At 38.4% G+C, this 72,089-nt stretch overlaps 1 protein-coding gene and 1 pseudogene across 1 annotated transcript; both read left to right on the plus strand.

The window, feature by feature from the left end:
• The first annotated feature begins 9,301 nt into the window (after positions 1 to 9,301).
• Positions 9,302 to 52,105, plus strand: LOC127670621 (vomeronasal type-2 receptor 116-like). The gene is made up of 6 exons (XM_052165094.1): positions 9,302 to 9,516; positions 23,387 to 23,678; positions 24,049 to 24,855; positions 26,697 to 26,924; positions 32,489 to 32,612; positions 51,168 to 52,105. The coding sequence occupies exons 1-6, from the start codon at positions 9,302 to 9,304 to the stop codon at positions 52,103 to 52,105; spliced, it is 2,604 nt and encodes an 867-aa protein (XP_052021054.1).
• Positions 52,106 to 70,315: 18,210 nt separating this feature from the next.
• LOC127670622 (leucine-rich repeat-containing protein 58-like) overlaps positions 70,316 to 72,089 on the plus strand; it is a 5,300-nt pseudogene continuing 3,526 nt past the window's right edge.

The following is a 72,089-nucleotide window of genomic DNA, read 5'->3' on the forward strand; positions in this document are numbered from 1 at the left end:
CAGAAAAACACACTCAAACAGGTGAAGGAACTGAATAAAACAATCCAGGATCTAAAAATGGAAGTTGAAAATTTAAGAAATCACAAAGAGAGACAACACTGGAGATAGGAAACCTGGGAAAGAAATCAGGAGTAATAGATGCAAGCATCACCAACAGAATACAAGAGAAAGAAGAGAGAATCTCGGGTGCAGAAGGTAGAAAACATTGACACAGCAGTCAAAGAAACACAAAATGCAAAAAGCTCCTGACTGAAAACATGCAGTGTAGAGAGCCTTATTGGGGTGCCATGCCACCTGGCAGCAACTTGACATTGACAAAGATGAAGTTCTTCTCCCAGCCTCTGGGCAGAAATTCCTGTGTTAGCCATAATCCTCTCCACCTAGGGTGGAGCACTCAGACCAAGGTGAAGTTCTTTGTTCCTCCAGATTTACAAATTCTTGAATTAAGCAGGTGACACACCCAGCTGTCTGAGCAGTGGAGCCAATGCCAAGTGAACAGCCAGACCAGTTCCCAGAACACACCCTGGAATTTGGGGGAAGAGTCTTGCCTGAAACCTTAAAATTCTGAGTCCTCCATTAAACCTTGAGGCTTTGAGCAGGTGCTGTTGTCTTGGTCTCCATCTCTTTTTGCCACCTTCCCATGCATCCCCAGCTTCCCTTCCAGGGAACCTGTTCGACATAACTGCGGGCAATTAAAGATTGGCACCCGAGCTTTGCAGAAAATAGAAAAAGACAGTATCATGCATGGTGAGTAAATACAGGAGCTAAATACTAACACTAGTCTAAAATTTCATCTTTTTGAAGCTGATGTTGTCAGTGCAGAAGGATAGGGGCTAAGTGGGACAGCGTAGACCCAACACTGAGCTTGCTTAGGAGGTGACAGTGGGAAATGGGATAGGAAATTCAAAACAGGTGTTTGTTCGCAGCCTTCAAGAGCTGCTTCAGGAGAGAAGAGTAGGGTTTGAAGAACAATGGTTAGAAGGTTTTTTTTAGATCAGATAGATTCTTGTTGCCCATGGTTCCAAGAAAAAAAGAACTTTATATAAGAGAACCTGGGAAAAAATTGGAAAAGCACAAAGAGATACCGAGGCAGATAATACTACCCTCTGCCTCCGGATGCTTATAAAAGATGCTACTGATGAGGAGATCTCACAGGCACCAGATATCACACAGGGAGAACTTGAGGAATCTCAAGAAGGAAGCCTGCTAGAGAGGACTTCCTCAGAAAAGAGTCTTCTCAACCCTAACTTAGAAAGATATAGAGACACTATTGATGAGCTAACATTAGAGGAGGAAGCTCATTCAGATGAAGGAGCTGCCTAATATTATGGTGAGGATTGGGCTCCTAGTGCACTTTCTGCTCTGCCTGTGGCCTCTACTGTAGGAGATGATACCAAGATGGAGATGCAACTACATAAATTGGAGTTTGAAATTAAGTTGCAGAAAGGGTATCAAGTGCAGGAAGGAGCAGTGATCCTGAGACACACCAATCACCACTAGAAAGAGCTGTAAGTCAGGCTCTCAGGGAAAGACAGGACACATCTAACTTAGTCGTTGAGATCATAGTCCAGTAGAATATAGTTAGACAATATCAAACCTTGGAGTTCAAAGTGATAAAGGAATTAAAGACAGCTGTGGCACATCATAGCCCTCGGTCCTTTTCCACAAGCTTTATTGGATACTGTGATACAGTAAAACTTAACCCCACAAGATTGGAAGATTCTATGTAAGGCTACTTTGTCAGGAGGAGATTTCTTGCTTTGGAATTCTGAATGGCGTGAAGCTAGTAAGAGAACTGCTGGGATGAATCAGGTAATCCAGATTGGGACACTAACATGCTACTAGGAGAGGGTCAATATGGAGGCAATGCTAATCAGATTGGGTTCCCTGTTGGAGTGTATGCACAGGTTGCAATGGCTGCCCACCACTCACCATTCGTGGAATCAATTATCGACTAAAGGGGATCTCAGTGGAAGTTTAGCAAGCATTAGACAGGCACCTGATGAACTTTTTTCAGGATTTTGTGGATAGGCTACTGAAATCAGGTAGAATTTTTGGAAATTCTCAAGCAGAATCTTTGTCACACAGTTGGCTTATGAGAATGCTAATGCAGCTTGTCACACCACCATTAGACCTTACAAGGGACGGATAGACTTAGCTGGGTATATTTGCCTTTGTGCAGAGATTGGGCCTTCATACAATCAAAGTCTAGCTATACTCTCACAGAGACAGAGAATAAAATGTGTTTTAAATGTGGAGGTTTGGGTCATTTTAGAAGTGATTGCCCTAGGAACAGAGGCGCTGTAAGTGGGCAATCAAGTTATCCCCAGGAGTTTGTCCTGGATGCATGAAAGGTAATCACTGGGCCAGGGACTGTAAATCTAAGATATATTCAGGGCTTTCCCATGTCGGGAACCAGGCAGAGGGGCTAGCCTCAAGCAGAGGGCCCAGCCTCAGGCAGAGGGGCCAGCCTCCTCCCAGATGCCCACAGCAAGCATTTTGTGGGGCCATGAAGCCTCTGCCAGGCCAGGGACATCTGTTTTTGAATTTTCAGGGCAACACAAGGCAGCTCAGGATTGGACATCTATTCCACCTCCCATGTTGTATTAACCCCAGAAATGGGAGTTCAGACCCTGCCTACAGGAGTTTTTGGATCTTTGCCTGCAGAAACTTGTGGATTGCTTCTAGGACGAAGCAGTACTATTGTAAAAGAACTGCAGTGTTATCCAGGTGTCATAGACAATGATTATGAGGGAGAAATTAAAATTGTAGCTGCTTCCCTTCATGGTATTATAACTATACCTGCTAACCAAAGAATTGCTCAACTTAGTTCCCTTGTATCAACTAACTACCTTCCAGATTCCAGTAAGAGAGGACAGAGTGGCTTTGGTTCCTCTGTTGTGTACTGGGTTCAATCTATTACTAGTAAGAGATCTAACCTTAAATTAACAATTGAGGGAAAAAACTTTGAAGGATTAATAGATGCTGGAGCTGAAGTGACAATTATTAGAGGACAAGACTGGGCTTCAACTTGGCCCTTGTCAGATACGCTCACTCACCTCTGAGGGATTGGTTATGTCAATAACCCAAAGCAAAGCACTAAGCTTCTAACCTGGAAAGATGAACAAGGCAATTCAGGACAAATTCAGCCTTATGCCAAATTTGCCTACTACAGTTTGGGGGTAGAGAGCTCTTGTCACAGGTGGATTTATAATGTGTAGTCCTAATAAGGTAGTGGCTACCGCTTTACAGGAAATTGCTTTCACTAAATTTGGGTATGGGCATTGAATTCCTGATCTCTCCAAGTTTTTTATCATGAAGGGATGCTGAATTTTGGCAAAAGTGATTTCAGCATCTAATAAAATGACCATGTGGGTGTTTTTAATTTTGTTTTTGTAGTGGCTTACATTGACAGATTTCCATATATTGTACCATCCCTGCATCCCTGAGATAAAGCCTACTTGATGATGGTGAATTATTGTTCTGATGCATTCTTTGATTCGGCTGGCCAGAGTTTTGTTGAGTATTTTTGCATCAATGTTCATAAAGGAAATTGGTCTTAACTTTTCTTTCCTTGTTTGGTCTTTGTTTGGTTTAGGTATAAGTATTATTGTGGCTTCATAGAATGAATTGGCTGGTGTTCCTTGTGTTTCTATTTTGTAGAATAGTTTGAAGAGTATTGGTATTAACTCTTCTTTGACGATCTGATAGAATTCCCCACTAAACCAATCTGGTCCTGGGCTTTTTTTCCCCCTTGGGAGACTCTTAACAACTGCTTCTATTTCAACAGGATTAATGTAACTATTTAGATGCTATTTAGATGGTTTATCTGATCCCGTTTTAATGCTGTCACCTGGTATGTGTCTAGAAAATTGTCCATTTTGGACAGATTTTCCAATTTTGTTGAGTATTAGCTCTTGTAGTAGTATCTGGTGATTTCTTAATTTCCACAGTTTCTATTTTTTTTTCCATGAGACAGGGTTTCTCTGTATATCCCTGGCTGTCCTGGAACTCACTATGTAGACTAGGCTGGCTTTGAACTCTGGAATCTGCCTGCCTCTGCCTCCCAAGTGCTGGGAATTAAAGGCATGTGACACTACCGCCTGGCTAGTTTCTATTGTTATATCTCCCTTTACATTTCTGATTTTATTAATTTGGGGAGAGCCTCTGTGCCCTCTGGTTAGTCTGGCTAAGGGTTTATCTCTCTGGTTGATTTTCTCAAAGAACCACCTCCTGGTTTCGTTGATTCTTTGTATAGTTCTTTTTGTTTCTATTTGGTTGATTTCAGTCCTGAGTTTGGTTATTTCCTGAAGTTTACTCCTCTTGGGTGTATTTGCTTTCTTTTGTTCTATAACTTTAAGGTGTGTTGTCAAGCTGCTAGCGTAAGCTCCATTTTTTTTGGAGACACTTAGAGCTCTGAGTTTTCCTCTTAGCACTGCTTTCATTGTATCCCATAAGTTTTGGCATGATGATGTGTCCTCATGTTCATTAATTTCTATAAAGTCTTTAATTTCTTTCTTTATTTCTCCCTTGAGCAAGCTATCATTGAGTAGAACATTGTTCAGCGTCCCTGATTATGTATATTTTCTGGTGTTTTTGTTTGAACTAAAGTCCAGCCTTAGGCCGTAGTGATCTGATAGGGTGCATGGAATTATTTCAATATTCCTGTATCTGTTGAGACCTCTTTTGAGATCAATTAATTATACAGTCAATTTTGGAGAAGGTACCATGAGGTGCTGAGAAGAAAGTATATTCTTTTTGTTTAGGGTGGAATGTTCTATTAATATCTGTTAGATCCATTTAGTCCATAACTTCAGTTAGTTTTACTGTTTCTCTGTTTAGCTTGTGTTTCCATGATTTGTCCATTGCTGAGTGTGGGGTGTTGAAGTCTCCCACTGTTATTGTGTGGGGTGCAATGTATGCTTTGAGCTTTAATAAAGTTTCTTTTATTAATGTGGGTATCCCTGCATTTGGAGCATAGATGTTCACAACTGAGAGTTCATCTTGGTCAAGATTTTTCTTTGACCACTATGAAGTGTCCCTCCTTATCTTTTTTTGACAACTTTTGGTTGAAAGTTGATTTTATTTGATATAAGAATGGGCACTCCAGCTTGTTTCTTGGGACCATTTGCTTGGAAAATTGTTTTCCAACTTTTGACTGTGCGGTAGTGACTGTCTTTGTTACTGAGGTGGGTTTCTCATATGAAGAAAATTGTTGGGTCCTCTTAACATATCCAGTCTGTTAGTCTATGGCTTTTTATTGGGGAATTGAGACCATTGATGTTAAGAGATATTAAGGAAAAGTGATTGCTACTTTCTGTTATTTACATTGTTAAAAGTGGAATACTGATTGTGTGGCTATCTTCTTTTCGGTTTGTTGAAAGAAGATTACTTTCTTGCTATTTTTTTCTAGGGTGTAGTTTCCCTCCTTTGTTGGTATTTTCTACTCATTATCCTTTGTAGAGCTGGGTTTATGGAAAGATATTGTGTAAATTTGGTTTTGTCATGGAATGTCTTGTTTTCTTTGACTATGGTAATTGAGAGTTTTGGTGGGTATAGTAGCCTGGAGTGACATTCATGTTCTCTTAGGATTTGTGACATCTACCCAGGATCTTCTAGCTTTCACAGTTTCTGGTGAGAAGTCTGGTGTAATTCTGATAGGTCTGCTTTTATATGTTTCTTGACAGTTTTTCCCTTACTGCTTTTAATATTTTTTCTTTGTTTTGTGCATTTGGTGTTTAAATTATGTGATGGGAGGGGTTTCTGTTTTGGTCCAGTCTATTTGGAGTTCTGTAGGCTTCTTGTATGTTCATGGGCATCTCTCTCTTTAGGTTAGGGAAGTTTTCTTCTATAATTTTTGTTGAAGATATTTACTGTCACTTTAAGTTGTAAATTTGTCTATCTTCTATACCTATAATGCTTAGGTATATAATCTTCTCATTCTGTCCTGGATTTCCTGCATGATTTGAGTTACAAACGTTTTGTATTTTGCATTTTCTCTGATTGTTGAGTCCATGCTTTCTCTGGTATCTTCAGCCCCTGAGATTCTTCTTTCTCCTGTATTCTGTTGCTGATGTTTGCATCTTTGACTCCTGATTTCTTTACAATGTTTTCTATCTCCAGAGTTGTCTCCCTTTGTGATTTCTTTGTTGTTTCTACTTCCATATTTAGACTCTGGATGGTTTTGTTCAGTTCCTTCGCTTGTTTGTGTTTTCCTATAATTCTTTAAGGAGTTTTTGTGATTACTCTTTAAGGGCTTCTACCTGTTGACCCATGCTTGCTTGTATTTCTTTAAAGGATTTTTGTGTTTCGTTTTTTAAGGGCTTCTTGTTGACTCATGTTCTCCTGTATTTCTTTAAGGGAATTATTTATGTCCTTCTTGAAGTCCTCTGTCAGCATCATGAGATGTGATTTTCAATCTAGATCTTGCCTTTGTGTTGTGTTAGGTGTATCCAGGATTGGCTGTTATGGGAGATCTAGATTTGGATGGTGCCATGTTGCCTTGGTTTCTGTTGGTAATGTTCTCGTGTTTGCCTTTTGCCATCTGGTTACCTCTGGTGTTAGCTGGTCTTGCTGTCTCTGACTGTGGCTTCTCTGTCCTGCAAGCCTGTGTATCTGTACTCCTGGGATTCCTGTTCTCTCTGTGCACACTGGTATGTAGGCACTCTTGGGAGACGAGCTCTCCTGTGGTGGTGTTTGTGTATGTAGCTCTGTGGTCCAGGATCATCACCATGCTCCCAGGCCACTCCACACTCCTGCAGAGGGACCAAGTGCCCTGAGTGCAGTGGGCTCTTTATGATGCATCAGGAGACGTTGTCTTCACTATAGCAGACCCAAAGTCCCTGAGTGCTTCTGGTTCTCAAATGCTCTGAGTGCAGCTGATTCTCTAGAATGTATCAGAAAATGGTGTTTTCACTATGGCAGACCTGGAAAGAGTCTCCCCCAGTAGAAATGACAGGCAGCAGTGGCACATATTATCCTTTTATCAGATGTAGGGTTGGTAAAGATCTTGTCCCATTCTGAAGGTTGTTGCTTTGTCCTATTGACTGTGTCCTTTGCCTTACAGATAACAGGAAGGTCATGAAGAAGAAATATCAATCTGCGGATGCTTCACTTCTATTTAGACAAGAGAACAAAATAATCACAAGAGGTAGAGGGTGGGAGGGACTTTGAAGGAAGAGAGGAGGGAGAGAAAAAAAGATGGAGCAGGATCAGGTGTGGGAGGAGACTGGGGATGTGTAAAGAGGGTCAGGAAATTGAACGGAGGTCTGTACCAATGGCAGATGGGAACTGGGGGTAGCCAATAGGAAGTCCCAGAGCAAGGAAAGCAAGAGGCTCCCAGGACCTAATGGGGATGACTTTAGCTGAAATATCTAACAAAATATGGAGAGAGAAACTATAGAGACCATATCCAGAGGTTAGGCACAGCCCCTGGTTGATGGATGGGGTCACTCACCCTTCTTAAAATTTTAATGTACAATTACTCCTGTCTAAAGGAAATACAGGGACAAAGAATGGTACAGAGACTGAAGGAGAGGCCATCCATAGACTGCCCCACCAGGGAATCCATCCCATATGCAGCCACCAAACTCATTCTCTATTGTTGATGCCAACAAGTACTTGCTGATGGCAGCCTGATAAGGCTCTCTCCTGAGAGGCTCTGCCAGACCCTTACTGATACAGGCAAGGATGCTTGCAGCCAACCATCAGACTGAACATGGGGACCCCAGTGGAGGAGTTAGGAGAAGGATGAATAAGATGATGAGGTTTGCAACCCCATCGGAAGTACAACAAATCCACAAACCAGACCCCCCCCCCCCAGAGCTCTGAGGAATTAAACCACCAACCAAAGAATACACATGGAGGGACCATGGCTCCAGCTGTATTGGTAGCAGAGGATGGGATTATCTGGCAACAGTGGGAAGGGAGGAACTTGGTCCTATGAAGGTTTGATGCCCCAGTATAGGAGAATGGTAGGGAATAGAGGCAGGAATGAGTGGTGAGTGGGGGAGAATCCTCATAGATGCAGGGGGAGGGAGGGTGGGATAGGGTTTTTTTTTAATTTACAGAAGTTTTTGCTTAACTGTATCATTCACCTACACGTGCCTATACATTCTTTTAGTTATTATGTTGTACAACCTTCATGGCAATCAAACTAACAGGAAAATGCAAGCACGTCTACACTACAGAACAATGTATTTATTCTGCCTTAAATTGTTTTATTGATTGAAAATAGTCCCTGCTTATGATACATTTGTTGAGTGACTCCATGAAAGAAACATAGAGACCCCCACAGCATATGATATGTTCTTTGGAGAAATGGGGGGAATTTCTCTAATACCCTCATGTCAAAAAAAGAAAAAAAGAAATGAGTTGTTAAGAGGGCAATGAATATGAATTATATACATATACATATACATACACATACACATACACATACACATACACATACACATACACATACACATACATCTACATATACATATACATATATATATATATATATTCATTGTTCCAGGATGGATAAAGAACAAATCATTAACCTGATTTCTACCTTGAAATTAAGTTATGCATCTGAAGTAATAACTTCACCTTGGTAGTAGGTTACACAACAATGTGACACAAATGTGACACAAGGGTATGCAGGAGTAAACTGGCCAAGTATTGGTATGTAGACATGCATGTATGAAAGATAGAATTGTCTCAGAACCCTAAGAACCATACGAGAGTAAAAAGTGAACTTAAGACCAATACTATTAAGTTTTTTGGAGCATGGTGCACCTTTAATTAAGTTCATCAGTTCTTGGTATGGGTCTTTAATGTGTATTTATATTTTTCCAACAATGATTTCCTTTGATGTGATATGTGGGCATTATCTTGAAGGGCTCTTGAATAAATTCTTTCTTTGTAAACATTTTAGGCCATAAACACAGAGGCAGAAAGCAACACTGGGGTATTTCAGTCTTGGAGTAATTATTGTGATTCCTAGTGGAAATGAAAGCATGTCCTTTGATGCTGTAACCTGTTTGCCACTGAGTGAGGTGACTCATATGGATAGCCTGAAGGATAAAGTGCCATAGAACTCTCACAGGGTGAATGGAAGGATCCTTGCACATATCTCTGGCTGATTAGAGTGTAATATTCGGTCATCATGTCAACAACAACAGTGTAAACACACACACACTCACACACACACAGGCACACACATGCAAACACATATGAGCACTGAATATATATATATGTAACACACCATAGGTTGTACCATTCCACGACTTAGATCTTGGCAGAAAGATCTCTTAATATGCTCTTCTCTTGGCTTTTTATCTTCTGGTTTTTACAGATGCGAACACCCATCTGGATCATTGCAGCCCCTTTTGGCCTAACAGAATCAGAACATGTACTGCAACATGATGGGTCTGTGGTCATTGGTGCATTTTTTCCTCTCATAGGTGACACTGCTTCAAGTTTAAAAATAGATTGGAAAACATTACCTTTGGGCACATCTAATGATTTATGGTAAGTGATTTGTATCAACTCATTTTTAAATATTCATTTGTCCTACTTTAAGTGTGGATTTGAACCTTATTCCAAAAATTTCTCCTCATGAGGTTTCCTTCATATATTCCCTTCCAAGTTCCTCTGTTTAATTTTCTTTTCTTGATGACTCCTTATGTCCTCTCAAGTGAGAAGAGAAATATGTCATTACAGAGTTTTGTGTTTCATATTTGGTCATTGCAGTTTGATCACCTTTCACCATGCTGTCTGTAATTCCTCAGACTGTGAGCACATTTCATGCCAGTCCTGTACTACAAGGGATGTTGTCAGTAGCCTGACACAACACTTCAGAGAATCGCGGAGTTTCATTTGTGATTGTATTAGAGCAGGTAATACCTTTGAAATCTGTGACATTGTAATACCTCCTCAGGTTCTAGAGTGATAAGTGTTGCTTGTGTCAGCTGACACAGATTTGAATGCAGTGATGGCAGAAGTAGAAATTTATCTCTCTTCACTTTTAATTTCTATCCTTACCATTTTGCAGAGTATTGAAAGCTAATATTTTTAATTCATATGATTTCAGATTTTTATCCATTACAACCTATTTAATTTATAAATTTCCACTATGCAATACTTGATTTCATGAATTTATTCATACAGGAATATTCTGAGATTATGTCACTGAAGGCTCTTTCCTAGACAGTCTAATATCTGCAGGAACAGCAGATCTAGACAAAGTCTGCTTCAGCTTCCTTGGTAATCTCAGACATAAATATCAATGTACAATAATTTTTCAAGGAAATAAAGTGTATATTGTAGCATGCTGAAATTTCTATCAGGGTATATATAAACTAAAGAACTGAATAGAGAAACAAAGTACACACTCAACTCTGAATTCAACCTGGGGAAGGAAAACTGTGCAATGAATGTCCTGCTTCTGGTTAGATGCTGGAAAATTGCTGAATGTCTATGTGGATTTAGTCTAAGTAGAAACATTGCTAACACTTTGCTAGCAAATTGGTAAGTTGATAAATTGTTAGGTCAAGACAGTGTAGAAGGGAAATGATTCAGAAATAAAACATCATTAGGTGAAGAAGACATCTTTTCATATTTTGAAATAAATTTTAATATTAAAGATGATCAGAGTAATCCAAAAGTTCACAACCAGCTGGAATATTTCATGTGGCTCTCTAAATGCCCCAGGTATGTATTTTTTTTAACTTTGCAAGAACCATGGATGCACTTGATAAATCTTTTACACTGTTGTGCAGTTGCACCACGTCAGGAACCACTTTGCACTATGCCCCATGTCTGTCCAGACAGTGTAGTGGGAGCAATCTCACTGCAAAAGCACATTTGCAGTAGAACAGCTCATCAAATGCTAACAAGTGGAAAATGACTTGTCAGATGATTTAACAGGATATGAAATAAGACAACAGAATTTGGGAAGTGATTTCTTTTTTCATGTATGATAAATATATGTATAAAGTATAAATATATTAAATATATTTATATTCGCCTTATTTAATGTAATTTAAAATTATCTAGTTTTCTACAAGAAAGGGTATCTGAATATAAAGTATTCATATAAAGTAAATATAGAGTAAGATCTATTAAATTTCATTCATGCTTCTGATTAAATCTTTTATAATAGAGTGATGTGGTGCACAGTCATTTTGAAAAAGGATCTTTCTGATATTCTTCCTTTTCCATTTCTATGTGCACAAGTGCAAGTGTCAGGATCACAGTGAACACAATGATCATGTGCTTTAGAGTGGCTAGAATTATGAGCCTTAACACTGGAGTTTCAATATACGTGTGTGTAATTGAACTCGTTTTCTGATTTTTTATTATTAATCCAATTTGCAATAGTTTAGTGGAAGGTATTTTTTTAATCAAAAAAAATATTTTGGAATCATAAACAGCAGGCAAGCATGAAAACCCCAAGCTGAAGTGTTTCCCAATAAAACGAAGTCTACATGTTTGATCCATTTTATATACTGGTGTTTAAATAACTAACTTTTTTCAGCAAAAATATTGCTAGTGATGCCTTCAGTTACAAGGATATTTGGTGGATTTCAAATTACCCAAAACATCCTAATCATTAAACTGTAGTATTTTTGGTGTAAGGTGATTTAAATTAACAAAATAACATGACAATAGTACTGTGGAAGTGAAAGTACATAGTAATAAACAAATAGCCCTGGCTGTCATGGAACTCACTCAGTAGACCAGGCTGGCGTCGAACTCAGAAATCTGCCTGCCTCTGTCTCCCAGAGTGCTGGGATTACATGTGTGTGCAACCACCGCCTGGCAAAGAACAATTTCTTTATACACACATGACACTAATATTTGTTACATTGGGTCTATTCTTGCATTGTCCCTTAATCCCTATTTCTTACTTGCTCTCTCCAAATCTGTACCTCAGAACTAATCCACTTGTCAGTGAGAACATGCCATGTTCATCTTCCTGGGTCTGGGTAAGCTTGCTCTGGATAAATCTACTTCCAAATTCCATGATGCTCTATTAAAGAGTTGTGTACTATGGCAGTGTGTAAACTTAACACATTTTTGTCTGTTCTTTGACTGAGGGATATCTAGATTGCTTCTGGTTTCTGGCTGTTATGCAGTAAGTTGCAAAGAACATGGTTGAGCAAATGTCCTTGGGCACAACTGTAAAATATTTTGATGTATGCTCAGAAGAGGTATGGTTGGCTATTGAGTTGCTGATGGACAAGGTCACTGTAGAAGTTTGCCATGAATGGAGGAGCAAGCACATCCTTTCCTTGAGGTCCTCACCAGCCTCAACTGTCACTTTTGTTTCTGATCTTAGCCAAGCAGACATGTGTAACATGAAATCACGGAATCATTTTGATTTACATTTTTCTGTTGAATTTTGAACATTTATTTAAATGTTTCCCAGACACTTAAGATTTTTCTGTTGAAAATTCTGTTTAGATCTGTACTGCATTTTAATTGAAATATTTGATTTGTTGTATTCTAGTCTCTTGAGTACTCTAAATATTTTGGATAATAGCTATCTGCAAGAAGTGGAATTGGTGAAAATCTTTCTGCATTCTGAAGACTGCTGTTTTGAACAACTGGTCTTTCCTTGGCCTTACCAAACCTTTTTTATTATCATTTTATTAGCTGTGATAATGTACAGCAACTGCATCATTGGTGTTCTGTTCAGAAAGTCTTTCCTCTTCAATGCATGCAACGGTTTGCCCTAATTTCTCTAGGATTAGATTCAGTATTTCTGGTCTAATATTAATATCTTTGATCTATTTGGAATTTAGGTTTGTGCAAAACCTGGATGTGCAACTAATTGCATTCTATAATAATTGACATCTAGTGAAACCACAACAATTCATGGAAAATACTTTCTTATTTACAATTGTATAATTTTTGGATTTTTATCTGAGATCAATTGTCCATAGGTGTATGGATTCCAATAAGGGTTTTTTCATTTAATTCTATTAATAAACCCGTTTGATGGTTTTATTACGATTGCTATGTAGTACAGTTTGATATCAGGGAAAGTAATACCTTGGGATTTTCTTTATTGTACATAATTGTTTTATCTACAGTGGGATTTTATTTCTACGTATGAAGTTACATATTCTTTTAAGTTTTGAAATGTATTCTGTTGTAATTTTGATAATGATTAAGTTGAAACAGGAGATTTCTTTTGATTAGAAGGCCATTTTCATTATGTTGATCCTACTATTACATCAGCTCTTGAGATCTTTCTGTCTTCTGACATCTTCAATTTATTTTCAATGACTGAACATTTTTATTATACATGTTTTTAACTTGCTTGGTGTTTGTTACCACAAGATTTTTTATAATTGTGGCTGTTGTATAGAGTGGTTCACTAGCAATTTCTTCCTTGGTCTCCTTATTGATTCCATATAAGATGGTTATTGATAATATTTGGTTAGTTTAGTATATGTGACTTTGGACTCACTTATTTATATTATCATATCATCTGTGAATAGTGATATTTTGATAGCTTCCTTTTCAATTTGAATTCCCATAAACTCCTTTTCTGTTTTATTGTTCAATCTACAACTTCAAGTACTATATTAAATAGTTCTGGAGATAGTGGACAGCTTTGTCTTCTTCCTGATGTTTGAAGAATTGCTTTCTTGGATTTAGGCTTGGTGTAAACTGGCTTTCTTAAGTGTATGTCCCTTATACCACAGATCAGTAGAAAACTATTTATCTTTAAAGGTTTCTCCATGTTTTCAAATGCTGTTTCAGCATTTAATGACATGATTATGCACTTTTTTCAGGTTTTTCATACTGTGGATTACATTGAAAGATTTGTATATATTTAACCATTTCTTCATCTCAGAGATGAGACCCGGTTGATCATAGTAGATGATGTTGTCAATGCCCTTTCAGTTCTTTGCAAGTCTTTTATTGAGTAGTTTCACCTACTTTCAGTAGAAATTTTTCTACAACAGGCTTTCTTATACTCTGTGGTGTTTGGTCATTAGAGTGTCAGTGGCATCATAAAATGAATTGGGCAATGTTCCTTTTGAATATATTTCTAGGAAGATTAGCATTAGTCTATCTTTGAGACTCTTGTTGAATTCTCCTCTAAAACCATCTGACCTTCAGTTCTTCTTGTTGTTGTTGTTGCTTTGCTTTAGTTGAATGATTTTAATGACTTCTTCTATATCCTTTGGGGCTACAGGTCAATTTGCACTGCTTATCTGATTTTCATTTAACTGTGGTAAGTAGTATTTATGAAGAAAACTGTCCCTTTCTTTTACCTCTTTTACCAATTATGTGGAAGAAGGGTCTTTAAAGGAGGAACTAATGATTATTTGAATTTCTTTGTTATCTTTGGTTGTTTGCCTCTTTTTCTTTCTGAATTTGTTAATTTGGGTACAGCTTTCTTGTCTTTTAGGCAGTTTGGATAAACATTTTTTTTCATCCTGTTTGTTTTAGAGAATCAACTCTTGTTTAACTGATTGTTTTGTTCTTTCTGTTTCAGTTGTAATAATTTCAGCCATGTGTTTGACTATTTCCTACCATGCAATTATTTTGCATGTGTTTGCTTCTTTTTATTGTAGAATATTCTGGTGTGCTGTTAAGTTGAATGTAGAAGATCTCTCCAATTTCTTTATGAAAGTACATACTGCTTTAACATTTCCTCTTAGCACAACGTCATTGAGTCCCACAACTTTGATTATGATCTGTATTCATTTTCATTGAATAGCAACAAAGTTTTTAATTTCTTCCTTTATTTATACCTTGATCCAGTAGTTATTCTAAAGAGATATCTTCAGTGTCCATGAGTTACTATGCTATTTGTTGTTCTGTCATTGATGATAGCTTACACGTGATGTCATTGTTGATAGCCTGTTAATTAGTATTTTCCTGATCAAATATAAAGGTTTATTTCAATGTTTTTATGAGTTTAAATATACTTTGTGAATAATTATGTGGTAATTTTCTAAGAGTGTTAGAGGAGGTGCTCAGAAGAAAGTATTTTCTTTTGTGTTTGGGCGAAATACTTTTTAGTTATCTGCTATGTCCATTTGGTTCATATTGTCTATTACATCTACAATTTCTATGTTTAGTTTTTGTCTGGTATGTCCAGACTATTGGTGAGCGTGGAATATTGAAATCTTGCACTACAAGGGTGTGAAGGATGATGGGATTTGAGCTTTAGTAATGTTTCTTTTCAAATATAGGTGCCCTTGAATTTGAGGCATAGTTGTTGAGAATTGAAGTATACTATTGGTAGATGTTTCCTTGGTAAGTATGAAGTCCACTTCCCCATCTCCTTTTGGCAATTTTAGCTGGAAGTCTATCTTGTTAGACGTGACCTTACTGATCTTCTTGGATATTGGTTTGGAAACCCCTTCCAGGCCTTAATTCTGAGATAATTTTTTTTATCTTTGATGTTGAATAGTGTTTGTATTATGCAGCAAAGTAACATCTTGATTTTGTAGTCATTTTATTTGGTTGTGTTGTTTTTCAGGGAATTATGTCCATTGGTAATGAGAGACAATGATTAATGATTATTAACTCTTGTTATTTTATTTTAGGTATTGATGTTGGTGGTAGGGTGGAGTGTATGTTTGCTTTGCTGCTTTTGTTATGCTGGTATGAGATTATTTATTGCCTGAATTTTCAGGGCTACATTTGACATTCTTTAGTTTGAATTTTTCTACAAGTACATTCTGTACTTTGTCTTTCTCATGGTCTATCTCGTTTTCTTCATCTATTGTTAGGGAAGGTTTCACTGGGTAAAATACTATCCATGGATATCTGTGGTCTCTTGGAGTCTATATGAAATCTTCCTGGGCCCACATGGCTTTTAGAGTGTCTCTTAAGAATTCTGATGTAATTCTATTTGGTATGCCTTTATATATTACTTTCCATTTTCTCTTTTAGTTTTAATCTTTTTTTGTATTTCTTCTTTTCGTTTGTGTACTTAGTGTTTTGATTATTATGTAGCAGGAATGTTTACTTAGCTTGTGTTTTTGGTATTTTGTAAGCTTCTTGCATGATTATAGGCAACTCTTTCTATAGGATATGACATTTTTATTCTAAGGCTTTGTTAAAATATCCTGGATTTCTGACATGGGGATTCTCTACTTCTCCTATTTCTATGTGTGTAAACTTTGTTTTTTATATTGTCCAAGATTTTTCCAGATGTTTTGGGTCTGGAATTTTTTAAAATTTAACATTTTATTTGAATGATATATCTATTTTATCTATGCTGTCTTCTTTTTTCTTATACAAATACATTATTTATCATTTTTTGTTTATATTTATAATGAGAATTCCCTTCCCAGTTCCACTTCCACAAAGCTCCCAATCACATTGCCCCTCACCCCCCTACTCTTTACCTCTAAGAGGGTGCTCCTCCACCCACTCACCCCGTACTGCCTCACCAGTCTAGCATCCCTTTACACAGAGAATCATGCCTCCTTACCCTCCCTTGATGTCAGAGAAGGCCATCCTCTTCTCCATATGTATCTGGAATCATGTCTTGGTTCATGTACAATCTTTGGTTGCTTGTTTAGTCCCTGGGAGGCCTGGATGGTCCAGTTACTTGATGTTGCTCTTCATATGGGGTTGCAATCCCCTTCAGCTCCTACAGTTCTTCCCCTTCTCTTCTATTTGGGTCCCTGCATTCAGTCCAGTAGTTGCCTGTTAGTTTCTCCATTAGTAATAATCAGTTGCTGGCATAACCTCTCAGAGAACAGTCATATCAGGCTCCTTCCAGCAAGCCCTTGACATCAACAATATTGTGGGTGTTTGCTGCTACAGGTAGGATGAATTCCTCTCGTGGTGGCCTCTAGATGGCTTTTACTTCAGTCTCTCTTCCATTTTTGTCTCTCTCTTTCCTTTGGACAGGAATATTTCTGGGTTTAAAGTTTTGAATTACATGGGTGGCATCATGATTCAACTGGGGGTCATGACTATCCACTGGAGGTTGTGTGTAGAGGTTTTGTATCTCTTTCTTGGATATTACTACTAAAGCCATCCCCGTTGCATCCTGGGAGCCTCTCACTTTTCTGGAGTCTAGGACTGTCTTCTGGTTGCCCCAATTTCGACATCTCCACTGCTACTTGTTTCTGTTTTATTTTCTGTCTTCTCCCCTGCCTCTTCTATTACCTGTTCATGCCCCTCCTTTTTGCCCTCCTGCTCCTCTATCCCTCTTTGGTTACTCCTGTTCTCTAACTCTGTTGGTTTGCTTTATAGTTCTTTAATTATGTTTAGGTATGGAATTGAATTCCGGATCTCTCCTATACTTTTAGCATGAGGGGGTGTTTTATTTTGTCAAAAGTTTTTCAGGATCCAATGAGAAGATCATGTGGGTTTTTGTTTGTTTGACATTGTTTATATAATGGATTAAGTTGATGGATTTCCATATATTGAACCATCTCTGCAACCCTGAGATGAAGCACAATTGATCATGGTGAATAATCATTTTGATGTGTTCTTGGATTCATTTTGCTAGAATTCTATTGAATATTTTTACAGCAATATTCATCAGGGAAATTGTTAACTGTTCTGAAATTCTCTTTCTTTGTTGGGTCTTTGTGTGGTTTAGCATAAATGAGGCTTTACAAAGCATAAATGAGGCTTTGTAAAATGTATTGGGTAGTGTTCCTTCTGTTTTATTTTGTGAAAGAGTTTGGGTTTATTGGTATTAAGACGTCTTTAATTCTGATAGAAATCTACCCTCAAATCTTCTGGCCCTGTGCATTTATTTATTAATTTATTTTTACTATTTTTTTATTGAGTATCTTCTTCATTTAGATTGCCAGTGGTAAAACCTTTCCCAATTTACCAACTCCCAAAAGCCCCCCTCCCCAAAGATTCCCTACACCTCCTCCCACCCCCTGCCTCCACATATATGCCCCTCTACCCGACACAGTCCCACCTTCCCCCCCCCCCCACATTCCCCCTGTTCGTTTCCCTTTGTTGGGGCCTCTATTGAGCCTTTACATGACCAAAGACCACTCCTCTCACTGATGCCTAACAAGGTCTTCCTCTGACACATTTTTGGCTGGAACCATGTGTACCCCTTTGTTGATAGTTCAGTCCCTGGGAGTGTTGGGGTGTCTGGGTGTCCGAAGTCATTGTTCTTCCCAGGGGTCTATATACTCCTTCAGTCCTCGGGACCACCCTCCATATCCTCCGTTGGGGACCACAAGCCCAGTCTAATAATTGGTTGCTAGTTTCTGCCTCTGTATTTGTAAGGCTCTGGCAGGGCCCCTCTGGAGACAGCCATGGCATGCTCCTTTTGGTACATGCTTCTTGTCGTAGTATCAGGGTTTGGTGACTGTTTATAGGATGAATCTCCACGTAGGGCAGTCACTGGGTGGCCTTTACTTCAGACTCTGCTCCACACATTGCCTCCCTTATTGCTCCTGTGAGTATTATGGATACAGAAACTGTGGTATATATACACAATGGAATACTATTCAGCTATTAAAAACAGTGAATTCATGAAATTCTTAGGCAAATGGATGGAACTGGAAAGTGTCACCCTGAGTGAGGTAACCTAGTCACAAATGAATGCACATGGTATACACTCACTAATAAGCGGATACTAGTCCAAAAGCTCAAAATAAACAATTTACAATTCACCCAGAACAGGAAGCTCAAGAAGAAGGAGGACTTAAGTGAGGGTGCTATGGTTCCTCTGAGAAAGGGACTTCCAGTTTTGTTGAGTATAGTCTATGGTATTAGGACCTGATAATTTCTTTAAATTTCCTCCATCTCTGTTGCTATGTCTCCCTTTTCATTTATGACATTGTTAATTTGGATACTCTCTCTGTGTTGTCTAATTAGTTTGGCTAAGTATTTCCACTATCTTGTTGATAAAGAAACAACAACTGCTTTTGCTGATTCTTTATATAGTTCTTTTTGTTTCTACTTGGTTGATTTCATCCTCGAGTTTGATTATTTCCAGCTGTCTACTCCTCTTTGGTGTATTTGCTTATTTCTGTAAGAGAGCTTTCAGGTGTGCTGTTAAACTGCTAGTGTATGCTCCCTCCAGTTACTTTTTGGAGGCACTCAGAGCTATGAGCTTTCCTCTTAGCACTGCTTTCACTGTGCCCCAAAAGTTTGGGTATGTTGTGTCTTTCATTTTCATTGAATTCTAAAAGTCTTTCATTTCCTTCTTTATTTCTTTCCTGACCAAGTTAACATTGAGGAGATAGATGTTCAACTTCCATGTGTACACGGGCTTCCTGTTTTTGTAGTTATCGAAGATCAGCCTCATTCGGTGGTGGTCTGATAGAATACATGGGATTAACTAAAAATTCTTGGATCTGTTGATGTTTATTTTGTGTCCAAATTATATGGTAGATAATTTGAGAAGGTACCATGGTGAGAAGAAGGTTTATTATTTTGCTTTAGGGTTAAATCATCTGTAATTAGCAGTTAAATCCATCTGTTTCATAAATTCTGTTAGTTTCACTGTGTCTCTCTCTTTAGTTTCTGTATCCATGATCTGACCATTGGTTAGATTGAAATATTAAAGTGACCCACTGTTATTGTGAGGTTCACTGTGTGCTTTGAACTTTAATAAAATTTCTATTATGAATGTGGGTGCCCTTGCAATTGTAGCACAGATGTTCAGAATTGAGAGCTCTCCTTGGAATATTTTTCATATGTTGAGTATGAAGTGTCCTTCCTTATCTTTTTTGAAAACTTTTGGTTGTAAGTAGATTTTATTCAATATTGGAATCGCTACTCCAGCTTCTTTCCTGAGATCATTTGCTTTGAAAATTGTTTTCCAGCCCTTTACCCTGAGGTAGTTTCTGTTTTTGACTGTGAGCTATATGCTTGCTGTATGCAGCAAAATGCTGTATCCTGTTCACATATCCAGTCTGTTAGTCTATATCTTTTTATTGGGAAATTGAGTCTATTGATATTAAGAGATGTTAGAAAATAGTGATTGTTGTTTCCTGTTATTTTTGTTGTTAAAGATGAAATTATGTTCTTTTCTTTTGGGTATCTTCTTTGGGGTTCCTTGAAAGAAGATTACTTTCTTCTGTTTCTAGGGTGTAGTTTCCCTCCTCCTGTTGGAATTTTCCATTTGTTACCCTTTGCAGGGCTGAATTTGTAGAAAGATAGTAGCCTGGGCTGGCATTTGTCTTCTCTTAGGGTTTGTATGATATCTGCTGAGGATCTTCTAGCTCTCATAGTTTCTGTTTAGAAGTCTGGTGTAATCCTGATAGGTCTGCCTTTATATGTTACCTGACCTTTTAAACTTACCGCTTTTAATATTCTTTATTTGTTTTGTGCATTTTGTGTTTTGACTATTATGTAATGGGAGGAATTTCTGTTCTGGTTCAGTCTGTTTGGAGTTCTGTAGGCTTCTTATATATTCATGGGCATCTCTTTCTTTAGGTTATGGAAGTTTTGTTCTATAATTTTATTGAAGATATTTACTTGCCCTCTCTGTCGGGAATCTTTGTTCTATTCTATACCTATTATCCTTAGGTTTTGTCTTTTCATTGTGTCTTGGATTCCCAGGATGTTTTGAGTTAGGAACTTTTTTCATTTTGGGGTTTCTTTGATTGTTGTGTCAATATTTTCTATGGTGTCTTCTGCACCTTAGATTCTCTCTTCTATCTTTTGTATTCTGTTGGAGGTGCTTGCATCTATGAGTCCTGATCTCTCTCCTAGTTTTTCTATCTTCAGTGTTGTCTCCTTTTGTTTCCTTTGTTGTTTCTATTTCCATTTTTAATCATGGATGGTTTTGTTCAGTTCCTTAACCTATTTGGTTGTGTTTTCCTATAATTCTTTAAGGTATTTTTGTGTTTCCTCTTTAACACTTTCTACCTGTTTTCCTGCATTTTCCTGTATTTCTTTAAGGGAGTTATTTATGTACTTACAGTCCTCTATCATTATCATGAGATTTGATTTTAAATGAGAGCCTTGATTTCTGGTTTGTTGGTGTATCCAGGGCTTGCTGTGGTGGGAGATGTGGGTTATCCTGATGACAAGTAGCCTTGGTTTCTGTTGTTTATGTTCTTCCCCTTGGCTCTTGCCATCTAGTTATCTCTGGTGTTAGTTGGTATTCTTGTCCTTGATTGTGGCTTGTCCCTTCTGCAAGTCTGCGTGTCAGCACTCCTTTGATATCAGTTCTCTCTGGGAGGAATTCTCTCTGTGGCCCATGGTTAACTCTGGGCAGTGACTGAAATCCAAGCGATTCTATCTCACACTTCTCCTTGATTCCTGCGATCTGAGGACTCTGGTCAGTTCCCTCAGAGAAGATTGGTAGTCTTATCACTGCTCATAGGTTTGTCATCACTACTTGGAGACTAACTCTCTACTGGCAGTATTTTGGTATAGAGAGCTGGTGCACAGGTTCAGCTCTGGGATAGAAACCAGAAGTGAAACTAGATGTTGTTTGTGGGCAGGGAAAATATCCTGTCAATGTTGCAGCTTCAGAGCTTATGTGGGCTTCTATGAGTGCTCATCAGTGAGGAAAAGCAGAAATCACCAAATCACTTGAGGCTAGGCGTTCATATGTTATTCTGACCTCCAGACCTGACTGTCCTCTTTAGCAGTGAAGTCCTACTATGTTGACTCCTTTCTTTCTCCTGTATTTTAGAATCATTTAGTGGAGAGCATCTAACTTAGCCAAAAGGTCAAGAAGCGATAACTTAGGTACTTTTAACAATATTTGTGACTTCACAGTGAAATTTTTCTACTTTTTCATTTTCTTTGAGATAGGGTTAATGTATATCCAGGGTTGTCTGGAAGCAAGATATAGACAGACTCATATGGAATTTACAGATAGGCCTGCTTCTGCATGTTTAATAAGGTTGTATGTAGTAGACTCATGCACCCACCAGTGGTATAGATAATGACAGATGCTTTTCAATATTTTAAGGCATAGGAGTTTTAGGTGAGCAGATTACCAGAAAACTTTGAAACTCTCCACTGTAATACCTGCCACTATGTCCTGGATGTGGTCCACTTTACTTCTCTGCTCATCTTCAGGTCCATCCAAAAACCACAGTGTCCTGCTAGCAAGACTCCCACCTTTGATTTCTGCTTTGAAGTATCCCTATATCTCCTGGAAGTTTTGCTATTCACTTTCTTCCCAGCTATTGGTAGTCAGATATATCTTACGTCTTACAGGCAAGTGAGGAAGGATGAATGTTCACAAAATATCAGGCCACTGATGGTCTGTAGAAATAGCAAAACCAAGAACTGACAACTAAGCCAGTGCTTTACTCCCTGAAAGATTAGAATTCAGCAATCCAATAATAGTGACAAAACATCACACAATGTGCGCCAACATAGAAATTTGCCACCAATCTTGATCCTTTTCCTAGTTTTCTTTCTTTCTTTCTTTCTTTCTTTCTTTCTTTCTTTCTTTCTTTCTTTCTTTCTTTCTTTCTTTCTTTCTCTCTCTCTCTCTCTCTCTTTCTTTCTTTCTTTCTTCTTTTTTTTTGGATTTGGTTTTTTTTGAGACCGGGTTTCTCTGTTCCCTGAGACAGAGTTCCTTGGCTGTCCTGGAACTCACCCTGTAGACCAGGCTGGCCACAAACTCAGAAATCTGCCTGCCTCTGCCTCCTAGAGTGCTGGGATTACAGGCGTGTGCCACTGCCACCCAGCTCCTAGTTTTCTTAAGGAGATGAGTCTGGGATAGAAGAAAAAGCCAGAAACCTAGTAAGCTTGAGTATGTCTGAGACCCTGGCACCCTGGTACCCAGGCACCCACCAGAGATTGTAGGCATCTCCTAACTCCCTACTACATTCCTGAATTGGATACTTGCCATATTTTCCACATAAGGACATAAGACATGTGATCACATACCACAAAACATAGTTTTCCATGCAAAAGAGGTACCTAGTGGCTCTGAGGGTTTACACAATATGATTCCCTTTCTAGCCATTCCATCTTGCAATAGTTATTTAATCTCTGGCCCACACAGAGAAGGTTGCATCCATCTATTTTCCAGGGTAAACCAAAAATGAACAGGTTTTTCAAAAGCCAAATCTTGCCACAGATAGACTGAATTCACAAAGTGAGCTCTTTCATAATAGTATATCACATGAATCTGGTGGTTCATGAAAAATAAACTATTTTTCATGGTTTGGCATACTGGAAGATAAGTACAGTGGATAATTTGTGAAGAAATATATTTCATTCTACGACGGAATTATGTTATATTTCCACATCTGGAAGTCAGAGAAAGCAAACTCTCTTGGATATATAATTAATAAGTTTTGCTCTTCAGCATATCATTTGAAATGAAGAATTTGTTGAAGGACTGTGTGTTCTAAGCAAACACAAGCTTTCAGAATATAAAAGCCATTGCTTTAAAGTTATAGGTATAATAGTTATGAGTTCCCAATATGAATGCTGTGATACTTCTATGCAGGATGGATATACGAAACTACCAACTTGTTTTGGCCATGTTATTTGCCATCAATGAAATCAACTTGAACCCTCATGTTTTACCAAACACGTCTCTGGGACTTGAGATATATAGTCTCTCAGATACTGAAAGGAACATTCTGAAGAGTGTATTCTATTGGCTCACAGGTTTGAGCATATTTATCCCTAATTACAATTGTAGAAAAAAGTGGAAATCGGCTGCTACACTTACTGGAATATCATGGAAATCATCTGAAATCATTGGGACACTGTTGGGTCTTTACAAATTTCCTCAGGTGAGTGCACATGATGTGAGTGGTGGGAAGCCAGCTTTCTTTTCTCAGAATTAGCTGTTTGCAAAATGAAAAGGAGAGATTTTGATTAATTGGCATTAAAGAGCAAATAGAAAGACAAGTACGGACACAGTCTGTTATTTTTTTTTTTTTTTTTTACTTTGATGTAGAGTAAGGAGGGTGAACAGTACACAAGGCAATTTAAAACTTTGATACTTTTAATAATTTTTCTGGAAACACTCAGGAGATGAGATGCGACATTAAGAACTATTGAGCAGAGTATCAACTTTATAACTTAAATCGGGTTTTTAAGACTAAGACTATTTAAATGACATTTATTGTTCTCCTTTTTAAAATACTGATTTCCTTTCAGCTTACTGTTGGGCCTTTTGATCATGCAGAGATTGACACAAATCATTTTACATCTGTGTACCAGGTAGCCCCCAAAGACACGGCTCTGTTCTGTGGTATTGCCTCTTTGATGCTTCATTTCAGCTGGACCTGGGTGGGACTGCTCATCACAGATGACCACAAAGGTTCTCAGTTTGCATCAGATTTTAGAATGGAGATGGAAAAGAACAAAGCCTGCATAGCTTTTGTGGAAACAGTATCGTTTGTGGGAGAACCAATATATTATTTGCTAAGATATGATCAGATGCGTACTATAGAGTCATCTGCAGATGTGATTGTAATTTATGAACACAATAATTTCCTATTAACTATAATAGTAAATATCCATAGAAAGTACACAATGAATAAAATCTGGATTATGAATAAAAAATGGATTAGCCCAAGTATTCATCCATATACAGTGTCACATTTATCCCATGGGGCTCTCACTTTTTCACCCCATCATGGGGAGATTGTTGGTTTCATAAAATTTATGCAGGAAGCCAATCCTGTTAAGTACCCAGAAGATACTTTTCTTCTTATCTTGTGGATGATTTTTTTCAATTGCTCAAGATTTCATTCTGCACCTAAAATCATTGAAAACTGTGTGCCCAATGCCTCTTTGGGACTGTTGCCAAGGAGTCTTTTTGAAATGGTCATGACTGAAGAGAGTTACAATGTGTACAATGCTGTGTATGCAGTGGCCCACAGTCTCCATGAGAAGAATCTCAATCAAATACAAGTTCAACCACAGGCAAATATTGATAGGACTCTGTTATCCCCCTGGCAGGTAATGTGCCTTTCTTTGTATTTTAAATTCACCAACATGACACAGATGCCTGAAAAGCTCTCAAACTAGTAATGCTATATTATTTTTCCATTCAATAACCCATAAGACATAGTGCATATTTCAGTGCTTAGATATCAATATAGTTCAATGTCTATGTATATGATAAGTGGCCTGTAGAAGATTCTGTTCAACAGACTAATTCTTCTTTTTTGTAGAAATAGCAGAGATAGCTGGGCAGGGTGGCACATGCCTGTAATCCCAGCACTTGGGAGGCAGAAGTAGGCAGATTTCTGAGTTCGAGACCAGCTTGGTCTACAGAGTGAGTTCCAGGACAGCTAGGACTACACAGAGAAACCCTGTCTTGAAAAAGAACCAAAACCCCCAAGCAAACAAAAAAAATAGCAGAGATATTTGTCTTGATAATTTCTCAGTAGAAAAACCAAGACTTTCATTAATGTGCCGATCCCTGAGGAATCTTCATGTCTTAGAGTTGGGAATACCCAGGGGATGCTCCACCATCTCAGAGAAGTTGATGGGGGTTGGGTGGTGAGATGGATTAGTCTAAAAAGAGGAACTGCAATCAGGATGGAACTGAATAATTACATTGAAAAGCATACAAAACCTATAAAAAAGGAAATGTAGATCCAAATTCCAGAGTAGATTTAGAAAGTAGAATGGGAATTGCCAAGAAAATGTGATTATAGGGTAAAGGCAATGAAAATGTTGTTTAGAGGATACCCCACTTTAGATAAATAAGAATAATTTGGTGTTTCACAGCATGACATACAGTTAGTTGTGATGGGTAGTCATAGTTGTCAATGTGACTGCATCTGCAATCCAAATCCAAGTGCCAAGCTGCTGGGTCTCGTGGGGTTACCCTGTTAAGCTGTCTTGATAGGTATGTGTCAGGGGACTTTGGGGCATTAGGTCATTGGATCTAGGGAAATGTTGTGTGACTTTTTATTCATAGGAACTATAAGCACTCTTTAAGTCAGTGAAGCATACAGGACAACTGTGTATCTTTGGGTTTCATAGAAGTCAACATCATGTAAATCATGGCTACCAATTCATGTTAAGCTATGCTTTCTAGTTTGAAAACTGCCATTGTATTCTATGTTGCTAAGTTTATAAAACATTTGATTGTTTGAAATGCATGTTCTCATTCTTGCAAATAAACCAGAACAAAAAGAAAAAAGAAAGAAGAAAAAAAAATCCAGGTTTTCAAGTTCATTTTACACAAAATATATACAAAATTCCTGTATGCCATTAGCATAAGTATGTTCTCTAAATCAGCCCACTCCTACTCTCCACCAAACACAAATAACCTCATCTTAAACATTGAGGCTGTGAAAATGTCCGGAAATATAAGGATATACCTAGTTTTTCAAAGAAGTTGAGATCTGTTCACTCCATAGTCCTTGAACATTTAGTAATACTTGGAAGAGTAATAAGATAGTTTTTTTTTCAACCATGGCAAAGTAATACGCTCTTTTGTACCATTTTATAGATTCTTGGAATTATATTTTATTCTATTAGATAATAGTGATAGAAATGAAGTAGTTTCAATCTTTTGAAAAGGGATAAAAAGTTGTGACTTGTTTGCTGTATTATCTTTGATCATTTGGTACTTCTTGGCCGGGCATTTTCTATGCAAACTGACATTTAAGAAATAAATTATATTTATTTTCTCCTAAGGTTTCTTTTGTTGTGTTCAATCCCATAGATAATTAATTAAAACAGTGTTAACATCATACCTTATTGTCAGGAAATAACTCCTTATTCATAATTAAATTATAAATCCATAACTTCAACTTCATCATATGATTTCTCATATCTTTCAGCTTCACCCTTTTCTGAAGACTATTCAATTCAAAAACTCTGTTGGTGACCCTGTGGTTCTGGACTGGAAAAGGATGGCTGATCCAGAGTATGATATTCACAACGTTTGGAACTTTCCATCAGGTCTTTCACTATTGGTGAAAGTGGGTACATTTGTTCCTAGTGCTTCCAAGGGGGAACAGCTGATGATATCTGAATACATGATTAACTGGCCCATAGGATTTACAGAGGTGTGTTTCTAAGTAAATCTTATATGCTTCTTGATGTAGTAAATCTTGGTTGTTAATAATTACCCCATCAATACACTCATAACTATTATTATTAAGAGTTTTACTGATCGCTCATTCTTGTGGAAGTGTTTTAAATATTTTTAAATTATCTAATTATTTTGACCTTTAAAGAAAGGTTATCAGTTAGTACTTTCTGATATCATTGTAACATAAGAGATATCAGGCTGTTTACATTAACTTCTAGAGTCCAAGGTAAATTTTTTTCAAAATAACACAAATTGAACTTCCCTGAGAAGAGGAATCTTAGTATAGATAGTATTTCTGATCTTCTTTCATCAAGGAAAACCTGTCGAGTATTATCATAAAACATGGTAGTATGAGGGACCATTACTATGGGAGATATTTCCCTAATTTATTAAAAAAATGGGATTAGAAAGAAATTAGTGAAAAAAACACCCTTACCAATAATAACCACAAATAATGTAAACTATTTTGATGTATCTCTAACCAAGGAAATCAAAGACATGTATGAAAACAAATTCAAGTCCTTGAAGAAATAAATTGAAGAAGATGTGAGAAGATGGAAACCTCTTTCATCCTCATGGATGAATTTGATTAATCTAGTGAAAATTGGAAATTTAGAGTGTTACCTAAATTTTACAAATTTAATAAAGGAATCTACAGATACAGTGTAATTCCTATGAAAATTCTCACACAATTATTTACAGACCTTCAAAGAGCAATTCTCAACTTCATATGGAAAAAAACAAGAACCAAGGATAGCTAAATGAACCTGAACAATAAAAGAACTTTGGGAGAAATCACCATCCTTGCCCTCAAAATGTAATACTGAGCAATGGTATAAAACCTTTATAGTTTCCTATAAAATGAAAGTAGTTGATGAGTGGAATGAAATCAGCTCCCTGTAGTACATTTACGGACACTTGATTTTTGACAGAAGCCAAACCTTACAATGGAAAAAGAAAGAAAGCATCTTCAACAAATGATATCTCTCCTACTGAATATATGCTTATAGAAGAAGGCAAATAGACCAATATTTATCACTCTGAAGACACCCAAGACCAAGTGCATCAAAAACCTTAACATATTGAAAAGATATGGAGAGAGGGGGCAGCCTTGTCTAGTCCCTGATTTTAGTGGGATTGCCTCAAGTTTCTCTCTATTTAGTTTGATGTTGGCTACCGGTTTGCTGTATATTGCTTTTACTATGTTTAGATATGGGCCTTGTATTCCTGTCTTTTCCAAGATTTTTAGCATGAAAGGATGCTGAATTTTGTCAAATGCTTTTTCAGCATCTAATGAAATGATCATGTGGTTTTTTTTCTTTGAGTTTGTTTATGTAGTGGATAGCATTTATAGATTTCCGTATATTGAACCATCCCTGCATCCCTGGGATGAAGCCTACTTGATCATGGTGGATGATCGTTTTGATGTGTTCTTGGATTCAGTGGGCAAGAATTTTATTTAGTATTTTTGCATCGATGTTCATAAGGGAGATTGGCCTGAAATTCTCTTTCTTAGTTGGGTCTTTGTGTGGTTTTGGTATCAGCGTAATAGTGGCTTCGAAGAAGGAGTTTGGTAGTGTTCTTTCTGTTTCTATTTGGTGGAAGAGTTTGAAGAGTATTGGTGTTAAGTCTTCTTTGAAGGTCTGATAGAATTCTGCACTGAAACCATCTGGTCCTGTGCTTTTATTGGTTGGAAGCCTATCTATGACCCCTTCTATTTCTTTAGGGGTTATGGGTCTGTTTAGATGGTCTATTTGATCCTGGTTTAATTTTGGTAACTGGTATCTGTCTAAGAAAATGTCCATTTCCTCCAGATTCTCCAGTTGTGTTGAGTACAGGTTTTTGTAGTAGGATCTGATGATTTTTTGAATTTCCTCGGTTTCTGTTGTGATATCTCCGTTTTCATTTCTAATTTTGTTAATTTAGATACTTTCTCTGTGCCCTTTGGCTAGTCTGGCTAAGGGTTTATCTATCTTGTTGATTTTTTCAAAGAACCAGCTTTTGGTCTTGTTGATTCTTTGTATGGTTCTTGTGGTTTCTACTTGATTGATTTCGGCCCTGAGTTTGATGATTTCCTGTCTTCTCCTCCTCCTGGGTGAATTAGCTTCTTCTTGTTCCAGGGTTTTCAGTTGTTCCGTTAATCTTCACCTCACACCAGTCAGAATGACTAAGGTCAAAAACTCAGGAGACAGCAGGTGTTGGCGAGGATGTGGAGAAAGAGGAACACTCCTCCACTGCTGGTGGGATTGCAAGATGGTGCAACCACTTTAGAAATCAGTCTGGCGGTTCCTCAGAAAACTGGGCATGTCACTTCCTGAGGCCTCTGTTATACCACTACTGGGCATATATCCAGAGGATTCTTCAGCATGCAATAAGGACACATGCTCGACTATGTTGATAGCAGCCCTATTTGTAGTAGCCAGAAGCTGGAAAGAGCCTAGATGTCCTTCAACGGAGGAATGGATACTAAAAATGTGGTATATTTACACAATGGAGTACTATTCAGCCATTAGAAACAATGAATTCATGAAATTCTTAGACAAATGGATGGAGATGGAGAACATCATACTAAGTGAGGTAACCCAGTCTCAAAAGATCAATCATGGTATGCACTCACTGATAAGTGGATGTTAGCCTAGAAACTTTGAATACTCAGGACATAATCCACAAATTAAATGATGTCCAAAAAGAATGGAGGAGTGGGCCCTGGTTCTGGAAAGACTCAGTGCAAGAGTATAGGAGAATTCCAGAACAGGGAAGTGGGAAGGGGTAGATGGAAGAATAGGGGGACAGAAGAGGGCTAATGGGACTTGCGGGGAGTGGGGACCCAGAAAAGGGGAAATCATTTGCAATGTAAATAAAATAAATAAATAAATAAAAACAAACCTTAACATAATACCAAGATACACAGAGTCTAATAGAAGAGAAAGTGTGAAATAGCTTTGAACCCATTGGCAGAGAAGACAATTTCCTGGACGGATCATGAAACCATTGATAACTGAACCTGAAATGCTTCCATAAGGCAAAGGACATTATCAATAGGACAAAAGTGGCAGCTGATAGACTGTGAAAAGATCTTCATTAACATTACATTCAGTAGAAGTCTAATATTGTAAATAATGAGTAATTCAAGAAATTAGATTCCTTATTTTGAAAAGCTAATAACAAAATTTTTAAAATGTGGTAAAGAACTAAATAGAGAATTCTCAAAAGAGGAGCCTTGAATGTCTTAGAAGCAGTTAAAGAAATGTTCAACAACCATAGTCATCAGGGAAATGCAAGTGAAAATGACCCTGAGAAATCATCTTACACCAATCAAAATGGCTAAAATAAAAAGAAATACTCAAGAGATAGCATATGGTAGTAAGGATATAGAGAAAGGGCAGCATTCTGCCATTGCTGGTGTGATTGCAAACTTGTACAATCACACAGGAAAACAATCTGGCATTTTCTCAGAAAACTTGAAATAGTACTACGTGAAGAAGTGTATATATACTGCTTCTGGGCATATAACCAAAACTGCTCTACCATGTCAGAAAGACACTTGCTCTACTATCTTTATAGCATCTTTATCCATAATAGCCAGAAACTGGAAACAACGCAGATAGGCCTCAATAGAAAAACAGATTCAGAAAATGTGGTTCATTCACATAGTGGTCTACTATTCAGCTATTAAAACACTTGGCCATTATAAATTTTCAAGGAAAACGGATGGAACTAGAAAATATCCTCCTCAATGAGGTAACCCAGACCCAAAAGGCATGCACTGTATTTGCTCACTCTTGAGAGGACATTAGTCATAAAGTACATGATAGCTCTGATTCAGTCCACAGATCCAGTGAAGCTAAATAAAGCAGGATACTGAAGGAAGCATACTTGAATCTCACTTAGAAGTGGTTTTTAAATAGTCATAATTGGTAGATGGAGGAAGGACTTGGGTGTGAGAGGGAAGGTGGTAGGGAATGGTGGTCTCAGTATCAGGTGTTGGGAGAATTAGAAGAATGAAAGGCAATCTGTAGCTGCCAGCAGTGGAGGGTTTGGGGGAATCACAAGAAGTGTCAGAAACATGGCTTTAGGAAGGGTACCAGTAGAAAATTCAGGTGATCATAGCTGAGAAAAATAGCCGTGGAGATATAGTACATGAAGAGGACAAACAACTCCTATAGCCATGCTGGTCCTGCCTTGGGGGGATAAGGACAACAACACAGACCCAAATCTGTCCTATTTAAAAGAAATGCAAGGATGGAAGAGAGATTGATAGAATGGCCAAACAATAATTGGCCCAATTTGAGATCCATCCTGGGGCAATACTCAATCCCTGAAACAGTTAATGATATTTTGTTATGCTTGCAGAAAAAGACCTAGCACAAGTGTCGTCCAAGATGCTTCACCCAACAGTAGACAGACACAGATGAAGAGATCCACAGCCTAACACTGGACAGAGCTAAGGGTCTCTTATGGAAGGATTGAGGATAGTTTAGGAACTGCACAGGAAGACCAAGAGTCTAGTAACCTCCACCCTTGGGGGCTCTGACAAAATAATCCACCAATCAAAGGTCATACATGAGATAGACATAGTCTCAACACCCTCAAAATATGTAGTAGATGTGCAGCTCAAACTCCATGTTTGTTCCAAAAAGCTGAAGTGGGGGCTGTCCTTAAGCTATCTGTGGGACTCACTCCACAACTTAGCTGCCTTCCTTGGCCAGAGTGGGAGAGTATGAAGCTAATCCTGTAGAGACATGATGTGGCAGAGTGGCAGTAAATCCAGGGGGCCCACACCCTCTCAGCACAGCAGGCCAGGGGGGAGGAGTGTTAGGGTGTGGACTAGGAGAGGTAGCATCCTGTATGTGAAATTAATAAAACAATTAGTGAAAAAATAATCGCAATGACACATAAAATGGAGTGGTGTCAGGTGGTCCTAAGTTGTTTAAGAATCATGGGTGAAAAACCCATGATTAGCAGGATAGTAAACAGAAATACTGCATGTTCTCCATTTCTATTAATTTTCCAGTTTCCTGCTTTAACTCCTGTCCTTATTTCCATTGATGAGAAACATGTCTGTCCTCAGTTTACTATTGGCACGGTGTTTGATCACAATAGAAACCACAACTAAGACAACTAGAAAGGCAGTCACAGTCAGTTTTCTGGCGGCCTTTGCTTTTAAGCCTTTGGCAGACACACAACAAACTGAGAGGATGTCCCTTTATTCTTAAGTCTCATCTTGGAAAAATGGCAACAAAACCAATGCGAGGAAAGTAGGATTGTCTTCAGAACATCGCAGTTGGAGGGTGAAGTTCATCATGGCAGGGAATCAGGACAGCAGTGATGTGAGGAAATTGGGCAGATTCTGTCCACATTCAGCAGGAGGAAAGCGATCGCTGTTGCTGGCCAAACTTCATTTCCACTTTTCATTCAATAGCACGTTTGTACGTTTTTAAATATAAATTTTAATTAATACACCTTCCATTATAAAATATGTACTTGGGCACTGATTAGGAGCTAAGCATTTTGTATCTTGTATTAAATATTTTTCAGATTCCTCGGTCTGTTTGCAGTGAGAGCTGCAGCCCTGGATTCAGGAAAGTTGTTCTGGAGGGAAGGCCTACCTGTTGCTTTGACTGCAGTCCTTGCCCAGACAATGAGATTTCCAATGAGACAGGTGAAGGACAAGTCTCTCAGAGGATTTTACATCCTCCCTATGGCGCACTGACAAAACTAAGTAATGAAAAAAACTAAACAAGAGAACTACGTGGCAATTACATTACTTTAGATTCGCAACTAAATCTTTAAGTCTATGCTCTTTCTTCAAAATTTTTTATTGTTTGTTTTATTTGTTTACATTTCAAATATTATCTCCCTTCCTGTTTTGCCTTCAGCAACCCCCCAATCTTATCCCTCCTGCTTCTATGATGATGCCACCCCCACAACACCTTCATACCTCAGAGCCCTAGCATTCTCCACCACTGGGTCATCCACCCTCCACAGGACTAAAGGGCTCCCTCCCACTGATGCCAGATAAGGTAATCTTCGGGTGCATATGCAGCTGTACCCATGGTTCTCTCCATGTGTTCTGGTTGGTTGATACTGTTCTTCCTATGGAGTTGCAACCCCTTCAGCTCCTGCAGGCCTTCGTCTAACTCCTCCATTGGGATTCTTGTGCTCAGTCCAATGATTGGCTGTGAGCATCCCCATCTGTATTTCTCAGACTCTGTTAGTAGACACCTGTATCTGGCTCCTCTGAGCAAGCACTTTTATTTTTATTAGTTATATTCTTTATTTACATTTCAAATGTCGTCCCCATTCCTGATTTCCCCCGGAAAATCCCCTAACTCCTCCCCCCTCCCCCTGCTCACCATTCCACGGACTCTCACTTCCCTGTCTTGGGGTTCCCCTATACTGGGGCATCTAGCTTTCTCAGGACCAAGGGCGTCTCCTCCCTTTGATGTCCAACAAGGCCATCCTCTGCTTCATATGTATCTGGAGCCATGGGTCCCTCCATGTGTACTCTATGGTTGATGGTTTAGTCCCTGGGAGCTCTGGGGGAGCTGGGTGGTTCATATTGTTGTTCTTCTATGGCGCTGCAAACCCCTTCAGCTCCTTGGGTCTCTTCTCTAGCTCGTCCATTAAGATCAGTTCAATGGATGGCTGAGAGCATCCACCTCTATATTTGTCAATCACTGGCAGAGCCTCCCAGGTGACAGCTATATCAGGCTCCTATCAGCAAGCACTTGTTGGCATCCACAATAGTCTCCAGGTTTTGTAACTGTATATGAGATGGATCCCTAGGTGGAGCAGTCTCTGGTTTATCTCTCCCTCAGTCTCTGATCTACACTTTGTCTCTGTATCTCCTCCTGTGGGTATTTAGTTCCCCCTACTAAGAAGGACTAGAGTATCCATAATTTGTTCTTCTATCCTCTTGAGCTTCATTTAGTCTGTGAATTGTATCCTGACACTCTTTTCTCCTCATCCTCTGCTCTGTCAACCAATTTTCTCCCTCTAGCTCCCATTATTGTTTTCTTCCATCTTCTAAGTAGGACTGAAGGATCCACAATTTGGTCTTCTTTCAGCTTGATCTTCATAGTTTGTCCATTGTATGGTGGGTATTACAAGCCTTTTGCCTAATAGCCACATCACTATGAGAGAGTAGTACATATGTTTCATGTTCTTTTGCTGCTCAACATTTTCAGTGAGGATGGTATTTTCTACTTCCATCCATTTGAATGCAAAACTCAAAGTTGCCATTTCTAATAGCTAAATATCACTCCATTGCGTATTTGCATGATAAGTATTGTATCCATTCTTTCATTGATGGGCATCTGGGTTGTTTCAAGTTCTGGCTATTATAAAAAAGGCTGATATGATCATATTGGAGCATCTTTTGGATATATGCCCAGGAGTGGTGTAACTGGATCCTCAGGTAGTACTATTTACAATTTTCTGAGAAACTATCAGACTGATTTCAAGAGTGGTTTTACCAGCTTCCATTCCCACCAGCAATAGAAGAGTTTGCCTCTTTCTCCACATCCTTACCAGCATTTGCTGTCACCTGAGAGTTTGATTTTAGTTATTCTAAAGGGTGTGTGGTGGAATCTGAGGGTCATTTTGATTTACATTTCCCTGATGACTAAGAATGTTGAACAATTCACTAGGAGCTTCTAAGTCACTTGAGATTCCTTATTTGGAAAGTCTTTTATTAGCTCTGTATTCCATTTTTAATAGCATTACCTGGTTCTCTGGAGTCTTTATGCTAACGTCTTTGATCCACTTCACTTGAAGTTTTGTTCAGGGTGATAGATATACATCTATTTTCATTCCTCTACATAAGACATCCCATTAGCTCACCACTATTATTTAGATGCTTTCTTTTTTCCCTATTGTATGATTTTGGGTTTTTGTCAGAAATTTAAGTGTCTGTAGGCATGTGGCTTTGAGGATTGATTCCATTGATCAATATGTTTGTTCCTAGACTAGTATCATGCAGATTTTATTACTATTACTTAAGGTCAAGGATGGGGTTGCCTCCAAAAGTTCTGTTATAGTTCAGGATTCCCTTAGTGATGCTGGGATTTTGTTTTTCCATATAAAGTTAAGATTACTATTTCAAGGTCTGTAAAGAATTGTAATTTTGATGGGAATTGAATTGAATACGTAGATTACTTTTGGTTTGGTAATCATTTACATTATGTTAATTTCAATTTCAAGGGCATGAGAGATCTTTGGATATTCTGATATCTTTCTCAATGTTTTCTTCAGTGATTTCAAGATAATTTCTTTTTTTTTATTCGATATAATTTATTTACATTTCAAATGATTTCCCCTTTTCTAGCCCCCCCACTCCCCGAAAGTCCCGCAAACCCACTTGTCTTCCCCTGTCCTCCCACCCACCCCTTCCCACTTCCCCGTTCTGGTTTTGCTGAATACTGTTTCACTGAGTCTTTCCAGAACCAGGGGCCACTCCTCCTTTCTTCTTGTACCTCATTTGATGTGTGGATTATGTTTTGGGTATTCCAGTTTTCTAGGTTAATATCCACTTATTAGATGCACTCAAGATAATTTCTTATAGGTTTTCAGTTGCATGGCTAGAATTACATGAAGATATTTATATTATTTGTAAATATTGTAAAGTAATCTGTTTCCCTAATTTCTTTCTCAGCTCATTTATCATTTATGTAAAGAAGGAGTATGGCATTTTTAATGTTAATTTTGTATTCAGCCACTTTTTTCTGATTTTTAATATTTCTTTTATTATTATTTCTTTTTTCTTTTTTATTAATTTTATTAATTTTATTCGATACATTTTTTATTTACATTTCAAATGATTTCCCCTTTTCTGGTCCCCTACTCCCCGAGTGTTCATCAGTTGTACGTGTTCTCTGGTAGAAATTTTTGGAATTATTTATGTTTATTATCATATCATCTGTCAAAAGCAATACTTTGACTTCTTTCTTTCCAATTTGTAGCCACTTGATCTGTTTTAGTTCTCTGACTGTTCCAGCTACAACTTCAACCTCTGTATTGAATAGATTAGTGAGAGTGGGCAACATTGTCTTGTCCCTGATCTTAGTGGAATTACCTAAGTTTCTGTCCATTTAATTTGATATTAGCTACTGGCTTTCTGTATGTTGTTTGTGTAAAATTTAGATCTTTGACATATATCCCTGATTTTTCAAATACTTTAAAAATGAATTGATGTCACATTTTCTTTCTTTTAATTAATTTTTTACACTCCATATTTTATTCACTCCCATCTACTCACCAACTGTTCAACATCTCATACTTCCTTCACACCCCCTGTCTCCACATGGAGGTCCAGACCCCCAACCTGCCTGACCTCTAAACTCCCTGAGGTCTCCAGTCTCTTGATGGTTAGGTGCATCATCTCATAACACTGACCCATCAGTCCTCTACTGTATGTGTGCTGGGAGCTGGTATATGCTGCCTGTTTAGTGGTCCAGTGATCGAAAGATCACATAAGTCCAGATTAATTGAGACTGCTGGTCCTCCTACAGGATCGCTCTTCTCCTCAGCTTCTTTCAACCTTCACTATTTCAACAACAGGGGTCAGCTGCTTCTGTCTATTGGTTGGGTACAAATATCTGCATCTGACACTTTCTGCTGCTTTTTGGGATTTCCAGTGCTCTGTCAAGCTAGGAGGTTCCTTTCTGTGAATGAATTGGTATCACATTTTCATAATGTTTCCTTCAGCATTTAATGAGATGATCAATATGTTTTTTTTCTTCAGTTTTTTTCTATGGTGAATCAGGCAGAAGGATTTTCATGTATTGAACCATCTTTGGATCTCAGGGATGAATCCTACTGAGTTATGGTTTATGACATTTTTGATGTGTTCTTGGAATTGGTTTGTGAGTTTTGATTTTTATAGATTGTTTTTAGTATTTCTGCATCAATATGCATAAGTGAAATAGGTCCGAAATTATTTTTGTTTGTTGAGTCTGTGAAATTTGTGTATCAGTTTGACCGTGGACTCATAAAATGAGTTTGGCAGTGTTCCTGCTTCTATTTGGTGGAGTAATCCGTGAAGCATTGGTTTTAGCTCTCCTTTAAAAGTCTGGGAGAATTCTGGAATAAAACCACCTGGCCCTGGGTATTTCTTTTTTATTTGATATATTTTTTATTTACATTTCAAATGATTTCCCCTTTTCTGTTCCCCCACTAACCAAAAGTCCCATAAGCCCTCTTCCCTCCCCTTGTTCTCCCATACACCCCTTCCCACTTCCCTGTTCTGGTTTTGCCCTATACTTCTACACTGAGTCTTTCCAGAACTAGGGGCCTCTTCTACATTCTTCTTGCACATCATTTGATGTGTGGATTATGTTTTGGGTATTCCAATTGTCTAGGGTATTTTTAATCAAGAGACATTTCATGACTGCTTCTCTTTTTTTTTTAGGGTTTTAGAGATATTTATATAGGATACCTGATCTTGACTTAACTTTAGTAAGTGTGGAATTTGTTTAGAAATTCAGCCAGTTCATTAAGCATTTCCAGTTTTGTGGAGTATAAGCTTTGAAGTAAGCTAACACTTTTTTTTCTTGTCTGTGTTTTTGCCTCCCTTTTCATTTCTGATTTTATTTATTTATATATATATTTATTTATGTTTGATTAGATGTTTTCTTTACTTACATTTCAAATGTTATCCCCTTTCCTCGTTTCCCCTCTGAAAACGCCCTATTCCATCGCCCCTCCCCCTGCTCACCAACCTACACACTCATGCTTCCTTGTCCTGGCATTCCCCTATACTGAGGCATCGAATCTTCTCAGGACCAAGGGACTCTCCTCCCTTTGATGTCCAACAAGGCCATCCTCTGCTACATACGAAGCGGGAACCATGGGTTCCTCCATGTGTACTCCTTGGTTGGTGGTTTAGTCCCTGGGAGCTCTGGGGGGGGGGGGTTCTGGTTGGTTCATATTGTTGTTGCTTCTATGGGACTACAAGTTCCTTCAGCTCCTTGGGTCCTTTCTCTACGTCCTCCATTGGGGAACTTATGATCAGTTCAGTGGTTTTCTGAGATCATCCACCTCTGCACTTGTCTGCTACTGGCAGAGCCTCTCAAGAGACAACTATTTCGGGCTACTGTCAGCAAGTGCTTGTTGGCATCCACAATAGTGATTGGGTTTGGTGACTGTATATGGGATTGATCTCTCTGTGGGGCAGTCTCTGGAAGGTCTTTCATTCAGGCTCTGCTCACACTTGGTCTCTTTATCTCCTCCCATGGTCACTTTGTGCCCCCTTCTAAGAAGGACCAAAGTATTCATACATTGGTCTTCCTTCTTCTTGAACTTTGTTTGGTCTGGGGATTGTATCTTAGGAATTCTGAGCTTCTAGGCTAATATCCACTTATCAGTGAGCACATACCATGTGTGTTCTTTTGTGATTGGGTTATCTCACTTGGGATGATATCTTCTGCTTCCATTCATTTCCCTAAGAATTTCAAAATTAATAAATTCATTGTGTTTAATAGCTGAATAGTGTATTCTATTGTGTAAATGTACCACATTTTCTGTATCCATTCCAGTGTTGAGGAACATATAAGTTGTTCCCAGCTTCTGGCTGCTATGAACATAGTGTAGCATGTGTCCTTATTACATGTTGGAGAATCATCTGGGTATATGCCCAGCAGTGGTAAAGCTGGGTCATCAGGTAATACTATGTCCAATTTTCTGAGGAAACAGCAAACTGACTTCAGAGTGGTTGTACCAGCTTGCAGTCCCACCAGCAGTGGAGGGGAGGGGTGTTCCTCTTTCTCCACATCCTTGCCAGCACCTGCTGTCACTTGAGTTTTTGATCTTAGCCATTCTTACTGGGGTGAGGCAGAAATTCAGGGTTGTTTTGATTTGCATTTCCCTGATGACTAAGGATCTTGAACATTTCTTTAGGTGTTTCTCAGTAAGAGAAAGAAATTACAAAAATAACATCCTACACAGTAATCACCAACAATATAAAGTATCTTGATGTGACTCTAACAAAACAAGTCAAAGATCTGTATGACAAGAACTTCAAGTCACTGAAGAAAGAAATTGAAGAAGACCTCAGAAGATGGAAAGATCTCCCATGCTTGTGGATTGGCAGGATTAATATAGTAAAAATGACCATCTTGTCAAAAGCAATATACAGATTAAATGCTGTCCCCATTCAAATTCCAACTCAATTTTTCAGAGTTAGAAAGAACAATTCTCAAATTCATCTGGCATAACAAAAAACCCAGGATAGTAAAAATGATTCTCAAAAATAAAAGAACTTCTGTGGGAATCCAGCATCCTGGACCTCAAACTATACTACAGAGCAACAGTGTTTAAAAAGTGAATGGTAAACTGGTACAGTGACAGACTGGTAGATCAGTGCAATGGAATTGAAGACCCAGAAATGAAACAACACACCTATGGTCACTTGATGTTTGATAAAGTAGGTAAAACCATCCAGTGAGAAAAAGATTATCATTTCATCAAATGGTTATGGTTTAACTGGTGATCAGCTTGCAGAAGAATGCAAATTTATCCATTATTATCTCCTTGTACAAAGATCAAGTTCAATTGGATCAAGGACCTCCACATAAAACCAGATCCACTGAAACTAATAGAAGAGGAAGTGTGGAAGAGCCTCGAGCACATGGACACAGGGGAAAATTCCCTGAACAGAGCACCAATGACTTATGCTCTAAGATAAAGAATTGGCAAATGGGACTTCAGAGCCCTGATTTGATTATTTCCTCTTCTTGCCTCCTCTTCCTGGTATTTCATTTTTTTAGAGCTCTCACATATATGCTTAAATTACTCTTTTGAGAATTTTCAAATTAAATTCTTTATAAAGACACTCAGTGCAGTGATCCTTCCTCTTAGCACTATTTTTACTGTTTCCCAAGAATTTGGGTTTGCTGTGCTTTGTTTTTATTGAAATCTAAAAATTTCTTTTTTTCTCCCCTAATCCAGAGATCATTGAGTAATGAGTTCTTCAGTTTTCATGAGTGTTTAGGTTTCATGGTATTTCTGTTGTTGAAGTCCAAATTTCCTCCAAGGTTCTCTCATAACAGAAAAAATGATGTTTCAATTTTCTTGTATCCATGAAGGATGCTTTGTGACTGATTATCTGGTAAATATTGGGGGGAAGAATCCATTAGGTGCTGAGAAGACAGTATATTCTTTTGTGTTTGTGTGAAATATTCTCTAGATGCCTTTTAAGTTCATTTGATTCATAATGTCTGTAAGCTTTGTTATTTCTCTGTTTAGTTTCTGACTAAATAACATGTCAATTGGTGAAAACAGGGCGTTGAAATTAACCACTAGTAGTGATCAGAGTTTGACATGTGGTTCAAGCTTTATCAATGTTTCCTTTACAAATGTTCAGGCCTTTGAACTGGAGGCATGCATGTTGAGAGTTGAAATATCATCTTAGTAGATTTTTCCTTTGCTGAGTATGAATTATCCATTCCCATCTCCTTTTATTAATTTTAGTTGGAAGATTATTTTAATAAGTATAAGAATGATTATTTCAGCTTACTTCTAGGGCTTTTTGTCCTGGAATTTTTTTTCAGAACTTACTCTAAGGTAATGTCTATTGGTATTGCTGAGTTGTTTGTTTTATACAGCAAAATGAAAGCATCTTAGTCAGGGTTTCTATTCCTGCACAAACATCATGACCATGAAGGAAGTTAGGGAGGAAAGGGTTTATTCAGATTACACTTCCACACTGCTGTTCATCACTAAAGGAAGTCAGGACTGGAACTCAAGCAGGTCAGGAAGCAGGAGCTGATGCAGAGGCCATGGAGGGATGTTACTTTTGGGCTAGCATCCCTGGCTTTCTTGGCCTGCTTTCTTATGGAAAGCAAGACTACCAGCCCAGGGATGGCAACACTGACAAGGGGTCCTTCCCTGTAATCACTAAATGAGAAAATGCCCCACAGCTGGACCTCATGGAGCCATTTTCTCAAATGAAGCACCTGTCTCTGTGTCAGTACAACCTGTGTCAGGTTGACACACAAAACCAGCCAGTACAGAGAGTTCCTGTTTTTGTACTTGTTCTGTTAGTCTGTGTCATTTATTGAGAAATTGAATCCATAGATGGTGAGAAATATTAATGATCAGTGTTTGTTTATCCCTATTATTTGATGTTGGTGTTGTGTGTATATGGGTTTGTGTGTGTGTTTAAATTGATTTTCCTTGTATGGAATTACCTATTTCTTGTATTTCCTTAAAATTAGCTATCATCTTTCTGTTGGAGTTTTCCTTCTAGCATTTTTGTCGTAGGAATGGATTTTTGGATAGATATTGTTTAAATCCAGACTTGTCTTGAATTATGGTTGTTTACTCCATCTGTTTTGATTGACAGTTTTTCTGGGTATAGGACTCTAGGTTGGCATGTGTGATTTTTCATAGTTTTTTTTTAATTTATTTTTATTTACATTGCAAATGATTTCCCCTTTTCTGGGTCCCCACTCCCCGCAAGTCCCATAAGCCCTCTTCCGTCCCCCTATTCTTCCATCTACCCCTTCCCACTTCCCTGTTCTGGAATTCCCCTATACTCTTGCACTGAGTCTTTCCAGAAGCAGGGCCCATTCCTCCATTCTTTTTGGATATCATTTAATTTGTGGATTATGTCCTGGGTATTCAAAGTTTCTAGGCTAATATCCACTTATCAGTGAGTGCATACCATGATTGATCTTTTGAGACTTGGTTACCTCACTTAGTATGATGTTCTCCAGCTCCATCCATTTGTCTAAGAATTTCATGAATTCATTGTTTCTAATGGCTGAATAGTACTCCATTGTATAAATATACCACATTTTTTGTATCCATTCCTCCGTTGAAGGACATCTAGGTTCTTTCCAGCTTCTGGCTACTACAAATAGGGCTGCTATGAACATAGTGGAGCATGTGTCCTTATTGCATGCTGAAAAATCCTCTGGATATATGCCCAGTAGTGGTATAACAGGGTCCTCAGGAAGTGACATGCCCAGTTTTCTGAGGAACCGCCAGACTGATTTCCAAAGTGGTTGCACCATCATGCAATCCCACCAGCAGTGGAGGAGTGTTCCTCTTTCTCCACATCCTCGCCAACACCTGCTGTCTCCTGAGTTTTTGACCTTAGCCATTCTGACTGGTGTAAGGTGAAATCTCAGGGTTGTTTTGATTTGCATTTCCCTAATGATTAATGATGTTGAACGTTTCTTAAGGTGTTTCTCAGCTCTCCGAAGTTCTTCATGTGAAAATTCTTTGTTTAGCTCCGTACCCCACTTTTTAATGGGGTTATTTGGATCTTTGAGTTCTACTTTCTTGAGTTCTTTGTATATATTATATATTAGCCCTCTGTTGGATTTAGGGTTGGTGTAGATTCTTTCCCAGTCTGTTGGTTGACCTTTTGTCCTTTTGACGGTGTCCTTTGCCTTACAGAAACTTTGTAGTTTTATGAGGTCCCATTTGTCAATTCTTGATCTTAGAGCATAAGCTATTGGTGTTCTATTCAGGAACTTTTCCCCTGTTCCCATGTCCTCCAGGGTCTTCCCCAGTTTTTTTCCAATTAGTTTCAGTGTGTCAGGTTTTATGTAGAGGTCCTTGATCCATTTGGTGTTGAGCTTGGTACAAGGAGATAAGAATGGATCAATGCGCATTCTTCTGCATGCTGACCTCCAATTGAACCAGCACCATTTGTTGAAAAGACTATCTTTTTTCCACTGGATGCTTTCAGCCCCTTTGTCGAAGACCAAGTGACCATAGGTGTATTGGTTCATTTCTGGGTCTTCAATCCTATTCCATTGTTCCGCTTGCCTGATATTGTACCAATACCATACAGTTTTTATCACTATTTCTCTGTAGTAGAGTTTAAAGTCTGGGATATTGAATCCCCCTGAAGTTCTTTTACTTTTGAGAATAGTTTTAGCTAACCTGGTTTTTTTTGTTATTCCAGATGAATTTGAGAATTGCTCTTTCTAGCTCTATGAAGAACTGTGTTGGGATTTTTATGGGAATAGCATTGAATCTGTAGATTGCCTTTGGCAAGATGGCCATTTTAACTATATTAATCCTGCCAATCCACGAGCATGGAAGGTTTTTCCATTTTCTGAGATCTTCGATTTCCTTCTTCAGAGATCTGAAGTTTTTGTCATATAGGTCTTTCACTTGTTTGGTTAGAGTCACCCCAAGATACTTTATGCTGTTTGTAGCTATGGTGAAGGGGGTCATTTCCCTAATTTCTTTCTCAGTCTGCTTATCCTTTGAATATATAAAGGCTACTGATTTGCTTGCGTTGATTTTGTAGCCAGCCACTTTGCTGAAGTTGTTTATCAGCTGTAGTAGTTCTCTAGTAGAGTTTTTAGGGTCACTTAACTATACGATCATATCATCTGCAAATAGTGATAATTTGACTTCTTCCTTTCCAATTTGTATCCCTTTGACTTCCTTCTGTTGTCTAATTGCTCTAGCTAGGACATCAAGAACTATATTGAAAAGATATGGAGAGAGGGGGCAGCCTTGTCTAGTCCCTGATTTTAGTGGGAGTGCTTCAAGTTTCTCTCCATTTAGTTTGATGTTGGCTACCGGTTTGCTGTATATTGCTTTTACTATGTTTAGATATGGGCCTTGAATTCCTGTCCTTTCCAAGACTTTTAGCATGAAAGGATGCTGAATTTTGTCAAATGCTTTTTCAGCATCTAATGAAATGATCATGTGGTTTTTTTTCTTTGAGTTTATGTAGTGGTTAGCATTTATGGATTTCCATATATTGAACCATCTCTGCATCCCTGGGATGAAGCCTACTTGATCATGGTGGATGATCGTTTTGATGTGTTCTTGGATTCTGTGGACAAGAATTTTATTTAGTATTTTTGCATCGATATTCATAAGGGAAATTGGCCTGAAATTCTCTTTCTTAGTTGGGTCTTTGTGTGGTTTTGGTATCAGTGTAATAGTGGCTTCGAAGAAGGAGTTGGTTAGTGTTCCCTCTGTTTCTATTTGGTGGAAGAGTTTGAAGAGTATTGGTGTTAAGTCTTCTTTGAAGGTCTGATAGAATTCTGCACTGAAACCATCTGGTCCTGTGCTTTTTTTGGTTGGAAGCCTATCTATGACCCCCTTCTATTTCTTTAGGGGTTATGGGTCTGTTTAGATGGTCTATTTGATCCTGGTTTAATTTTGGTAATTGGTATCTGTCTAAGAAAATGACCATTTCCTCCAGATTCTCCAGTTGTGTTGAGTACAGGTTTTTGTAGTAGGATCTGATGATTTTTTGAATTTCCTCGGTTTCTGTTGTGATATCTCCGTTTTCATTCCTAATTTTGTTAATCTGGATACTTTCTCTGTGCCCTTTGGTTAGTATGGCTAAGGGTTTATCTATCTTGTTGATTTTTTCAAAGAACCAGCTTTTGGTCTTTTGATTCTTTGTATGGTTCTCTTGGTTTCTACCTGATTGATTTCAGCCCTGAGTTTGATGATTTCCTGTCTTCTCCTCCTCCTGGGTGAATTAGCTTCTTCTTGTTCCAGGGTTTTCAGTTGTTCCTTTAATCTTCTAGTGTAAGCTCTCTCGAATTTCTTTTTGAAGGCACTCAAAGCTATGAGTTTTCCTCTTAGCACTGCTTTCAATGTGTCCCATGGATTTGTGTATGTTGTGCCTTCATTTTCATTAAATTCTAAGAAATCTTTGATTTCTTTCTTTATTTCTTCCTTGACCAAGGTATCATTGAGTAGAGTATTATTCAGTTTCCATGTGTATGTGGGCTTTCTGTTGTTTTTACTGTTACTAAAGACCACTTTTACTCCATAGTGATCTGATAGGAGGCATGGGATTATTTCAATCTTCTTATATTTGTTGAGGTCTGTCTTGTGACCAACTATATGATCTATTTTGGAGAATGTACCATGAGGTGCTGAGAAAAAGGTATATTCTTTTGCTTTGGGATAAAAAGTTCTATATATATCTGTTAACTCCAATTGGTTCAAAGCTTCAATTAGATTCATTGTCTCCCTGTTTAGTTTCTGTTTTCCTGATCGGTCCATTTGTGAAATTGGAGTGTTGAAGTCACCCACAATTATTGTGTTAGGTGCAATGTGTACTTTGAGCTTTAGTAAAGTTTCTTTTATGAATGAGGGCGCCCTTGTATTTGGGGCATAGATGTTCAGGATTGAGAGTTCTTCTTGTTGGATTTTTCCTTTGACCACCAAGTAGTGACCTTCCATGTCTCTTTTGATGACTTTAGGTTGAAAGTCAATTTTAACTGAAATTAGAATGGCAACTCCGGATTGTTTCCTGGGACCGTTTGCTTGTAGAATTTTCTTCCAGCCTTTTACCCCTAAGGTAGTTTTTGTCTTTGACATTGAGGTGTGTTTCCTGTAAGCAGCAAAATGTAGGGTCCTGTTTACGTAACCAGTCTGTTAGTCTACGTCTTTTTTTGGGGAATTGAGTCCATTGATGTTAAGAGATATCAATGAGTAGTGCTTATTGCTTCCTAACATTTTTTATTTTAATTTTATATGTGTGTGGTTATCCTCTTTGGGTTTGATGAAAGAAGCTTAATATCCTGCTCTTGCCAGGGTATAGTTTCCCTCATTGTACTGGTGCTTTCCCCCTATTAACCTTTGTAGGGCTGGGTTTGTAGAAAGATATTGTGTAAATTTGGTTTTGTCGTGGAATATCTTGGTTTCTCCATCTATAGTAATTGAGAGTTTCGCTGGGTATAGTAGTCTCGGCTGGCATTTGTGTTCTCTTAGATTCTGCATGAGCTCCGCCCAGGATCTTCTAGCTTTCATGGTCTCTGGTGAGAAATCTGGTGTAATTCTGATAGGTCTTCCTTTATATGTTATTTGCCCTTTTTCTCTTACTGACCTAAGTATTCTTTCTTTGTTTAGTACATTTGGGGTTTTGATTATTATGTGACAGGAGGTACTTCTGTTCTGGTCCAGTCTGTTTGGAGTTCTGTAGGCTTCTTGTATATTCATGGGTATCTCTCTCTTTAGGTTAGGGAAGTTTTCTTCCATAATTTTGTTGAAGATATTTGCTGGCCCTTTAAGTTGTAAATCTTCACTCTCATCAATACCTATGATCCTTAGATTTGGCTTTCTCATTGTGTCCTGGATTTCCTGGATATTTTGGGTTACAAGCTTTTTGCATTTTGCATTTTCTTTAACTGTTGAGTCCATGGTTTCTATGGTATCTTCGGCATCTGAGATTCTTTCTTCTATCTCTTGTATTATGTTGTTGATATTTGCATCTATGGTCCCTGATTTCTTCCCAAGGTTTTCTATCTCCAAAGTTGTCTCCCTTTGTGCTTTCTTAGTTGTTTCTACTTCTGTTTTTAGATCCTGAAAATTTTTGCTCAGTTCTGTTATTTGCTTGTTTGTTTGTTCCTCTAATTCTTTAAGTTATTTTTGTGTTTCCTCTTTCATGACTTCTGCCTGTTGATCAAGGTTCTCCTGTATTTCTTTAAGTGATTTTTGCGTTTCCTCCTTATTGGCTTTTGTATTCTCCTGAATTTCTTTCAATGATTTTTGTGTTTCCCTTGTAAGGGCTTCTAATTTTTGATCTATTTTCTCCTGAATTTCTTTAAGTATGTCCTTCATGTGTTCCTGTACTAGCATCATGACCAGTGATTTTAAATCCAAATCTTGTTTTTCTGGTGTGTTGGGGTATCCAGGACTTGCTAATGTTGGAGAATTGGGTTCAGATGTTGCCATAATGCCTTGGTTTCTGTTAGTAACGTTCCTATGTTTGCCTTTAGCCATCTGGTTCTCCCAGGAGTTAGATTGTCTTATTGTCACTGGCTGGAGCTTCAACCTACTGTGGATCTTTAAGGTTATTTCTGCAACACTGGATGACTGGGTTTCTTCTGGCACAGATTATTGATATGCTGGCTTCCTCTTTTGTGCCTTTGGAGCCCTTCTCAATTTTGCCTCAAGCAATGCTATACTTAGGTTGTCAAGGTCAACCAAGTGTTCTCTGTCTGCTCTATTATGAAGGGAAGAAGTTGTGGTGGGGGTCACTCCCTCTGTTGATTCTCACATAGGACGCAGGTCCTACAATTGACTGGCTTGCAGATGAACCGCATATGTGCTCAGTTCCTGAGTGCAGGCAGACCCCTGGTGGTTTGTACCACCGGAGATCTAAGGCTCAGGGTGTTATGGCACCTAGTGATCCCTTTGTGTCCCTGCAGACAGCAAATATGGCTGCGGGGCTTCTCTCCTTCCACAGCTTCACGAGCCCGGCGGGCTGGCAGACAAAAGCCGCCAAGGTGCTCAGTTCCTGAGTGCAGGCAGACCCCTGGCAGTTTGCACCACCAGAAATCTAAGACTCAGAGTGCCACAGTACCTAGCGATCCCTCTGTGTCCCTGCAGACAGCAAATATGGCTGCGGGGCTTCTCTCCTTCCACAGCTTCCAGAGCCTGGCGGGCTGGCAGACAAAAGCTGCCTAGGTGCTCAGTTCCTGAGTGCAGGCAGACCCCTGGCGGTTTACACCACCAGAAATCTAAAGGTCAGGGTGTTACAGTACCTAGAGATCCTTTTGTGTCCCTGCAGACCCTGAGTTTGGCCGTGGGGCTTCTCTCCTTCTACAGCTTCCTGGGCAGGACACAGGCCCTGAGCCCAGCGGGCTGGCAGACAAAAGCCGCCTAGGTGCTCAGTTCCTGAGTGCAGGCAGACCCCTGGCGGTTTGCACCACCAGAATTCTAAGGCTCAGGGTGTTACAGTACCTAGTGATCTTTTTGTGTCTCTGCAGACAGCAAATATGGCTGCGGGGCTTCTCTCCTTCCACACCTTCCAGAGCCCAGAGGGCTGGCAGACAAAAGCTGCCCAGGTGCTCAGTTCCTGAGTGCAGGCAGATAGGTTTTAAGATATCTGTCCAGGCCCTTCAGTTTTTAGAGAATCTATTGAAAAGGCACAATTCTAACAGGTCTGCCATGGAATGATACCTGGTCTTTTCCCTCAGTGCTTATTCTTTCTTAGTTCTCTACATTCTGTATTTTCATTATTTTGTTGAGAGAGGACTTTTCTGGCCCACTCTATTTTGTGTTTCACAAGCATCTTTTATGTTTATAGGTATTTCTCTCTTTACATTGTGATTTTTTTCTAATATAATTTTGTTGAAAATACTTTCTCACCCTGGGATCTGGGATTCTTTACCTTCTAATATTCCTATCATTCTAAGGTTACATGTTTTTTTGTATTCCAGATTTCTTGGCTGTTTTGTTTCAGGGATATTTTAGCATTAACATTTTCTTTTACTGATGTGCCAGTTTCTATTTTTGTATGCCTGAGATTCTCTCCTACATCCTTGTATCTTATTGGTGATACTTGCATTTGTTGTTCTGTAAGCTTCTTTAGGTTTTCCATCTGCAGTTTACCCTCAGTTTGTATTTTCATTCTGGCTTCTATTTCCACTTTCATTTCCTGAACAGCATTACTTACTTCCCTGGTTAACTGTAGTTTCTGCTATTACTTTAAGAGATTTATTTGTTTCCTCTGTAAAGCCCTATATTTGTCTGATTGTGTTTTCCTTTTCTTTTTTAAGCATTTTATTCTTTCCTCTTTAATGGCATCTATCATCTTCATAAGACTGGATTTAAGGGCACCGTGGTTCAGTTGTGTTAAGATTTGCAGGGCTTGCTGTTTTAGAGTAAGTTTGCCCTGTTGGTGTCATAATATTCTTGAATTTTGTTGTTTGAGTTAGTTTCATGCCTTTAGCCATCTAGATTTTTTTTAAATAATAAAACAATAAATCATTTGGCAACATAAGGAGGTCAAAGGGATACAAATTGGAAAGGAAGAAGTCAAACTATCATTATTTGCAGATGACATGATAGTCTACCTAAGTGACCCAAAAAACTCTACTAGAGAACTCCTACAGCCATCTACATGTTTTAGTCACTGCATGTTCCAGTTATGATATATATTGAGATTTTGGCTAACCACTGTGATCTTGGTGTGACAGACCCCTGGTGTATATTTTTGGGCTATATGGTTCTGGAATAGCAGGTCTTAAAAAATCCAGGAGACTTGGCAGAAAATTTTATATCTGGCAGGGACGATCTCCTCAGAGCCATGCCTGACAAAGTTCTTTGGGCAGGGATGTTTAGAGAAGGAAAGAAATCTAAATGTTTTGGTTCTGGATCAACAGGCTTGATGAACCTGGGCAGAGATGTAGTGGGAGAATAGAAGTCTGGTGCAGATTTCTGGATAATTATATTTCCTCATGTATTAATTTCTATTATTTGACAGTAAAATATTTTATATAAGGTATTTCTCTGCTACATATAGACTACCTAATTGCCTGTTAATTCGGTTATAGTTCCTGTATGCAGATTGAAGACATATAAATTTCACTTACGAATTTAATGTGGTTGTGGAAGGACCACTTCAACTGTCTCCCCAAAATGCTTCCTTTATTACACACTGAAGTTCAGACACTTTAGAGATATGTACATTTGGAGGGATGGAATAGAATAAAGGTTTTGACCTACATCACAGTATCAGATTGTATTGATTAAAAATACAGCTACATATATGTTGAACAGTCAAAAGTTAAAGAAATTCCTGATCAAAGGAATTTGAATACAGGGAAATATAATAAACATATATTTCAAGACAAACAATAAGCTTTATACAAAATAAATTTTGTCTTATAGATCAGTTGCCATAAATTAATGAATATTGTTTCTAAGATACAATATTAAAAGCTAGCATAACAAAGCAACAAAAATAATCTAACAACAGAGCAGAACAGATATTTTTAAAAGTGTTAGCATGAATAGTCACATTGAGAAAATGTTAACTATTTGACAGGAGAGTTTAAGAAAGCATAAGAAAGATACACAAATGTAGAGCTGAGTGTAAAAAGAAGTAAATGTAGTATTTCTGTATCTTTTAAGGAAAAGTGAAACTAAAATAGTTTTTGAAATGAAGCCTTTTTACAAAAATACGGAAAGTTATTTGTGACAAGAAATATGTGATTAAATAATATTAGGAGCATTTGTTTTTCGCCTCTGAGTTTTATTCACAAAGATTTAGTTCTTAAAATCTATTCTGGAGAAACAAAGAAAACATAATTTTAGCTATTTAAGTAGTTGTTTTCCTGAAAATCTTTCAAAAAGTTTTTCAAAACAGTAAACTAAGAGCCACAAAATTATCTCAATATGAAAAGGAACTTACATCCCCTACTCTACCCTTAATTTCATCACAGAATCCAGAAGAAGTTAAAAGAGAAAAGGCCTACTAACTTTTCTCAAACATCCATATATTCACTATAACACCTGTGAGAACTTCCTTCCATCAAAAATGAAAGGGGCTGGGGAAATATAAGGAATGCTTTGAACACATATTTAGTAGTTTCCAACCAAGATCACATGAGAAGAAAATATTTTCAAACTGAAAAAAATTTATAAATAAAAATGAATTTGTGTCATATATCCCAGACTAAAAAATCATTTTACTAAGAAATTCAATGAAAAATGTCTATTTCAAAATTGAATTCGCATCTTCTATTGGAAATTTAGAAATATTTTTGAGAACTGGCATAAACATTGAATTAGTTATTGCCATGTAATTTGGTATTTTCTAGTTTGAAAATATATGCTTCAACTGTATTATAAAATATAAATAAAAGAGAGGTAAAAAGCAAAAAATAAGAATACTTCAATATACAACTAAAATAAATCGGCTCTAGGTATGAGATTTTATGGGTGTTTTCATTGTCAATTTGACACAATCAAGATTTATGTAATAAAAGAAAACCACAATTGAAAATCCTTTGAAGAGCTGGACTGTAGCAAAAAGTTTTATACATCCTCATGTTTAGTGGTTGCTGTGGGCTGCGCTGCCTCACTGGGTTGGTGCAGCTCTGAGGAGGTGATCATAAGCTACATAACAAAGCAGGTCAAGGAAAATAGTAGAGGCAGGGCAGGCAGCCCCACACCCCAGTGGACTCAGCTTCAGTTCTTACCTCCTTATTCTACCTTCAGTTCCTGCATGGTTTCCTCAGTGATATATTTATAATGTATAATGTGAAAAATACCCTTTTCTCCAGAAAAGGATACTCTTCATGGGGTTTTTCGAAAGGAGTATAAACCTTACCTTGTGTGATTATTCACTTTAGAATACTCATATCTCTATACCACAAGTGAAAAGGGAACATGGTTGTAATAACAATCCAATGAATTTGAAGCATAAAATGTAGTAGGGTAAAGGGAAACTTGACCATGCATTCATGATCAACTTCATTTCCACCAGGTATGGATCAGTGTGTGCACTGTCCAGAAACTCATTATACAAATGCAGAGAAGACACACTGCCTGGAGAAAACTGTCACCTTTCTGGCCTATGATGATCCCTTGGGGAAGGGACTCACATTCGTGTCCTTTGGATTTTCTACTCTCACAGCTCTTGTTATTGGGGTCTTTGTAAACCACAGAGACACTCCAGTAGTCAAGGCAAATAACAGATCTCTCAGTTACATCCTGCTCATCACTCTGACACTCTGTTTCCTCTGTCCATTGCTTTTCCTTGGTCTTCCACACACAGCCACATGTATCCTGCAACAGAACGTGTTTGGACTTCTGTTCACTGTGACTCTATCCACTGTGTTGGCCAAAACCATCACTGTAGTTATGGCCTTCAAGATTACAGCTCCAGGAAGAAAGATCAGATGGTTGCAGATATCACAGGTCTCTAAATGTGTCATTCCAGCTTGCACTCTGATACAAGTACTTCTCTCTGGCATATGGCTGGGAACATCCCCTCCATTTATTGACATGGATGCTCACTCTGAACAGGGACACATCATCATTCTTTGCAACAAGGGCTCAGCTGTTGCCTTCCACTGTGCTCTGGCCTACCTGGGAGTCATGGCCTTGGGTAGTTACCTCATGGCTTTCTTGTCCAGGAACCTTCCTGACACATTTAATGAATCCAAGTCCATGGCTTTCAGCATGCTTGTGTTCTGCAGTGTATGGGTCACATTCCTCCCTGTCTACCACAGCACCACTGGGAAGGTCAGGGTAGCTATGGAAATGTTCTCTATCCTGGCTTCCAGTGCAAGCATTCTAATTGTAATCTTTGTCCCTAAGTGCTACATTGTTTTGTTTAGGCCAGAATTAAACACACTTCCTCGTAACAGGGATGAAAGACACCACAGGGGCAAATATTTACTTAAAACATTGTTCACATGATTCTTCATCTAAACTGAATTTCACTGGATCTCTACCGTTCTGACCATCACATGTTTTTTTCTGTGATGGTTTGTGGGTATGGCTTCTTCTCACCAAACCTTATATTCTGAGCTTAATTCCCTGGAACCCCATGATGAAGTAAGGAATCGATTTTCTGAAGTTGGACTAGTGCATTTCCAGTCCCCAAAATAAGTAAACATTTGTAATATAACTTTAGAAAACCCTTTTGAAAACAATCATAACATTGAGATATGATTGCATGAGCTCTTATTGTTTCCACTTACTTAAATTATTAATTTTTCCTATTGAAATCTCTCATATTTTGCAGTAAGGACACTCTATTCACCAAATCATGTGATGGTCCTGGGGCTTTTTCTCTAAGTTCTTATTTCTAAATCATATTAATTACTTCAACCAGTGGTGTTTTTTTCCTTTAAGGACCTTTTCATTTCTCCCAGTGCTGACTATGCAGTGTCTTTCTGGTGGCATTGATTTCTAACAATTTCAGATGACAGGATTTCACACAGTTTGTCTGCCACATAAAACTTCATACCACAACATTCCTCATAAATTTTCACAATTTCAAATCTTTCAATACTGTTCTCATTTCAACTGAAGTCCTGAAACAGCAATCAGCAGAAACCATGGCATAGCTAAATGTGAACCATCTTGATGTCTGTCCTGCTAAATAAGCAATTAGTTCTCTGAGTCTGAGGTCAGCATCATGTGGGCGAATCCCTGACACTGCTTCACATTATGTACAATGTGTAACATGATTATATTGACCAATAAAATTCTTGTTCCTCTAGAACCATAAGTTAATTGTGACATCACTCTAACCATTATTCTCTACCTTCTTATCCAAAATTATGAAAAGTGTCCTTTAAACACTTCCCAACACATTTTGAAAATTTTGTGTATCTCAAAATCTAAAATTATTTCTTGACACCATATAAGGATAACAGTGGATTAAATCCTGAGTCTTTGCAAACAAACAATGTGCTCTAAAAATTATGCATAATTTTTAGCACATAGAATTCTTTACTTTTAAAATCTATTCAAAATGTGGACATGTAACCCCCTTTTTTCAGACTAAGTTAGCAGACCACTTGCCCAAAACTCACAAAGGTAATGGTTTGCTCCTAAGATGAATTAAAATTTGCTTGACCATCTTAAATCTGTAGTTCACAAGCTCTATAAATCTGGGACCCTTTAATATATTCCCAAATATTCTGGATGCTCCAATAATAATATTATTTTCATGGATAATTCATTACAATAATTCTGCTACCATTATGAATCATTAAATAATTATCTCCTGATACAAAGGTATTTGGTGACTCTTGTGAAGAGTCCTGTGAACACAGACGGGACATGACTCAAGGGTTGAGACTCACTACTCTCACTGAATTTATAGTAATTTCAGAACTTCAAAGGCATCTTTCTTTCAAGAAAAAATAAACTAACTCCAGTATACTCTCGTTTTCTTCCCTCCTTCTTCCTTCTTTCCTTCCTTCACTCCTTCCTCTCTGCTTCTTCTCCTTATGTTTTTCCTTTTCTACTGATAAAAATCTTCCTTGAAGCCAAAATTATCTGTCTTCAACTAAAAGCTACTTGTCTAGATAACCATCAGCAGCTTTGGCAGTCTAAATCTTTTAGGGGAATATTTTTTATTCTCTCTGAACCAAAGACTGCTATTAATAGCTATAATAACCATGGACTCATTTATTTACTGTACTTTAATTCAGTTTAAAGATTTATTACCAACTCACATATTCACCAACCATGGGCAACTTATCCTTTTTGTTAAAAATTGATTCTTTTCTTAAACAAAATATCCTGATTACCGTTTTATCTCACTTTAATCTTCCCAGTTTCTCTCTACTCTCATCCCTTCTGGATCTAGTCCATTTCTGTTTCTCATTAGAAAAGAATAGGATTCCGTAAGATAAAAACAAAACATACTAGCAAATCCTATAAGAAAAAAAGCCCATCTCACTGAACTAGGACAAGGCAAATCAACCTAAGGAACGGAGACTAAAAGAATTCTTTTATATTAATTATTTTAATTGTAAACACAGATATTTACAGTTAAGGGTCTTTATGGACTGTAGAGTTTCATGATATTTAACAGATTTCCTAGAAAGGTTGAGACTCAGTCTCATATCTGTTTTATGATATAATTAGAAATTGTACTTAGCAAGTCTCTTTGTGATTATTTGTTCTAGTGGTAAAGCTACCAATGGTACTTCATATTTTTTATGTATTATTATCAGTATTATTACTAATCCCCAATTTATTTTTACAGTTCTGTCTCTATCCCTTTCCCTCTTTGCCCTCTGACCTTTCCTCACCCCATTCCTCCACCACATTCTCCAAGGGAATGGCCCAAACTCCAGCAAACCCACACCCCACCACACACCACCAGGCCTACACATGTCCTGGGACCTCAAGTCTCTCAAGTGATAGGTGCGTCTACTCTCAGTGAGGCCATTTCAGTGAGTCCTAGTGTGTGTGTGTGTGGTGGGTGTGTGTGTGTGTGTGAGGAGCCTTGGGCTACCTAGTGTATGATGCCTGCTTGGCAGTTCATTGTCTGAGAGATCTGGAGGATCCGGGTTTATTGAGACAACTGGTCTTCCTATGGGTCGCACTCCTCTTCAATTATTCCAGACTTTCCCTCATTCAGCTGTATCTTAGGATCAATAATAGTGTCAGCCTTGGAGCCTCCCCTTCAGATGGGGTCCAATTTGGACTTGTCCCGGGACCTTCTTTCTCTCAATCTCTTCTCCATTCTTGTGCCTGCAGTTCTTTCAGACAGGAACAATCCTGGGTCAGCATTTTTCACTGTGGGACAGCAACCCTATGCCTCCACTTGATCCCTGTATTTCTACCAGAGGTAGAGTCTTTTTTTTTTTTTTTTTTTTTTTTTTTTTTTTTTTTTTGCTTAAATCAATCAAGTGGAAACAAAGAGAACCATACAAAGAATCAACGAGTCCAGGAGCTTGTTCTTTGAGAAAATCAACAAGATAGATAAACCCTTAGCCAGACTGACCAAAGAGCACAGAGAAAGTATCCAAATTAACAAAATTAGAAATGAAAAGAGAGATATTACAACAGAAACTGAGGAAATCCAAAAAATCATCAGATCCTACTACAAAAGCCTATACTCAACACAACTGGATAATTTGGAGGAAATAGACAATTTCCTAGACAGATACCAAAGACCAAAAGTAAATCAGGACCAAATATATCATCTAAACAGTCCCATAACCCCTAAAATAGAAGGGCTCATAGAAAGTCTTCCAACTACAAAAAGCACAGGACCAGATGGTTTAAGTGCAAAATTCTATCAGACCTTCAAAGAAGTCCTAACACCAATACTCTTCAAACTATTCCACAAAATAGAAACAGAAGGAACCCTACCCAATTCCTTCTACGAAGCCACAATTACGCTGATACCAAAACCACACAAAGATCCAACAAAGAAAGAAAACTTCAGACCAATCTCCCTTATGAACATCGATGCAAAAATACTCAATAAAATTCTTGCCAACCAAATCCAAGAACACATCAAAACGATCATCCACCATGATCAAATAGGCTTTATCCCAGGGATGCAGGGTTGGTTCAATATACGGAAATCCATCAATGCAATCCACTACATAAACAAACTCAAAGAAAAAAACCACATGGTCATTTCATTGGATGCTGAAAAAGCATTTGACAAAATTCAGCATCCTTTCATGCTTAAAGTCTTGGAAAGAACGTGAATTCAAGGCCCATACCTAAACATCGTTAAAGCAATATACAGCAAACTGGTAGCCAGCATCAAACTAAATGTAGAGAAACTTGAAGCAATCCCACTAAAATCAGGGACTAGACAGGGCTGCCCCCTTTCTCCTTATCTTTTGAATATTGTACTTTAGGTAGTAGCTCGGGCAATTAGACAACATAAGGGGGTCAAAGGGATACAAATTGGAAAGGAAGAAGTCAAACTATCATTATTTGCAGATGACATGATAGTCTACCTAAGTGACCAAAAAAACACCACTAGAGAACTCCTACAGCTGATAAACAACTTCAGCAAAGTAGGAGGTTATAAAGTCAACTCCAGCAAATCAGTGGCCTTCCTATACTCAAAGGATAAGCAGGCTGAGAAAGAAATTTGGAAAATGAGCCCCTTCACAATAGCCACAAACAGTATAAAGTATCTTGGGGTGACTCTTACCAAACATGTGAAAGATCTGTATGACAAGAACTTCAAGACTCTGAAGAAGGAAATGGAAGAAGGCCTCAAAAAATGGGAAAACCTCCCATGCTCATGGATCGGCAGGATCAATATAGTTAAAATGGCCATTCTGCCAAAAGCAGTCTACAGATTCAATGCAATACCCATCAAAATCCCAACTCAATTCTTCACAGAGTTAGAAAGAGCAATTCTCAAATTATCTGGAATAACAAAAAACACAGGATAGCTAAAACTATTCTCAGCAAGAAAAGAAATTCTGGAGTCTTTTTTTTAAAAGATTTATTTATTTATTATATGTATCACTATAGCTGTCTTCAGACACACCAGAAGAGGACGTTGGTTCTCATTATGGATGGTTGTGAGCCACCATGTGGTTACTGGGATTTGAACTCAGGACTGTCAGAGGAACAGTCAGTGCTCTTAACCACTGAGCCATCTCTCCAGCCCCCCAAGAGGTAGATTCTAAAACTTCCCTCTTCCCGCATTTTGGCATATCATCTAAGGTCCTTTCCTTTGTGTCTTGAGACTCGCTCAAGGCTCAGGTCTCTGGTATGTTCTAGAGATTCTCCTAACCTCCTAGCTCCTGAGATTGCATATTTCCATTCATTATGCTGGCCTTCTGGCTTCACTCCCGATCCTCCCACCCCACAATATCTGATGATGTTTCCCTTTTCCCTGACCCCCCCATCTCTTCCACCCAGTTCACTTTGTCCCTCTGTCCTCTGCTTTCTTCTCCCTCCTGAGTGAAAATGAAGCATCTTAAGTCAGGTGGTGGTGGTGCACGCCTGTAATCCCAGCACTTCGAAGGCAAAGGAAGGCAGAGTTTTTAGTTCGAGGCCAGCCTGGTCTACAGAGTGAGTTCCAGGACAGCCATGGCTACACAGAGACACCCTGTCTCAAAAAACCAAAAAAAAAATAAATAAATAAATAAATAAATAATAAAATAAAATTAAAAAAAGAAAAAAAGAAAGAAAAAAATAAAAATGAAAATGAAGCATCTTCACTTGGGCCCTTTGGCTTCTTAAACTTGAGTTCTCTGGATTGTATCCTGGGAATTCTGTATATTTTTGGCTAATATCTGCTTATTAGTGAGTACATGCCATTCATGTCTTTTTGGGTATGAGATACCTCACTCAATGTGATATTTCCCTGTTCCATTCATTTGCTTGCAAAACTCATGATGCCCTCATTCTTTTTTTTTTCTTTCTTTTTTTTTTAATTTTTTTTATTCGATATAATTTATTTACATTTCAAATGATTTCCCCTTTTCTAGCCCCCCCACTCCCTGAAAGTCCCGTAAGCCCCCTTCTCTTCCCCTGTCCTCCCACCCACCCCTTCCCACTTCCCCGTTCTGGTTTTGCTGAATACTGTTTCACTGAGTCTTTCCAGAACCAAGGGCCACTCCTCCTTTCTTCTTGTACCTCATTTGATGTGTGGATTATGTTTTGGGTATTCCAGTTTTCTAGGTTAATATCCACTTATTAGTGAGTGCATACCATGATTCACCTTTTGAGTCTGGGTTACCTCACTGAGTGTGATATTCTCTAGCTCCATCCATTTGCCTAAGAATTTCATGAATTCGTTGTTTCTAATGGCTGAATAGTACTCCATTGTGTAGATATACCACATTTTTTGCATCCACTCTTCTGTTGAGGGATACCTGGGTTCTTTCCAACATCTGGCAATTATAAATAGGGCTGCTATGAACATAGTAGAACATGTATCCTTATTACATGGTGGGGAGTCTTCTGGGTATATGCCCAGGAGTGATGCCCTCATTCTTAATAGCTGAAGAGTATTCCATTGTGTAAATGAACCGTATTTTCTGTTTCTATTCTGTTGGTGTAGGACATCTGTGTTGGTTCCAGCTTCTGGCTATCAGAAATAAGGGCACTATGAACACAGTGATGTCCGTGCCCTGTGGCATAGTCAGGTACCTTTAGGGTGTATGCCCAGGAGTAGGATAGCTGTGTCTTCAGGTACATCTATTTCCAAGTTTCTGAGGAACCTCCAGATTGATTTCCAGAGTAGTTCTTTCAGTTTGCAAGCCCACCAGCAACCAGGAGTGTTCCTCTCTCTCCAAGTCCTCACCAACAGGTACTGTCCACTGAGTTTTTTTCCTAGCCTTTGTGAATGGTGTAAGGTAGAATTGCAAGGCCATTAAGAATTGCATTTCCCTGATCACTAAGGAATTTGAACTTTTGTTTAAGTGCTTATCTGTCATTCAAAATTCCTCTGTTGTAAATTCTCTTTAGTTCTATACCCGAATTTTTTTTTTATTGTGTTGTTTGTTTTTGTTGGAAGTTAGCTTCTTGAGTTCTTTTTTTTTAATTCGATATAATTTATTTACATTTCAAATGATTTCCCCTTTTCTAGCCCCCCCACTCCCCGAAAGTCCCGTAAGCCCCCTTCTCTTCCCCTATCTTCCCTCCCACCCCTTCCCACTTCCCCGTTCTGGTTTTGCCGAATACTGTTTCACTGAGTCTTTCCAGAACCAGGGGCCACTCCTCCTTTCTTCTTGTATCTCATTTGATGTGTGGATTATGTTTTGTGTATTCCAGTTTTCTAGGTTAATAACCACTTATTAGTGAGTGCATACCATGATTCACCTTTTGAGCCTGGGTTACCTCACTTAGTATGATATTCTCTAGGTCAATCCATTTGCCTAAAAATTTCATGAATTCATTGTTTCTAATGGCTGAATAGTACTCCATTGTGTAGATATACCACATTTTTTGCATCCACTCTTCTGTTGAGGGATACCTGGGTTCTTTCCAGCATCTGGCAATTATAAATAGGGCTGCTATGAACATAGTAGAACATGTATCCTTATTACATGGTGGGGAGTCTTCTGGGTATATGCCCAGGAGTGGTATAGCAGGATCTTCTGGAAGTGAGGTGCCCAGTTTTCGGAGGAACCGCCAGACTGATTTCCAGAGTGGTTGTTCATTAGGGAAATTCAAATCAAAACAACCCTAAGATTTCATCTTACACCAGTCAGAATGGCTAAGATTAAAAATTCAGGAAACAGCAGGTGCTGGAGAGGGTGTGGAGAAAGAGGAACACTCCTCCACTGCTGGTGGGGTTGCAAATTGGTACAACCACTCTGGAAATCAGATTTGGAGTTAGTGAAGATTGTTTTCCCCAATTTGTAGGTTTCTGATTTTTCCTATTGACTATGTACCTTGACTTGCAGAGGTTTTTCAGTTTCGTTAGGTCCCATTTATCAATTCTTGATATTAGAATCTGAACCATTGGAGTTCTGTTTAGGAAATTTTGTTCTGTGCCAATGTGTTTGAGGATCTTTTCCACTTTCTCTTATATTAGATTCTGTGTACCTAGTTTTATTTTGAGGTCCTTGATCCACTTGTAGTTGAGCTTTGTGCAATGTGAGAAATATGTATGTACATTCATCTTTCTACATACCAACTGCCAGTTAGACCAGCACAATTTATTGAAGATGCTTTCCTTTATCCATTGTATATTTTTTACTTCTTTGTCAAAGATGAAGTGTGCATAAGTGTGTAGTTATATTTCTTAGTTTTCCATTCTGTTTCATTGATCAACCTGTCTGTGATGTACCAATACCATGCAGTTTTTATCACTATTGATCTGTAGTATAGTTTTAGATCATGGGTAGTGATTGCCCCACACATTCTTTTATTGTTAAGAATTGTTTTTGCTATCCTGGCAGGTTTGTTTTTCCATATGAAATTTAGAATTGCTATTTCCATATCTTTGATGAATTTTGTTTGAATTTTGATGTGGATTGAAATGAACCTTTACAATACTTTTGGTAGGATGGCCATTTTTACTATGTTTAAACTATCAATCCATGAGCATGGGGGATGACTCCATTTTCTGAGGTCTTTTTAGATTTCCTTCATGAAAGACTAGAAGTTCTGGACATACAGATCTTTCACTTGTTTGGTTAGAGTTACATGAAGATATTTTATATAATTTGTGACGATCATGAAGGGCATTATTTTGATTATTTCTTTTTCAGCCCGTTGATCATTTGTCTAAAGGAAGGATACTGATTTTTTGGAGTTAATTTTGTATCTGGACACTTTGCTAAAGTTGGTTATAAGTTGTACTAGTTCTCAGGTAGAAGTTTTGTGGATGTTTACATATAGTATCATATCATTTGCAAATAGTGATACCTTGAATTCTTGCCAATTTGTATCCCTTTGATTTCCTTTTGTTGTTGTAGTTCTCGGGCTACACCTTCAATTACTATATTAAAGAGATATGGGGAGAGTTGGCATCATTGTCCTTTTCCTGATTATGGTGGAATTGCTTCAAATTTCTCTCCATTAATTTGATATTGGCTGTTGGTTTGCTATATGTTACATTTATTTTGTTTAGGTATGTGCCTTGAATTCCGGTTCTCTCCATTATTTTAACATGAGGTTGTGTTGATTTTGTCAAATGCTTTTTCAACATCTAATGAGATGATCATGTGATTTTTTTTCATTTAGACTGTTTACATACTTGATTAGGTTAATGTATTTTCACATATTGAATCAACCTTTTATCCCTGTGTTCTTGTATTCAGTTTCCTAGAATTATATTGAGTATTTTTTCATTGACATTCATAAGGGAAATTGGACTGAAGTTGTCTTTCTTTGTTGGGTATCTGTGTGGTTTAGGTATCTGAGTAATTATGGAATCATAAAATGAACAAGGTTGTGTTTTTTTCTGCGTTTGCCTTAAGAAATAAATTCAGGAGTATTATTTTTATGTCTTCTTTGAAAGTGTGGTAGAATTCTACACTAAAGCCATCTGGGCCCTGAGCGGTTTTTGGTTGGGAAATTTAATTTTTTTTTAAGTTTTTTTTTATTTGATATATTTTTATTTACATTTCAAATGATTTCCCCTTTTCTTTTTTTTAATTTTTTTATTTGATATAATTTATTTACATTTCAAGTGATTTCCCCTTTTCTAGCCCCCAACTCCCGAAAGTCCTGCAAGCCCCCTTCTCTCCCCCTGTCCTCCCACCAACCCCTTCCCACTTCCCCGTTCTGGTTTTGCCCAATAATGCTTCACTGAGTCTTTCCAGAACAGGGGGCCACTCTTCCTTTCTTCTTGTACCTCATTTGATGTGTGGATTATGTTTTTGGTATTCCAGTTTTCTAGGTTAATATCCACTTATTAGTGAGTGCATACCATGAATCACATTTTGAGTCTGGGTTACATCACTTAGTATGATGTTCTTTAGCGCCATCCATTTGCCTAAGAATTTTATGAATTCATTGTTTCTAATGGCTGAATAGTACTCCATTGTGTAGATATACCATATCTTTTGCATCCACTCTTCTGTTGAGGGATATCTGGGTTCTTTCCAGCATGTGGCAATTATAAATAGGGCTGCTATGAACATAGTAGAGCATGTATCCTTATTACATGGTGGGGAATCCTCTGGGTATATGCCCAGGAGTGGTATAGCAGGATCTTCTGGAAGTGAGGTGCCCAGTTTTCAGAGGAACCGCCAGACTGATTTCCAGAGTGGTTGTACCAATTTGCAACCCCACCAGCAGTGGAGGAGTGTTCCTCTTTCTCCACACCCTTTCCAACACCTGCTGTCTCCTGAATTTTTAACCTTTGCCATTCTGACTGGTGTAAGGTGGAATCTCAGGGTTGTTTTGATTTGCATTTCCCTAATGACTAATGAAGTTGAGCATTTTTTAAGAAGCTTTTCCGCCATCCGAAGTTCTTCTGTTGAGAATTCTTTGTTTAACTCTGTACCCCATTTTTAAATATGGTTGTTTGGTTTTCTGGAGTCTAACTTCTTGAGTTCTTTATATATATTGGATATTAGCCCTCTATCTGATGTAGGATTGATGAAGATCTTTTCCCAATTTGTTGGTTGCCGATTTGTCCTCTTGCTGGTGTCCTTTGCCTTTCAGAAACTTTGTAATTTTATGAGGTCCCATTTGTCAATTCTTGCTCTTAGAGCATACGCTATTGGTATTCTGTTCAGAAACTTTCTCCCTGTACCGATGTCCTCAAGGGTCTTCCCCAGTTTCTTTTCTATTAGCTTCAGAGTGTCTGGCTTTATGTGGAGGTCCTTGATCCATTTGGATTTGAGCTTAGTACAAGGAGACAAGGATGGATCAATTCACATTCTTCTGCATGCTGACCTCCAGTTGAACCAGCACTATTTGTTGAAAAGGCTATCTTTTTTCCATTGGATGCTTTCAGCCTCTTTGTCGAGGATCAAGTGGCCATAGGTGTGTGGGTTCATTTCTGGATCTTCAATCCTGTTCCATTGATCCTCCTGCCTGTCACTGTACCAATACCAGGCAGTTTTTAACACTATTGCTCTGTAGTATTTCTTGAGGTCAGGGATAGTGATTCCCCCAGAATTTCTTTTGTTGCTGAGAATAGTTTTAGCTATCCTGGGTTTTTTGTTATTCCTGATGAATTTGATAATTGCTCTTTCTAACTCTGTGAAGAATTGAGTTGGGATTTTGATGGGTATTGCATTGAATCTGTATATTGCTTTTGGCAAAATGGCCATTTTAACTATATTGATCCTACTGATCCAGGAGCATGGGAGGTTTTCCCATTTTTTGAGGTATTCTTCCATTTCCTTCTTCAGAGTCTTGAAGTTCTTGTCATACAGATCTTTCACATGTTTGGTAAGAGTCACCCCAAGATACTTTATACTGTTTGTGGTTATTGTGAAGGGGTTCATTTCCCTAATTTCTTTCTCAGCCTGCTTATCCTCTGAGTATAAGAAGGCCACTGATTTGCTTGAGTTGATTTTATAACCTGCCACTTTGCTGAAGTTGTTTTTCAGCTGTAGGAGTTCTCTAGTGGAGTTTTTTGGGTCACTTAGGTAGACTATCATGTCATCTGCAAATAATGATAGTTTGACTTCTTCCTTTCCGATTTGTATCCCTTTGACATCCTTATGTTGTCAAATTGTACGAGCTAGAACCTCAAGTACAATATTGAAAAGATAAGGAGAAAGGGGGCTGCCCTGTCTAGTCCCTGATTTTAGTGGGATTGCTTCAAGTTTCTCTCCATTTAGTTTGATGCTGGCTACCGGTTTGCTGTATTTTGCTTTTACTATGTTTAGGTATGGGTCTTGAATTCCTGTTCTTTCCAAGACTTTAAGCATGAAAGGATGCTGAATTTTGTCAAATGCTTTTTCAGCATCCAATGAAATGTCCATGTGGTTTTTTATTTTGAGTTTGTTTATGTAGTGGATTGCATTGATGGATTTCCGTATATTGAACCAATCCTGCATGCCCGAGATAAAGCCTACTTGATCATGGCGGATGATCGTTTTGATGTGTTCTTGGATTCGGTTGGCAAGAATTTTATTGAGTATTTTTCCATTGATGTTCATAAGGGAAATTGGTCTGAAGTTCTCTTTCTTTGTTGGATCTTTGTGTGGTTTTGGTATCAGCGTAATTGTGGCTTCGTAGAAGGAACTGGGTAGTTTTCCTTCTGTTTCTATTTTTTGGAATAGTTTGAAGACTATTGGTGTTAAGTCTTCTTTGAAGGTCTGTTAGAATTCTGCACTGAAACCATCTGGTCCTGTGCTTTTTTTGGTTGGAAGACTTTCTATGACTCCTTCTATTTCTTTAGGCATTATGGGACTGTTTAGATGATCTATTTGGTCCTGACTTAATTCTGGTATTTGTTATCTGTCTAGGAAATTGTCCATTTCCTCCAGATTCTCCAGTTGTGTCGAGTACAGGCTCTTGTAGTAGGATCTGATGTTTTTTGGATTTCCTCAGTTTCCATTGTTATATCTCCCTTTTCATTTCTAAATTTGTTAATTTGGATACTTTCTCTGTGCCCTTTGGTCAGTCTGGCTAAGGGTTTATCTATCTTGTTGATTTTCTCAAAGAACCAGCTCCTGGACTCGTTGATTCTTTGTATGGTTCTCTTTGTTTCTACTTGATTGATTTCGGCCCTAAGTTTGATGATTTCCTGCCTTCTACTCCTCCTGGGTGAAATATCTTCTTTTTGTTCCAGGGCTTTCAGGTGTGTCATTAAGCTGGTTATGTATGCTCTCTCCATTTTCTTTTTGGAGGCACTCAGGGCTATGAGTTTTCCTCTTAGCACTGGTTTCATTGTGCCCCATAGATTTATGTATGTTGTATTTTCATTTTCATTGTGTTCTAAAAAGTCTTTAATTTCTTTCTTTATTTCTTCCTTGACCAAGGTATCATTGAGTAGAATATTGTTCAGTTTCCATGTGTATGTGGGTTTTCTGTTGTTTTTGTTGCTATTGAAGACCACTTTTACTCCATAGTGATCTGATAGGAGGCATGGGATTAGTTCGATCTTCTTATATTTGTTGAGGTCTGTCTTGTGACCAAATATATGGTCAGTTTTGGAGAAGGTACCATGAGGTGCTGAGAAAAAGGTATACTCTTTTGCTTTAGGATAGAATGTTCTATATATATCTGTTAAAGCTAGTTGGTCCAAAGCTTCAATTAGTTTCATTGTGTTCCTGTTTAGTTTCTGTTTTCCTGATCGGTCCATTGAGGAAAGTGCAGTGTTGAAGTCGCCCACAATTACTGTGTTAGGTGCAATGTGTACTTTGAGCTTTAATAAAGTTTCTTTTAGGAAAGAGGGTGTCCTTGCATTTGGAGCATAGATGTTCAGGATTGAGGGTTCTTCTTGTTGTATTTTTCCCTTGATCAGCAAGAAGAGTCCCTCAGAGTCTCTTTTGATGACTTTGGGTTGAAAGTCAATTTTATCTGATATTAAAATGGCTACTCTAGCTTGTTTCCTGACACCATTTGCTTGTAAAATTGTCTTTCAGCCTTTTACTCTAAGGTAGTGCTTGTCTTTGACCCTTAGGTGTGTTTCCTGTAAGCAGCAAAATGTAGGGTCCTGTTTACGTATCCAGTCAATTAGTCTATGTCTTTTTATTGGGGCATTGAGTCCATTGATGTTAAGAGATATTAAGGAATAGTGATTGTTACTTCTTGTCATTTTTGATGTTATTTTTTAAATTTGATTGGTTAACCTCTTTTGGGTTTGATGAAAGGTTACTATCTTGCTTTTTCCAGGGTGAAGTTTCCCTCCTTGTATTGGTGTTTTCCTCCTATTTTCCTTTGTAGGGCTGGGTTTGTGGATAGATATTGGGTAAACTTGGTTTTGTCATGGAATATCTTTGTTTCTCCATCTATGGTGATTGAGAGTTTTGCTGGATATAGTAGTTTTGGCTGGCATTTGTGTTCTCTTAGGGTCCGCATGAGATCTGCCCAGGATCTTCTAGCCTTCATAGTCTCAGATGAAAAGTCTGCTGTGATTCTGATAGGTCTTCCTTTATATGTTACTTGGCCTTTTTCTCTTACTGCCTTTAATATTCTTTCTTTGTTTAGTACATATGATGTTTTGATTATTATGTGACAGGAAGTATTTCTGTTCTGGTCCAGTGTGTTTGGAGTTCTGTAGGCTTCTTGTATATTCATGGGCATCTCTCTCTTTAGGTTAGGGAAGTTTTCTTCCATAATTTTATTGAAGATATTTGCTGGCCCTTTAAGTTGTAAATCTTCACTCTCATCTATGCCTATAATCCTTAGGTTTGGTCTTCTCATTGTGTCCTGGATTTTCCTGGATATTTTGGGTTACAAGCTTTTTGCCTTTTGCATTTTCTTTAACTGTTGAGTCCATGGTTTCTATGGTATCTTCAGCATCTGAGATTCTTTCTTCTATCTCTTGTATTCTGTTGTTGATATTTGCATCTATGTCCACCGATTTCTTCCCAAGGTTTTGTATCTCCAAAGTTGTCCCCCTTTGAGTTTTCTTAGTTGTTTCTACTTCTGATTTTAGGTCCTGGATGGTTTTGCTTAGCTCCTTCAGTTGCTTGTTTGTGCTTTCCTGTAATTCCTTAAGAGATTTTTTTGTTTCCTCTTTCATGACCTCAGCCTCTTGACCAAAGTTCTCCTGTATTTCTTTAAGTGTTTTTTGTGTTTCCTCATTATTGGCTTTTGTATTCTCCTGGATTTCTTTCAATGATTTTTGTGTTTCCCTTGCAAGGGCTTCTAACTTTTGATCCATTTCTCCTGAATTTCTTTATGTATGTCCTTCATGTGTTCCTGTACCAGCATCATGACCAGTGATTTTAAATCCAAATCTTGTTTTACTGGTGTGATGGGGTATCCAGGCCATGCTGGTAAAGGAGAATTGGGTTCAGATGTTGCCATATTGCCTTGATTTCTGTTATTGGCGTTACTGCGTTTGCCTTTTGCCATCTAGTTCTCACTGGTGTTAGTTGGTCTTGTCAATGTTGGACTCACCAGTGCAAGCTGCCCCTTCCCAGGTGGCCTCTGGTGAACAGCTTACCTCCTGCACTGCCTGGAGACAGGGTGCTGATGCCCAGGCTGTTCAGATCCCGAAGCAGACACCTGAAGGCTCCCACTGAGGCCTTCTGGATTCACTGGAGCACACCGACTTCTCCCCGCTGGGGGCCCGGAAGCCCCTCTTGCCTCTTGCAGGACCTGCAGATGTGGTGTTGCCGCCCAGGCTGATCTGGATCCGGAAGCGGAGAGGTTTGAGTGCTCCTGCCTGAGGCCTCCGGACTGGAGCCTAAGCTCTGTGTCACAGGAGCAAGCTGTGCTGTGAGCTCCCAGACTGCCTCTGGGTGCACACCAGGTCTTATGCACTTCCTGGAGACTGAGTGCTGTGGCCCAGGCTGTTCAGATCCCAAAGCAGGCACCTGAAGGCTCCTGCTGGGGCTCCCTGTATTCACCAGAGCACACCGACTTCTCTCCGCTGGCCGCCCGGAAGCCCCTCTTGCCTCTTACAGGACCTGGAGATGAGGTGTTGCCGCCCAGGCTGATCTGGATCCGGAAGCAGAGAGATCTGAGGGCTACTGCCAGAGGCCTCCAAACTCCAGAAGTTTAATTTTTCAATTTCCTTAGATGATATGTGATTTGATGGTGTACCTGATGCCAATTTTATTTTGGTGCATGGTATCTGTCTAGGAAATCATCCATTTCATTTAGATTTTCCAGTTTTGTTGAGTATAGGCTTTTGTACAAAGATATGAATTTTTTTTTTAATTTTTCAGCTTCTGTTGTTATGTCCCCTTTTTAATTTCTGATTTTGTTCATTTAGATTCTGTCTCTGGGCCCTTTACTTAGTTTGGCTAGGGGATTTATCTATAATGTTGATTTTTTTAAAGGAATAGCTTTTGGTTTCTTTATTTGTATTATTCTCTTTGTTTCTACATTTTTGATTTTGGTTCTGAGCTTGACAATTTCTTACCCTCTCCTCCTCTTTGGTGTGTTTGTTTCTTTAGGTTGTGGGGCTTTCAGGTGTGCTGTTAGTGTGTTAGTGTGTTAGTGTGTTAGTGTAAGATCTCTCCAGTTTCTTTACTAGGGCCCTATGTGCTATGAATTTTCCTCTTTGCCCTGCTTTCACTGTCTCATAAGTTTGGGTTGTTGTGCCTTCATTTTCATTGAATTCTAAAATGTTATTCATTTCTTTCTTTACCTCTTCCCTGATGAAGTTATCATTGAATTGAGAGTTGTTCAATTTCCAGATGTACATGGGTTTTCTAGGGGGTTTTGTGTTGTTTTTGAAATCTAGCCTTAATCTGTGGTAATCTCATAAAATGCACGGGATTATTTCAATCTTCTTGTACGTGTTGAAGCTTGTTTTGTAACCAGTTATATGGCTAATTTTAGAAAAGGTAATATAAGATATGGAGAAGAAGGTATATTCTTTTGTGGTAGTGTAAAATGTTCTATATATATTTGTTAGATGCATTTGAGTCAACCTCTATTAGTGTCACTGTGTCTCTGTTTAGTTTCTGTTTCAATGCTCTGTCCTTTGGTGAGAGTGGGGTGTTGAGGTCTTCCACTATTATTGTGTATGATTCAAGGTGTGTTTTCAGCTTCATTAAAGTCACCCCTTATGAATGTGGATACCCTTACATTTGTGGCACAGATATTCAGAATTGACACTTTCTCTTGGTTGACTTTTCCTTTGATTAATATGAAGTGTCGTTTGCCATCTCCCTTGAAAATTTTTGGTTGAAAGTCTATTAGCTATAAGAATGACAACTCCTGCTTGTTTTTTGTGACTGTTTGCTTGGAAGACTTGCTTCAAGCCTTTAACTCTGAGGTAGTGTCTACCTTTGTCATTGGGGGTGTGTTTCTTATATACAGCAAAATGCTAGATCCTTTTTGCATATCCAGTCTGTTAGCTTATGTCTGTTTATTGGGGAATTGAGCCTGTTGATATTGAGAAATACTAAGGATGGAATATTTTAGTTCCTGTTATGTTTGCTGTTGTAGGTGGCATTATATGCATGTGATTCTCTCCTTTTGATTATTTTGTTCTGAGATAACTCTTATCTTCTTTTCTAATTGGTGAAAGTACCTTCCTTGTTTTGCAGTTTTCCTTTTAGAATCCAAGTAAACATCATAGCAATCATCCACCATGATAAGTAGGCTTCGTTACAGGGATGCAGGGATGGTTCAATATACAGAAATCAATCAATGTAATCCACTATATGAAGGAACTCAACGGAAAAAAAAAACACATTATCACTTCATTAGATGCTGAGAAAGTATTTGACAATATCCATCACCCCTTCATGATACACGTAATCCACTATATAAAAAAACTCAAAGAAAAAAATCACATGACCATTTCATTAGATGCAGAGAAAGTATTTGACAAAATCCAATACCCTTTATAATAAAACTCTTGGAAAGATCATAAATTCAAGGACCATACCTGATAATAGAAAAGCAATACACAGCAAAGCAGTAGCCAACATCAAACTAAATGGAGAGAAACTTGAAGCAACCCCTCTAAAATCAAGAACTAGACAAGGCTGTCCAGTCTCTCCCTACCTGTTCAATATAGTACTCAAAGACCTAGCAAAAGCAATTAGACAACAAAAGAAGGTAAAAGGCAAACAAATTGGAATGGAAGATATCAAAATATCACTATTTGTAGATGATATTTGCCTAAAGGAGTACTACTCAGTTATTAAAAACAACAAATTCATGGAATTCTTAGGCAAATGGGTGGAACTATAAAATATCATCCTGAGTGAGGTAACCCAGTCACAAAAGAACACACATGGCATGCACTCACTAAAAAGTGGATATTAGCCCAGAAGCTTGGAACACCCAAGATAGAATTCATAGACCAAATGAAGCTCAAGAAGAAGGAAGACTTCAGTACTTCTTAGAAGGGGGAACTAAATACCCACAGGAGGAGATACAGAGACAAAATGTGGAGCAGAGACTGAAGGGAAGGCCATCCAGAGACTGCCCCACCTGGGGATCCATCCCTCATACAGTCACCAAACCCAGACACTATTGTGGATGTCAGCAAGTGCTTCCTGAAAGGAAGATGATATGGCTGTCTCCTGAGAGGCCCTGTCTGTGCCTGACAAATACAGAAGTGGATACTCACAGCCAACTAATGAACGAAGCACAGGGTCCCCCATGGAGGAACTAGAGAAAGAACCCAGGGAGCTGAAGGATCTTGCAGCCTCGTAGGAGGAACAAAAATATGAACCAACCAGCACCCCCAGAACCCCCAGGGACTAAACCACCAACAAAAGAGAACACATGGGGGAACCCATGGCTCCAGCCACATATGTTGAAGGGGATGGCCCTGTCAGACCTCAATGAGAGGAGAGGCCCTGGGTCCTGTGAAGGCTCCACGCCCCAGTGACGGGGAATGCCAGGATAGGGAAGTGGGTGTGGGTGGTGTAGTAAGCAGGTGGAGGAGGGATGGGATAGGGGTTTTTGGAGGGGGAATGAGGAGAGGGGATAACATTTGAAATGTGAATAAAGAAAATATCTAATAAAAACTGAGTGAAATAAAAAGTAACAAACACATTGAAAGTAAGAGCATTGTTACATCAGAGCAGGAGGAGGGAGCAAGCTTAGAAGGAGAATACAGAGTTTAATATCTTAAATATAAGGCAACTTTATAAAATAAGAGCAATATGCACAATGCAGAGAAAAAGAGGCAAAAACAAGAAACTACAGAGAGAGTGGAAGGAGCAGGTAGGACCCTCCTTACCACAGGACAGAACATGTCTTTTCTTAAAAGCAAGGCAAGCTTAGTTGTACTAAAGAGGACAAAGCGTTCTGCTATGGACTTGGGTTAAATTCATTTAGCAACAAACTTGAAGAAGCTTTTTTTTCTCTATGCAATAAATATTGGAGCTCATTTTTCATCCAGAATGAATGATTTCATTCTGTGCTGGTGCTTGATGTTTTGTTCCAAATGCATTTGTAAGTATAGATGTGTGTGTGTGTGTGTGTGTGTGTGTGTGTGTGTTTGTGTGTAATTATGAGATAAGGATGTAGTTTGGCCCAACTGGTTTTAATGGAGATATATGAATGTGTAAGCATGAATCCATATGTAGTTTTATGTGAGTTTATCCATGTTTACTCATGTAAAAACATTCTTCTGCAAATTTGACTCTTCTTCTGGTTCAATAGAAGTTTATTGCTCCAAATCTCTCCCTAGCCAAACAAGCAAGAGGCATCTGGACATGAGGGGAAGGGTTCTAGCAAGCAATCCCTTACTTAATCCACCACTGTTTTTTTTTTTTTTTTTTTTTAGTTTTTTTTTTTTATTATTCGATATAATTTATTTACATTTCAAATGATTTCCCCTTTTCTAGCCCCCCCACTTCCCGAAAGTCCCGCAAGCCCCCTTCTCTTCCCCTGTCCTCCCACCCACCCTTTCCCACTTCCCCGTTCTTGTTTTGCTGAATACTGTTTCACTGAGTCTTTCCAGAACCAGGGTCCACTCCTCCTTTCTTCTTGTACCTCATTTGATGTGTGGATTATGTTTTGGGTATTCCAGTTTTCTAGGTTAATATCCACTTATTAGTGAGTGCATACCATGATTCACCTTTTGAGTCTGGGTTACCTCACTTAGTATGATATTCTCTAGCTCCATCCATTTGCCTAAGAATTTCATGAATTCATTGTTTCTAATGGCTGAATAGTACTCCATTGTGTAGATATACCACATTTTTTGCATCCACTCTTCTGTTGAGGCATACCTGGGTTCTTTCCAGCATCTGGCAATTACAAATAGGGCTGCTATGAACATAGTAGAACATGTATCCTTATTACATGGTGGGGAGTCTTCTGGGTATATGCCCAGGAGTGGTATAGCAGGATCTTCTGGAAGTAAGGTGCCCAGATTTCGGAGGAACCGCCAGACTGATTTCCAGAGTGGTTGTACCAATTTGCAACCCCACCAGCAGTGGAGGAGTGTTCCTCTTTCTCCACACCCTCTCCAACACCTGCTGTCTCCTGAATTTTTATTCTTAGCCATTCTGACTGGTGTAAGTTGAAATCTTAGGGTTGTTTTGATTTGCATTTCCCTAATGACTAATGAAGTTGAGCATTTTTTAAGATGCTTCTCCGCCATCCGAAGTTCTTCAGGTGAGAATTCTTTGTTTAACTCTGTACCCCATTTTTTAATAGGGTTGTTTGGTTTTCTGGAGTCTAACTTCTTGAGTTCTTTATATATATTGGATATTAGCCCTCTATCTGATGTAGGATTGTTGAAGATCTTTTCCCAATTTGTTGGTTGCCGATTTGTCCTCTTGATGGTGTCCTTTGCCTTACAGAAACTTTGTAATTTTATGAGGTCACATTTGTCAATTCTTGCTCTTAGAGCATACGCTATTGGTGTTCTGTTCAGAAACTTTCTCCCTGTACCTATGTCCTCAAGGGTCTTCCCCAGTTTCTTTTCTATTAG

Source organism: Apodemus sylvaticus, chromosome 20 (assembly GCF_947179515.1).
Source record: "Apodemus sylvaticus chromosome 20, mApoSyl1.1, whole genome shotgun sequence".
NCBI classification, from domain to species: domain Eukaryota; kingdom Metazoa; phylum Chordata; class Mammalia; order Rodentia; family Muridae; genus Apodemus; species Apodemus sylvaticus.

What these genes read in the sequence shown, in the direction of transcription:
- LOC127670621 (XM_052165094.1), top strand. Translation starts at nt 9,302, where the DNA reads ATGCTCTTCTCTTGGCTTTTTATCTTCTGGTTTTTACAGATGCGAACA. An exon ending in GGCACATCTAATGATTTATG is followed by an intron (nt 9,517 to 23,386) that starts GTAAGTGATTTG and finishes ACTTCTATGCAG; the next exon opens with GATGGATATACGAAACTACC. An exon ending in CTCTGTTATCCCCCTGGCAG is followed by an intron (nt 24,856 to 26,696) that starts GTAATGTGCCTT and finishes CATATCTTTCAG; the next exon opens with CTTCACCCTTTTCTGAAGAC.